Raw genomic sequence first — 72,089 nt, forward strand, 5'->3', positions numbered from 1 at the left:
TTTGGGCTTGGGGTGCTGGACTATTGACTGCAGCTTGCTGGGCTTGAGGTTTCAGTTTCGCCACTTCATCGGGATGAGATTCTTTTGACTGTGCATATAGATCTTGGTTTGATTGTAAATGATCCCACAACCAAGAAACAAAGGAGTCTTTATCATTACCCAAAAAAGTATTCATCCAATTTCTTACTTCCTCTTTTCGTTCCCCTCTTTTAAGCGAGCGCATCACAAATTCCACGACAGGATCAACATTGTATTCTCCTATCAACTCATTTAGCTTTTCTTCAACTCGATTCCGCAACCTTCCAGCTCCATCTTCAGAAATAATGATTTCAAACGGCGAATCGTCAGCACTATCCATCACGTTCAAGTTCTGGTTTTGGTTTTGATTTTGTGTCTGGGGTGCAGTGCAGTTAACGGTAGTTTGGATGATTGGGCTGAAGACAATGTTTGAGTACTGAGTTTGGGCTGTAGACATTTCGAACACTTGCAATCGAACGATCCCGCTTCGTATACCGTACCTCAAAATCCTGGCAAAACTTATACCGCAAAGCGAACAAACTCCTCTCTTTTTTAAAAAATTTCTAAACAATTTTTAACTTTTAAAATATAATAATATAATATTTAATAATTTTAATATCTTATATAAAACCCTTTTAATTAATATTAAAATAAACTGTTTATAATATTATAATCATATATTATATATTTTAATAAAAACCTTTAATTAGTATTAATGATAAAGTAATGATTATGTTATGATTATTATTATTAATAATATTATATTATTAAAAACCTTAAACGACAAAAGAACCGTCGTTACTGTCGATTCTATCTTCTCCGTTAACAACCCTAAACCCTAATATGAAAACACAGCCGCCACCACCAGACAACGATGAAGACGATGATTATAACCGGACGATGGTGAACGACGGAATTGTACGGTGAGCCGGAGGTAAGTTAGTGACAGTGATGAACAGTTGCAGGTTAACGAGATCGACAAAGATGAAGAACAGTGACGATGACAGTGGGTGACGGAGGTGGTGGTTAATGGTCGTCGGAGAAGAAACGATGATGACCGAAGATGTCGGAACGATAGGATACAGTGACGAAGGGAGATGGTGTGTGTACGTCGGAGACGATGAAGGTGCTATGTCGGAGAAGAAGGTGAACGGTGGTGGTCGGAGAAGAATAGTTGCAGGTGGTGGTTATGTGATCCAGATGAATGTCAGAGAGATGAAGGAAGGTCAAGACGGTGACCGGAGATTAGTTGCAGGTTGTGACGGTGAACGGTTATCGAAAGATGGTGATTATGAGGATGGATGGATGTTGATTACGGAATATGTTGATATGATTACTGATGAAAACGAATGATCACGGATGATGAACGATGAAGTATGATTCCGGTTGAAAGAATGATGATTACGGATGAATGCAGATGATGAAGATGATTACGGATTAAAATGTGAAGATCACGGATGAATATGTTAACCACTGATTGAATGTGTTGTCTGATTGCGGATGAACAAGGATGACGATCACGGATGAAAGTAGTTTGATTACGGATGAAAATGATGTGTTTCGGATGGAAGAAGTTAATTCGAGATGTTAAGGATGTTGTCCGAAATGATGAAGAATTATGTCAGGAATGATGACGTTCGATGAGGTGATGATAATTAAAATGATGAAATGAGTGATGGTTGACTGAAGTCCGATGAAATGATGATGTCAGACTTGAAGCTTTATGACAGATGATGATATGAATATTTTTGAACACTTTTCTAAACAGATCAAAAAGCAAAATATGATGATTTTTTTTTTGAACAAAATGAAGAACACGATGAAGATCACGAAGAACACTATGAAGATCTTCAACCAAAATTCAGAATTTCTTGAGTGTTTGATATCAAATTGGCTCTGATACCAATTGTAAGTCCCGAAAAATCGGATCAAACAACGATATCTAACGATCAACAAGGATGGGCGGAATCCAAGCTTGATGATCTTCAAGAAATAATCAAGAACACTATCAAGATTTGAATATTCAAATGATTCAATGCTTAAACTTGCATACAAGGAGCTTGTCTAATACAAGTTTCTAAAACAAGGAACCAACCCTTAACCCCAAATTTCCATCAACTATTTATAGGGAGGGTTTCCCCCTAAACCCTAGGCCCATAATTCCCTTAAGCCCACTCTAATACCCCCACTTTCTAGAATCTTGGTCCATTAGCCTATAAACCTACTAATCCATAAACCTATAGGGCCTAACACCTGGCCACGGCTCCGTGTCCAGCAGACACGTCCCTATGGCCATCCTTTTCTCTTCCTTCATTAATTGCATTTGTCAGCATAGGGCTCAACACGGCCCGTGTCCAACGGGCACGGCCCCGTGTTGTGACAACTCGAGTTTCCGAGATTCCACTTTCCCATTTATTGCACGTTCACTGTTTGTTTAGTTGCTTACTTACACAATTTGTTGCTTTGTAACTATATACGTTTTGACTTGATAAAGTGTATTGTGGTTGTGCATGGCTATGTGTTATTTACGAAAGATTTGGCAAATACATGAACTTGGTGATGAAACTGTAAATTATATTGTGATGGGTGTGCTTTATGTAAAAGATGATACTTAGGGGTGAGTAGAGTAGTTAGTGAAATTATTAGTAACTCTTAACCCTAACCTCCCTCACAAATCATTTCACAAATCACCATACGTACCTACAAGATTTCTCTACAATCATCTTCTTCATCTTCTTGGCACACTACCTGTACGGTACCAAGTGCACTATTTACACCAATCACAGGAGTCTCGAGCATATCTTCAAGCAGAAGGAATTGAACATGCGTCAACGACGATGGGTCGAACTGCTGAACTATTACGAATGTGCCATCAAGTACCATCCAGGCAAAGCCAATGTTGTGGCTGACGCTCTCAGTCGAAAAGATACTCTACCTAGACGCGTGCGAGCACTACAGCTTACTATTCAGTCTGGTCTTCCTGCACAGATACGAGATGCTCAGGTAGAAGCATTGAAACCAGAAAACGTAAGGGCTGAAGCCTTACGCGGCTCAAGGCAACGATTAGAACAAAGGGAAGACGGCGCCTACTATGTAACAGGACGCATTTGGGTCCCACTATATGGCGGTTTACGAGAACTTGTAATGGACGAAGCACATAAGTCTCGCTACTTGGTACATCCAGGTTCGGATAAAATGTACCACGATCTCAGAACTACGTATTGGTGGCCTAGCATGAAGGCCCACATAGCAACTTACGTCGGTAAGTGTTTGACCAATGCGAGGGTCAAGACAGAGTACCAGAAACCCTCAGGCCTACTTGAGCAACCCAAGATACCACAGTGGAAACGGGAAGAAATTTCCATGGATTTTGTTACTGGCCTGCCTAGATCCCAGCGTGGGAATGATACTATTTGGGTGATCGTAGATCAACTCACAAAGTCTGCTCATTTCTTGGCTATCAAAGAAACAGATAAGTTCTCTACCTTAGCAGACGTCTACTTGAAAGAAGTTGTTTCGAGGCACGGAGTGCCAACCTCTATTATTTCAGATCGTGATGCACGATTTACTTCAGAACTATGGCAAGCAATGCACAAAGCTTTTGTATTTACCTGGTCTACCGCCTCATCGAAAGAGAAAAGAATAGAGGATATCCCAGTCATCGCCAGGTCGAGTTTCAAATCGAGCTAGCTCCTGGAGCAGCACCAATAGCCCGCACACCGTATCGTTTAGCTCCAACTGAACTGGAAGAGCTGTAAAAGCAATTGCAAGAGCTCTTGGATAAGGGCTTCATTCGTCCTAGCTCTTCGCCTTGGGGAGCTCCGGTACTATTTGTGAAGAAGAAAGATGGAACCTTCAGGATGTGCATTGATTACCGTGAACTGAACAAGGTCACAGTGAAGAACCGCTACCCTCTTCCCCGTATTGATGACTTATTCGACCAGTTGCAAGGGTCGAGCTACTACTCCAAGATAGACCTGAGGTCTGGTTACCATCAGCTGAGAGTCCGGGATAAGGACGTCTCCAAAACAGCATTCAGAACTCGCTACGACCATTACGAGTTTCTAGTCATGCCATTCGGGGTAACGAACGCGCCTGCAGTTTTCATGGACCTTATGAACAGGGTGTGCAAGCCTTATTTAGACAAGTTCGTGATTGTTTTCATCGACGACATTCTGATCTACTCCAAGAGTCAGGAGGAACACGAGCAGCACCCGCGTCTTATCTTGGAACTTCTTCGAAAGGAACAACTGTACGCCAAGTTTTCAAAATGCGACTTCTGGCTTCGTGAAGTCCACTTTCTAGGCCATGTGGTAAACAAGGATGGGATTCATGTTGATCCATCCAAGGTAGATTCGATCAGGAACTGGCCTGCACCGCGTACACCAATGGAAATACGACAATTCTTGGGTTTGGCGGGTTATTACAGACGATTCATGAAAGACTTCTCAAAGATCGCACAACCGCTTACTCTACTGACACAGAAGGGTGTCACCTATCGTTGGGGTAATCCCCAGGAAACCGCTTTTCAGCACTTAAAGGATAGACTTTGCAGTGCACCTATTCTTTCATTGCCAGAGGGCACGGACGATTTTGTGGTTTATTGCGACGCATCGATACAGGGGCTTGGTTGTGTATTGATGCAGCGGGATAAAGTTATTGCTTATACGTCACGTCAACTCAAGATTCACGAGCGGAACTACACGACGCACGATTTAGAACTGGGAGCTGCTGTTGTTTTCACGCTTAAGATATGGCGACACTACCTGTACGGTACCAAGTGCACTATTTACACCGATCACAGGAGTCTCGAGCATATCTTCAAGCAGAAGGAATTGAACATGCGTCAACGACGATGGGTCGAACTGCTGAACGATTATGAATGTGCCATCAAGTACCATCCAGGCAAAGCCAATGTTGTGGCTGACGCTCTCAGTCGAAAAGATACTCTACCTAGACGTGTGCGAGCACTACAGCTTACTATTCAGTCTGGTCTTCCTGCACAGATACGAGATGCTCAGGTAGAAGCATTGAAACTAGAAAACGTAAGGGTTGAAGCCTTACGCGGCTCAAGGCAACGATTAGAACAAAGGGAAGACGGCGCCTACTATGTAACAGGACGCATTTGGGTCCCACTATATGGCGGTTTACGAGAACTTGTAATGGACGAAGCACATAAGTCTCGCTACTCGGTACATCTAGGTTCGGATAAAATGTACCACGATCTCAGAACTGCATATTGGTGGCCTAGCATGAAGGCCCACATAGCAACTTACGTCGACAAGTGTTTGACCTGTGCGAGGGTCAAGACAGAGTACCAGAAACCCTCAGGCCTACTTGAGCAACCCAAGATACCACAGTGGAAATGGGAAGAAATTTCCATGAATTTTGTTACTGGCCTGCCTAGATCCCAGCGTGGGAATGATACTATTTGGGTGATCGTAGATCAACTCACAAAGTCTGCTCATTTCTTGGCTATCAAAGAAACGGATAAGTTCTCTACCTTAGCAGACGTCTACTTGAAAGAAGTTGTTTCGAGGCACGGAGTGCCAACCTCTATTATTTCAGATCGTGATGCACGATTTACTTCAGAACTATGGCAAGCAATGCACAAAGCTTTTGGCTCACGGTTAGACATGAGCACAGCTTACCTCCCTCAGACAGATGGGCAGTCTGAGCGCACTATCCAGACCCTAGAAGACATGCTTCGGGCATGTGTTATTGATTTCGGCAACAGCTGGGAAAAACATCTTCCGTTAGTGGAGTTTTCGTACAATAACAGTTACCACACCAGCATTCAGGCCGCTCCATTCGAGGCATTGTACGGACGTAAATGCCGGTCACCTCTCTGTTGGGCAGAGGTGGGGGATAGTCCGATTACAGGTCCAGAAATGGTAGTTGATGCTACTGAACGGATTGCACAGATACGACAACGCATGGCGGCAGCTCGCGACCGTCAGAAAAGTTACGCTGATAAGCGCAGGAAACCGCTCGAGTTCCAAGTTGGGGATCGAGTGCTACTCAAAGTCTCACCCTGGAAGGGTGTAGTTCGTTTTGGTAAACGGGGCAAGCTCAATCCGCGTTACGTTGGACCGTTCGAGATCATTGAAAGAATAAGCAAAGTGGCCTACAAACTGAATCTACCAGCTGAACTCGGTGCAGTTCACAACGTATTTCACGTGTCGAATCTGAAGAAGTGTCTGTCAGATGAGACCCTCATAGTTCCTTTGAAGGAACTCACTATCGATGAACAGTTGCACTTCGTCGAGGAACCAGTAGAAATCACGGACAGAGATGTTAAGGTCCTCAAGAACACTAGAATGCCTCTTGTTCGAGTTCGTTGGAACTCCCGTCGTGGCCCAGAGTTCACCTGGGAACGAGAAGACCAAATGAAACTCAAGTATCCCCAGTTATTCGAAAACCGTGCAACCACTACTGAGGCTAAAGCTACTACAGAATTTCGGGACGAAATTCCAAATCAACGGGGGGATGATGTGACACCCCAGGAAAACCAGTAAACGATGCAACTTACCTAGCTTCCTCAGTAACCGCATGCTAAATTTCGGGACGAAATTTCTTTCAAGTTGGGGATAATGTGACAACTCGAGTTTCCGAGATTCCACTTTCGCATTTATTGCACGTTCACTGTTTGTTTAGTTGCTTACTTACACAATTTGTTGCTTTGTAACTATATACGTTTTGACTTGATAAAGTGTATTGTGGTTGTGCATGGCTATGTGTTATTTACGAAAGATTTGGCAAATACATGAACTTGGGGTTGAAACTGTAAATTATATTGTGATTGGTGTGCTTTATGTAGAAGATGATACTTAGGGGTGAGTAGAGTAGTTAGTGAAATGATTAGTAACTCTTAACCCTAACCTCCCTCACAAATCATTTCACAAATCATCATACGTACCTACAAGATTTCTCTGCAATCCTCTCTACAATCATCTTCTTCATCTTCTTGGCACAAGCTCTTCATCACTTTTGATTTCCCTCTCCATCTAGAATCAATCTAAGGTAAACGTTTAATGATTTCTTGTTGTTAATCCTTGATTATGTGATTCATGCAAAACCCTAGTTCTTCATATAATAGTTCTGCGTTTATTGATTGATTCTGATTATTGTGAAATGGTTACAATTAGTTGTGTAATCATTTGCCTGATGTTAAGATGCCTGTTATGATAGAAATGTTTGATTGTGGATTTGATTACTGCACGGCCAGTGTATGAAATTAGGGTTTCTTGATCGTAAAAACGTAACTGTTACATTTCATATGAATGTTCGCATGAATAATATGTATGAAGTTCGAACTTTTGAAATGATGTGCATAGTCCGAACTTTATATATGAGTAAAGGATCCGACATTTAAAAGTATAAAGGGGTCCGACTTTTTGGAATGGATAAAGGTCCGAAAATTTTGTTTAAATTGTAAAGGTCCGAATATTGTTTAACATATAAAGGTCCGAGTTTTGTGACTAGGGTAGGGGTCCGAACTTTTGATAAGGGAAAGCATTGGGTCCGAATTTTATAGCCTAGACCGACCTTTATGAATGAAACTTGGTCCGATTTTGTAAAGGGGTCACCTTGTCCGAGTTTTTAAGCATGATTTCTTGTCCGACTTTTACATAAGACATTATGTCCGACTTTTATCAAGGACATAGGGTCCGAATTTTATAAAGTGTGAAGGGTCCGAACTTCTTGTGACACATGAAGGTCCGACTTTATGATGATAAGGTCCGAGTTTCTTTTATGCTTGTGATATAGTCTGAGTTTTAGTGTATGCGCATAGGTCCGAGATTTAATGTATGCGTACATGGTCCGAACTTTGCAAAGTGATGTGTAGTCTGAGTTTTGTGATGCTTGAAAAGTCTGAGTTTACTTATAATGCTAAGTACGAACACTTGCATGCTACTGTATATTACTGTATATAACTGTATGTTATTGTATGCTGCTGGATGATACCGTATGTGTGAACAATCTATCTCATGCCATTCTGTACACAATTATCACACGAATCACATTTGTTTGGATATCAAGGTATTTCTAAACCCTAATTGAACGTAAACACTTACATCGAGTTTATGTGCAATGTACGCTAGGTCGTGTGTAACGGACCTAATCATTTATTTAACAATAGAAGCAATAACAAACCGAGCAAACCAAGGTGAGTTCACACTCTTACCAAGGCATGTGATTCCCGGGATTGGGAATGGGGTTGAAGGATTAGATTTGTACTTACACTGTTACTAGACTATCTACCATCGTCCTCGGATGCGCAGGATACATACGTAAAACCTACGTATACTTGTACTCATCACTGTCCTCAGGTTGCGAAGGGCACTTACGTAAAACCTACGTAAACTTATACTTACCACTGTCCTCGGTTTGTGAAGGACACTTACGTAAAACCTACGTAAACCCCTGCGTACCCCTGTCCTCGGTTGTGAAGGACACTTACGTAAAACCTACGTAAACTTTGTACGTACTACTGTTCTCGGTAAGAAGAACACTTATGGTTACAAATAGTCTAGTGTATATGCAACTATGGGAAGCCCCCACCAATAGATCATACCATCGGCCCAGTAGAGCCACACGTTACAAACGAACTTACTATCATGAACTTACTTTCTGTGAACTCGCTCAACTAGTTGTTGACTCTCTGTTACATGCCTTGCAGGTCGTTAGGTATACATGGAGCTTGCACTGGGAGGCGCGGTCGTTATGGACAAGGATCGTGAATGCTTTGATTAAACATTATGACATTACATACTTTATTTATGTTGGGCTTTTACTCATATGCTTCCGCTAAACGTTGAATTTATACTTATGTTTTGAATACCTTTCATATGGATTGGGTTGGTTTAATTACATTTACTTTTACTATTTACATTGTTCTATATGATTGGTGGCTTGATCCTGGTCAGTCACGCTCCCAAGCGGTAGTACTCCGCGTGTGGATTTTGGGGCTGTGACAGATTGGTATCAGAGCCATTGGTTATAGAGAACTCGGTTTTAATAAGGGAAAAACGTTTTTATTAAAACCAGACTATAACCAGTACAGTGCTCAACGATCCACAACGACGCATCGCTCCACGTGCAAGACTCAACATCCTAGGTAATAAGGTTTATGTTTATTGCCTACATGCTAGAATTACATAGAACTTTGCTCATGGTATGCTTAGATTACATTGTCTACTATTCGTTATTGCTTGAGAACACTTGTGTGCTTACTCTCTTCTGTCATCGCACTATTCGCGAACTTCTCTCACATATGTTATATTTGCTATGAAGATCATGGCTGGACGTATTAACTTGACACAAGCCCAGTTGACGGCTCTTATCAACGAACAAGTTGCTGCGGCACTTGCAGTCGCACAAGCAGGAGGTATACCCTGCAGTCGTAACTCACACTAGGATCTTTAGATCCTACATTCCTAAACCAACTCTTGTGTTTAACCTTGTCCTGTTCTTATATACACAACAGGTCAGCACGCTCAGCAACCTGTTTGCACTTTCAAGAACTTCATGGACTGTCGTCCCAGCACGTTTAGTGGCACTGAAGGAGCGGTTGGACTCCTCCATTGGTTCGAAAAGCTCGATTCGGTATTTGAGATGTGTGAATGCCCTGAGGCTCGCAGGGTGAAATGCGCCACTGGTACTTTAGAAGGGATTGCGCTAACTTGGTGGAATGCGCAAGTCCAACTTTTGGGATTGGCAGCTGCTAACGCCACCCCTTGGAATGATTTCAAAGAGCTGATTAAGCGAGAATACTGCTCACGCGACGACATCCACAAGTTAGAAGTGGAGTTCTTTCATTTGAAGATGACTGGGTCGGAAATTGAGGCATATACTAAAAGGTCAAACGAGCTGGCCGTTCTGTGTCCAACTATGGTGGACCCTCCTATCAGACGCATTGAGCTGTATCTCAAGGGGTTGGCACCAGAAATTCAAAGCCACGTGACATCGTCCAACCTTGCTAATATCCAGGATATTCAGCGCCTTGCTCATCGCCTCACGGATCAGGCAGTGGAACAAGACAGGCTGCCTAAGCGCATCAGCGCTACTGCTACCGTTACCGCTTCTGCTACTCCTGCTACCCAAAGTGACAACAAGAGAAAATGGGAGGGGGATTCCAGCAAAGGTTCAGCTTCAGTTCAGTCTCAGGTGCAGCAGCGAAAGACTGACAACTATCAGAGCCCTAATCAGCAATCTTCGGGCAGTCACAGGCAGGGTGGTTATCGAGGGAACCTCCCAAGGTGTAACAACTGTAACAGACACCACAGTGGCCAGTGCAATAAGGGTCGCTGTCAGAGGTGCCTCAAGATGGGTCACGAGGCAAAGGATTGTAGGAGCCCGCGGCCTGCGAATCAGAATCAGCAGCAACAACAAGCACAGCAGAATCAGCAACAGGGCAACAAAGGATGTTTTCATTGTGGCGCTGAAGGTCACTTCAAAAGACACTGCCCTCAGTTAAACTAAAACCAGAACAACAACAACAATAACCAAGGCAACGGAAACAACAATGATGGGAACAACGGCGCTAGGGGTCGTGCATTTGTACTGGGGCAGGGTGATGCCAGGAATGATCCCAACGTAGTTATGGGTAAGTTTCTTCTCGACGACTTTTATGTTACTGTATTGTTTGATTCGGGTGCGGATACAAGTTATGTGTCTCTTAAAGTCAGTCAAATGTTAAAACGTGCACCAACTCTCTTAAACACCAAGCATGTCGTAGAGTTAGCTAATGGTAAAAATCTAGAGGCCACACATATAGTTCAGGGTTGTAATCTTATCCTCGCTGGCCAGACTTTCTCTATCGACCTCATTCCTATAGTTCTGGGTAGTTTCGACATCGTCGTTGGTATGGACTGGTTATCCAAGCAGCAGGCAGAGATCCTATGTAAAGAAAAGATCATTCGTATTCCCCATTCTGGTGAAGAACCTCTCGAAGTTCAAGGCGACAAGACTGGTGCTGTGGTTGGCATCATCTCCTTCCTGAAGGCCCAAAAGTGTTTACGAAAGGGGCACACTGCCATTTTGGCACTAGTTACTGATGCATCAACGAAAGAGAAAAGAATAGAGGATATCCCAGTTGTACGCGAATTTCCTCAAGTGTTTCCTGAAGATTTACCTGGTCTACCGCCTCATCGAAAGAGAAAAGAATAGAGGATATCCCAGTCATCGCCAGGTCGAGTTTCAAATCGAGCTAGCTCCTGTAGCAGCACCAATAGCCCGCACACCGTATCGTTTAGCTCCAACTGAACTGGAAGAGCTGTAAAAGCAATTGCAAGAGCTCTTGGATAAGGGCTTCATTCGTCCTAGCTCTTCGCCTTGGGGAGCTCCGGTACTATTTGTGAAGAAGAAAGATGGAACCTTCAGGATGTGCATTGATTACCGTGAACTGAACAAGGTCACAGTGAAGAACCGCTACCCTCTTCCCCGTATTGATGACTTATTCGACCAGTTGCAAGGGTCGAGCTACTACTCCAAGATAGACCTGAGGTCTGGTTACCATCAGCTGAGAGTCCGGGATAAGGACGTCTCCAAAACAGCATTCAGAACTCGCTACGACCATTACGAGTTTCTAGTCATGCCATTCGGGCTAACGAACGCGCCTGCAGTTTTCATGGACCTTATGAACAGGGTGTGCAAGCCTTATTTAGACAAGTTCGTGATTGTTTTCATCGACGACATTCTGATCTACTCCAAGAGTCAGGAGGAACACGAGCAGCACCTGCGTCTTATCTTGGAACTTCTTCGAAAGGAACAACTGTACGCCAAGTTTTCAAAATGCGACTTCTGGCTTCGTGAAGTCCACTTTCTAGGCCATGTGGTAAACAAGGATGGGATTCATGTTGATCCATCCAAGGTAGATTCGATCAGGAACTGGCCTGCACCGCGTACACCAACGGAAATACGACAATTCTTGGGTTTGGCGGGTTATTACAGACGATTCATTAAAGACTTCTCAAAGATCGCACAACCGCTTACTCTACTGACACAGAAGGGTGTCACCTATCGTTGGGGTAATCCCCAGGAAACCGCTTTTCAGCACTTAAAGGATAGACTTTGCAGTGCACCTATTCTTTCATTGCCAGAGGGCACGGACGATTTTGTGGTTTATTGCGACGCATCGATACAGGGGCTTGGTTGTGTATTGATGCAGCGGGATAAAGTTATTGCTTATACGTCACGTCAACTCAAGATTCACGAGCGGAACTACACGACGCACGATTTAGAACTGGGAGCTGCTGTTGTTTTCACGCTTAAGATATGGCGACACTACCTGTACGGTACCAAGTGCACTATTTACACCGATCACAGGAGTCTCGAGCATATCTTCAAGCAGAAGGAATTGAACATGCGTCAACGACGATGGGTCGAACTGCTGAACGATTATGAATGTGCCATCAAGTACCATCCAGGCAAAGCCAATGTTGTGGCTGACGCTCTCAGTCGAAAAGATACTCTACCTAGACGTGTGCGAGCACTACAGCTTACTATTCAGTCTGGTCTTCCTGCACAGATACGAGATGCTCAGGTAGAAGCATTGAAACTAGAAAACGTAAGGGTTGAAGCCTTACGCGGCTCAAGGCAACGATTAGAACAAAGGGAAGACGGCGCCTACTATGTAACAGGACGCATTTGGGTCCCACTATATGGCGGTTTATGAGAACTTGTAATGGACGAAGCACATAAGTCTCGCTACTCGGTACATCTAGGTTCGGATAAAATGTACCACGATCTCAGAACTGCATATTGGTGGCCTAGCATGAAGGCCCACATAGCAACTTACGTCGGCAAGTGTTTGACCTGTGCGAGGGTCAAGACAGAGTACCAGAAACCCTCAGGCCTACTTGAGCAACCCAAGATACCACAGTGGAAATGGGAAGAAATTTCCATGAATTTTGTTACTGGCCTGCCTAGATCCCAGCGTGGGAATGATACTATTTGGGTGATCGTAGATCAACTCACAAAGTCTGCTCATTTCTTGGCTATCAAAGAAACGGATAAGTTCTCTACCTTAGCAGACGTCTACTTGAAAGAAGTTGTTTCGAGGCACGGAGTGCCAACCTCTATTATTTCAGATCGTGATGCACGATTTACTTCAGAACTATGGCAAGCAATGCACAAAGCTTTTGGCTCACGGTTAGACATGAGCACAGCTTACCTCCCTCAGACAGATGGGCAGTCTGAGCGCACTATCCAGACCCTAGAAGACATGCTTCGGGCATGTGTTATTGATTTCGGCAACAGCTGGGAAAAACATCTTCCGTTAGTGGAGTTTTCGTACAATAACAGTTACCACACCAGCATTCAGGCCGCTCCATTCGAGGCATTGTACGGACGTAAATGCCGGTCACCTCTCTGTTGGGCAGAGGTGGGGGATAGTCCGATTACAGGTCCAGAAATGGTAGTTGATGCTACTGAACGGATTGCACAGATACGACAACGCATGGCGGCAGCTCGCGACCGTCAGAAAAGTTACGCTGATAAGCGCAGGAAACCGCTCGAGTTCCAAGTTGGGGATCGAGTGCTACTCAAAGTCTCACCCTGGAAGGGTGTAGTTCGTTTTGGTAAACGGGGCAAGCTCAATCCGCGTTACGTTGGACCGTTCGAGATCATTGAAAGAATAAGCAAAGTGGCCTACAAACTGAATCTACCAGCTGAACTCGGTGCAGTTCACAACGTATTTCACGTGTCGAATCTGAAGAAGTGTCTGTCAGATGAGACCCTCGTAGTTCCTTTGAAGGAACTCACTATCGATGAACAGTTGCACTTCGTCGAGGAACCAGTAGAAATCACGGACAGAGATGTTAAGGTCCTCAAGAACACTAGAATGCCTCTTGTTCGAGTTCGTTGGAACTCCCGTCGTGGCCCAGAGTTCACCTGGGAACGAGAAGACCAAATGAAACTCAAGTATCCCCAGTTATTCGAAAACCGTGCAACCACTACTGAGGCTAAAGCTACTACAGAATTTCGGGACGAAATTCCAAATCAACGGGGGGATGATGTGACACCCCAGGAAAACTAGTAAACGATGCAACTTACCTAGCTTCCTCAGTAACCGCATGCTAAATTTCGGGACGAAATTTCTTTCAAGTTGGGGATAATGTGACAACTCGAGTTTCCGAGATTCCACTTTCGCATTTATTGCACGTTCACTGTTTGTTTAGTTGCTTACTTACACAATTTGTTGCTTTGTAACTATATACGTTTTGACTTGATAAAGTGTATTGTGGTTGTGCATGGCTATGTGTTATTTACGAAAGATTTGGCAAATACATGAACTTGGGGTTGAAACTGTAAATTATATTGTGATTGGTGTGCTTTATGTAGAAGATGATACTTAGGGGTGAGTAGAGTAGTTAGTGAAATGATTAGTAACTCTTAACCCTAACCTCCCTCACAAATCATTTCACAAATCATCATACGTACCTACAAGATTTCTCTGCAATCCTCTCTACAATCATCTTCTTCATCTTCTTGGCACAAGCTCTTCATCACTTTTGATTTCCCTCTCCATCTAGAATCAATCTAAGGTAAACGTTTAATGATTTCTTGTTGTTAATCCTTGATTATGTGATTCATGCAAAACCCTAGTTCTTCATATAATAGTTCTGCGTTTATTGATTGATTCTGATTATTGTGAAATGGTTACAATTAGTTGTGTAATCATTTGCCTGATGTTAAGATGCCTGTTATGATAGAAATGTTTGATTGTGGATTTGATTACTGCACGGCCAGTGTATGAAATTAGGGTTTCTTGATCGTAAAAACGTAACTGTTACATTTCATATGAATGTTCGCATGAATAATATGTATGAAGTTCGAACTTTTGAAATGATGTGCATAGTCCGAACTTTATATATGAGTAAAGGATCCGACATTTAAAAGTATAAAGGGGTCCGACTTTTTGGAATGGATAAAGGTCCGAAAATTTTGTTTAAATTGTAAAGGTCCGAATATTGTTTAACATATAAAGGTCCGAGTTTTGTGACTAGGGTAGGGGTCCGAACTTTTGATAAGGGAAAGCATTGGGTCCGAATTTTATAGCCTAGACCGACCTTTATGAATGAAACTTGGTCCGATTTTGTAAAGGGGTCACCTTGTCCGAGTTTTTAAGCATGATTTCTTGTCCGACTTTTACATAAGACATTATGTCTGACTTTTATCAAGGACATAGGGTCCGAATTTTATAAAGTGTGAAGGGTCCGAACTTCTTGTGACACATGAAGGTCCGACTTTATGATGATAAGGTCCGAGTTTCTTTTATGCTTGTGATATAGTCTGAGTTTTAGTGTATGCGCATAGGTCCGAGATTTAATGTATGCGTACATGGTCCGAACTTTGCAAAGTGATGTGTAGTCTGAGTTTTGTGATGCTTGAAAAGTCTGAGTTTACTTATAATGCTAAGTACGAACACTTGCATGCTACTGTATATTACTGTATATAACTGTATGTTATTGTATGCTGCTGGATGATACCGTATGTGTGAACAATCTATCTCATGCCATTCTGTACACAATTATCACACGAATCACATTTGTTTGGATATCAAGGTATTTCTAAACCCTAATTGAACGTAAACACTTACATCGAGTTTATGTGCAATGTACGCTAGGTCGTGTGTAACGGACCTAATCATTTATTTAACAATAGAAGCAATAACAAACCGAGCAAACCAAGGTGAGTTCACACTCTTACCAAGGCATGTGATTCCCGGGATTGGGAATGGGGTTGAAGGATTAGATTTGTACTTACACTGTTACTAGACTATCTACCATCGTCCTCGGATGCGCAGGATACATACGTAAAACCTACGTATACTTGTACTCATCACTGTCCTCAGGTTGCGAAGGGCACTTACGTAAAACCTACGTAAACTTATACTTACCACTGTCCTCGGTTTGTGAAGGACACTTACGTAAAACCTACGTAAACCCCTGCGTACCCCTGTCCTCGGTTGTGAAGGACACTTACGTAAAACCTACGTAAACTTTGTACGTACTACTGTTCTCGGTAAGAAGAACACTTATGGTTACAAATAGTCTAGTGTATATGCAACTATGGGAAGCCCCCACCAATAGATCATACCATCGGCCCAGTAGAGCCACACGTTACAAACGAACTTACTATCATGAACTTACTTTCTGTGAACTCGCTCAACTAGTTGTTGACTCTCTGTTACATGCCTTGCAGGTCGTTAGGTATACATGGAGCTTGCACTGGGAGGCGCGGTCGTTATGGACAAGGATCGTGAATGCTTTGATTAAACATTATGACATTACATACTTTATTTATGTTGGGCTTTTACTCATATGCTTCCGCTAAACGTTGAATTTATACTTATGTTTTGAATACCTTTCATATGGATTGGGTTGGTTTAATTACATTTACTTTTACTATTTACATTGTTCTATATGATTGGTGGCTTGATCCTGGTCAGTCACGCTCCCAAGCGGTAGTACTCCGCGTGTGGATTTTGGGGGTGTGACATGTGTGCAGAAGCGTATCTGTACTACCAAGATTTTGCAAGATTTTGCAAGATTCTGCGAATCTTAGCATTGACCATGCCCCGTGCTGAGCTGGGCACGCCCCCGTGGTGGGCGTAGAAGCTTCCACAGCTTTGTCCTTTCTGCAGACACCTGACCTCGCCCCCGTGTCCAGTGGGCACGGGATGTGGTCAGCCTTCTGTTTCTTGTTTTTGCTCTTGGGGATGCTGTCGAGGGGTCGGGCATGTCACGTATATTCCTTTTCTTTGTATTTATGTTGGTTTTTGCTATATATTTGTTCCTTTTGCTCGTTTAAGCTCATTTGGTCCTGTAAATTCAAAAGGAAGACAAAAGCACGCTTTTTCCAACATTAGTACTAAAAAATGGTTAGTTTTATGCCTCATTTGATGTAATTTATATGTTGCATTTCACACACATCACCCTTATTCGACCCGTTTCATTTATCAACATATTACATGTTTATTAGCAATGATTGTTTCTAGTCCTTTTTACCCATTCCCGGGCTTGCCAAATATTAGCGTTTTCGCTCCCATCACATGGTTTGCGCACACATTATCATCATGCTTATTGTCTACAATTTTAAGCATGCACAATTTATCAAAACCAACGAAATCATGATTCTAAGTTTTTAACCCAAATCCAAGGGTTCACTAAATCAATTTGGCGTGTCCGTTTCTCGGCTTACGCACTCATTATACCAATTCATTGAGTGACTTTCAAGTCACTTCAAAACACTATCGTTTAAACATCAATTTTGTCCCATTTGGTTGTCGAGTGAAAACCATCACTTCAACGACATACCAAACATGTTCTAACCATTTATTTTGACCCGTTGGGTTGTCGAGTGAGCTTCGTCACTTCAATGACATACCAAACTCATACATTACGCTATAACAACATTAACATAATTACGGCTAGCATATCTAATAATGTAACGAAACAACAAGTTACGTACCTTCAAAGCTTTTCCTTCAAGCGCGCGTCCGCTCCGACTTGTCCGCTTGAAGATTCAATCACCTTGCCTATAGAGTTCAACCAACGACATGTTTAGAACTCATATCATTTCATATTTCGCCTAATTCGCCATATTACTTAATTATGCGTTTTACCCAAAATTTCAACATATTAGTGTTCATTTAGGCGTTTTAACAAACACCTCGTGGGCATGATTTTCATACTTTCATCTATTTAGCTTCTAATTTATTTTTAACCAAGTTTATTCATAACAATCAAGCCCTTATGCCTAGTATTCATACACAATATCAAGGCTTTCATCATAACATCAATTTTATACCATTTCAACATAGAATTTCATGTGTTCATCACCTAGTTATAATACCCACTTGAGACATGTATGGGTGATTATCAATTTCCCGATTTTCATCACTAATTCATTAAACTTTTGACTAGGGTTTGCTCTTAGACATGGTTTCATCATAATTTCACTCATACATTAATCATTCAAGCAATAATTTCATTTATGCGAAATCATCAAGAATTCGAAACATCACCAAAAGATGAAATTTGACATACCTTGTGATCCCCTCACTTGGGTGATCACTAGTTTCAGCTTGGTTTTCGATTTAGACTTGATTTGCCACTTTGATTTGGTTGATTTGTGTATGTTAGGGTTCAATTGAGAGAACCCTTTTTGGCTCCTGTGGAAACTTCGACCAGAACACACACTAGATAAAATTAAAACCATTTTCAGTTTTGTCAACTTTAGTCCCTCAACTTACTCAAGTTTTTATAAAGGGTTTCATAACTAAGTTTCCTTATTATTTCAAGAACTCATGACTAACTAGGTTAATTATTCCTAGTTATTTTATCTTGGCTATTACCGACTTTTAATTTATATATAAAATCTATATTTTTGGGGCGTTACACGAGGGTCTCTTCTGGAAGCAGCCTCTCTATCCCTAGGGATAGAGGCAATATCTGTCTACATTCCACCCTCCACAGACCCTATAAGTAGCTTTGCTATTATGGGATTTACTGGGTATGGTTGTTGTTATTGTTGTATTTAATGTTTTTGTAAGACTATATTGGTAAACTTACATAGATAATTAATTTGTAGTCTTTCTCTTTAATAACTAACTACATTAGACTTGTAACTTATTTTTAAAATAAATATTTTTTTCAAAAAAAAAAACAATTTAGAGTGTAGGATAAATTATGATATGTGTAGGATAAATCACGAGGTGTGTAAGATAAATTACAAGTTGTGGATGATAAATGAAGGATAAATTTCGATGTATGATATTTTTTTATAAGTGTAGGCAAAAAAATTTAGTGTGGATGATGATGATATTTTTGACTAATTAATTAGTCGAAAATTATAATAATAATTGAGATTAAAGAAAAACTATTTAATACTTTATAATTGTACCCTTTGTTTTTTTTTTAATTCTCAAATAAATTTTCTTTTCAAATGATCCTCATATATATATATATATATAAAATTATACATAAAAAGACCGATCCAACTAATCCCTAGTTAAATTCATATAGGGTACAACATCAAAATAAGTAAAGCAAGACTCAAAGATCAACTCCTTCCACTTGTACCATTTACCTTTTGCAATTTACCAAGATTACCCAAGAACTATAACTCACATTTTATGCTTTTGATATCATATATTCATTAAAATATATTTGGACATGTAAGCACAACAAAAATTATATAGTGGTATTAGTTTGGACTCACTGCTGTATATACTTCAAATACAAAAATTTATATAGTTGTTTTAGTTTGGATACACACACACATATAAGCTCTGCATGCTGCATCATTGTATCCAGGAGCATAACCATACCCGATGAACCCTATAGTTGGAAAAGCATTATTTATTATATAACATATCTATATGTGTATCAAATACAACATTGTCATCCTGAAAAATGTCTTGCAAGAACATTATGAAAAACAATAATAAAAGAAAAAAATTACACATCAAACCAAATGAGATGACAAAATGACAATGTAACGGCAGGCTTGTTATCGTTTTAGATCACGCAGCTGCCATTCCTAAAGTGGCATTCTTTTGCTTGATAAGATTTGAGAGCGCACTATCAATCGTGGCAAATACATCCTCCTTGGAGAGACTTCCATCCACCTGAAACAAACATGAGATAAGACTTCTATTAAAGGTGTGTTCAATCTAGGTGTGGCAAATCCTAGCACGAATTAAAACGTCGCAAAGTATGAGTAGGCCTGTTTAACCATTTAATTAAATGTGTCATGTTTGGGTTGACTTGCCAACCCGTTTATAATCCGTCTAACCCATTTCGTTTATGACACATTTAACAGGTTTACGACTTGTTTACCGCTCATTAAGATAAATGGAATCCAGGTTAAGGCTTATGTCTTTGACACGAATAGACATATGGGTCGTGTTCAGGTTCAATGATTCAATCTGTCAACCTCAAACCCGCCAACTTGGCACAATTGCCAATCCTAGTTTAAAAACTGTTTATTGTGCACAGAATTCTAATATTCAGTTTGAGCGCTCCAGGTAGAAGTGATATTAACAATGACTACAAAACTTTGACGTCAAAATAATCGTATTTCAAGAAGAGATCAAGAAGTTGTCACATGATAATACATCATTGTAAATTACTTATCTGTGTCTAATTAAAAAAAAAAAAAAAAAAAAAAAAGGCATCAACTCACCCTTTCCCTCAAACACACACGTACACACACTTTAATGATCTTAACAAAGACCCTATAAGAGTTGATATACTTTTTGTTGGTGTCGAAGTCACAGGCGTCTCGGGACCGAGATGTCGGAGTCGAAGGATGCCAACATGATCACAACACAATTCACACTAATACATGATCGAAACAATAACTTGAAAGAAACTGAACTAACCGAAACTTGAACCAAATCAGAACTTGATAAACATCAACTTCCAGTACAGAAACTTGATTGTTAAAACCCTATTTATAAGTGTTGAAGGCGTGCGACTTGAAGAATACGTCGACCATAGAACGGTTGTGTCGATTCCTTCATAACCGCAAAACAGTTATATCCCCTTACACTCACGTCGTTTCAACAAACAAGCCCAAAATACAAACAACCCTACTGGACTCTAGACACTTGTTCGACCCATTAACTACATGGCCTCAGGCCCAAATTCAACATAACAGTAAGCAATTAAATTGTTTGACCAACTAAACAGACTAATAAAACATAAATAAAGCTGCTGCGTTTTTTTCTTTTTCTTCGAACTCGGTTGTGCTGATTATCGGACTTCATTTTCCCTCCTAATCAGTGCAGCCATAGTTCGCCATTTCATGCTACTCGTCTTTCTTGTCGGTGACCTCAACTATGATCACTAAATCATCGTAGCTCGAATCGTCGATCCAGCCATTGCTCTTTTCATCGACCACCTTGCTTTCTTCATCAACCTTTGCTCCGCTAGTACCGGCTTCATGCGTGTTGTCTTCATTCTCTTCACGCTTGGTCTTCATGAGTTCAAAATACCATTCCACCAATTCGATGTAACGTACATATGCAACCTTCACTTCATAATCGTCATCACAATCGAAACCGCATTGTACAGCCACTTTGTTCCATGCATTATCTTGTATAACCTTCTTGAATCCACCATACTCCTTAACAACTTCGTAGAGTGCAACCAAATCAACGGGTTTACCGTTCAAGAGTGTAGGTGGCATTTCGCTTGTCTTGCAAACTCCAAAGTAACATGGTATGAACAATGTTACGATTTCTTTTATACTAGCCTTGAAGAATCCTTTATGTTCCGCCACTTCTTCGTGTAGAATGATCAAATCGAGCACGTCCAGGCAACTTTCGATTATGGTATCTTTCTCTATTACATCTTCTTCGTCTTGTGCTTTCGACACCGCCTTCCGTCGCGTCTCTTCTCTTGATTCTAGCGGGTTCTTTTCCATGCCTTCTAAGTAAGTTATCAAACCCAACTTCGCCCGCTTAGAATATTCAACATCAACATTTTTCGTTCCCGAAGTGCCTTTTTCGAATTTTTCTTTGTTTTCCGTCTCTCTATTTCGAATTCCTTTTCATAATATTCTTCAACATATTCTTGTAGTTTTTCAAGGCTAGTATGAAAGAAATCGTAACATTGTTCATACCATGTTACTTTGGAATTTGCAAGACAAGCGAAATGCCACCTACACTCTTGAACGGTAAACCCGTTGATTTGGTTGCACTCTACGAAGTTGTTAAGGAGTATGGTGGATTCAAGAAGATTATACAAGATAATGCATGGAACAAAGTGGTTGTACAATGAGGTTTCGATTGTGATGACGATTATGAAGTGAAGGTTGAAGGTTGCATATGTTCGTTACATCGAATTGGTGGAATGGTATTTTGAACTTATGAAGACCAAGCGCGAAGAGACTGAAGACAACACGCATGAAGCGGGTACTAGTGGAGCAAAGGTTGATGAAGAAAGCAAGGTGGTCGATGAAAAGAGCAACGGCTGGATCGACGATTTGAGCGACGATGATTTGGTGATCATAGTTAAGCGACAAGAAAGACGAGTAGCATGAAATGGCGAACTACGGCTGCACTGATTAGGAGGGAAAATGAAGTCCGATAATCAGCACCACCGAGTTCGAAGAAAAAGAAAAAAACGCAACAGCTTTATTTATGTTTTATTAGTCTGTTTAGTGGGTCAAACAATTTAATTGCTTACTTTTATGTTGAATTTGGTCCTGAGGCCATGTAGTTAATGGGTCGAACAAGTGTATAGAGTCCAATAGGGTTGTTTGTATTTTGGGCTTGTTTGTTGAAACGACATGAGTGTAAGGGGATATAACTGTTTTGCGGTTATGAAGGAATTGACACAACTATTCTGTGATCGACGTATCCTTCAAGTCGCACCCCTTCAACACTTATAAATAGGGTTTCAACAATCAAGTTTCTGTACTGGAACAACAACAACAACCATACCCAGTAAATCCCACAAATGGCAAAGCTACTCATAGGGTCTGGGGAGGGTGGGATGTAGACAGACCTTGCCTCTATCCCTAGGGATAGAGAGGCTGCTTCCAGAAGAGACCCTCGGCTCCAAAACGAACAGCAAACAAACACATCAAGAGTGACACAGTATAATGTAAATCATGTATAATAGCATATCACATCATTTGGGCATATACACAAGAAGTCAATCGTCGGTAAAGTCACTTAAAAGAATAAGAAAACCTACTTCCCTAAAATACACCTAAGACCTTACTGCAGTATCCTCTAGAAGTCCTTAATCCTAATCCTACGCCTCCACGAAGTCCTATCTTGGACCATGTCCTCAGAAAGATGCAACTCTAGTAAATCATGCCTAATCTGCTCTTCCCATGTCAGTTTGGGTCTGCCTCTTCGTCTCTTCCCCTCCACAGTAAGAGTTTCCACTACTCTAACTGGTGATGTCGTTTGTCTCCGCTTCACATGCCCAAACCATCTCAATCTCCCCTCCTTAATCTTATCCGATATACTAACCACTCCTAATCTCTCCCTAAAAACCTCATTTCTTATCCGATCCAACCTCGTGTGTCCACACATCCACCTCAGCATCCTCATCTCTGCTACCTCCTACTTGCGCGCTTGTGTCTTCTTGATAGCCCAACAGTCTGTTCCATACAACATAGCTGGTCTAACTGCTACCCTGTAAAATTTTCCCTTTAGTTTAGTAGGGAACCTCCTATCGCACAATACTCCACTGGCTGCCCTCCATCTACACCAGCCAGCCTGTATGCGATGGGTTACATCACTATCTATGTCACCATCCCTTTGTACAAACGACCCCAAATATTTAAATTTAGTAACATGCGGGACCAATTGATCCTCAATGGTGATTTGGGTGTCATCGTCATCAGCTACACCACTGAAATCACTGTGTAGATACTCAGTCTTAGATCGACTAATCCTTAGGCCCTTGCCCTCTAGAGCTAATCGCCACGCCTCTAACCTCGCGTTGAGGCACTGTTTAGTTTCTGCAATCAACACAATATCGTCTGCAAAAAGCATGCACCACGGAACTGGCTCCTGGATCAACTTAGACAACTCATCCAAGACCACCGCAAAAAGGAAAGGGCTCAACGCAGACCCTTGGTGGAGTCCTACCTTATTGAACCGAGAGTTTTCTAGAATAATCAGTTATTCTAGTATTATAGTTTGATTATGATTTAGTTTCTATATTTATCTCTTTCCATAGTTATCGGATATTAGTCTATATATTGATTGTAATCTCATTGTTGAGTATTCAATAAAAATACCATACCTTTTCTTGTTATTATGGTATCAAGAGCCAGATTTACCTCCTAAAAATTTTCCTAACCCTAATCGGTACTCCTCTGCCGATTCTAAAATCTCAGCCGACGCAACTTCCGGCCTACTCCCCTGCTCTCAATGGCGGCTATACTCTGTTTTTCCAACCCGGAGAAGACGACCCATAACTCCCACAAGTTTCCCTTCACCCTCAAACCCACGAATTATGGTTATTGGAGGCAGATGCTTGAATCGTTTCTCACATCTCATAACCTATTTGGTTATATCGACGGAACCGTCCCCTGCCCAGAACAGAAGGTACAAACTGGTGAAGCTACGACTGACAATCCAAGCTATGCTCCTTGGATCTCGAATGATGCCCACATTCGAACCTTGTTGATCTCAACCGTCTCTGAAGAATCGTATCAACACATCCAAGGGAAAACATCCCGGGATGTCTGGCAATCTCTGGAACGGGCCTATGCGCCCAGTACAGCCTCCCATGAGTTTTACCTCAAAAATCAACTTCTTCGCATCACCATGAAGGGTGATGAAAAACCAATTGACTATTTATGCAGGGCCCAAGCATATGCTACTGCACTCGCTAACATTGGAAAACCGGTATTGGACAGCGACCTCGTTATGCACACTCTTGCAGGGCTTCGTGAAGAATACACCGGCTTAAAGGGCAGCGTGCTGGGAAGAAAACCTCCCATCCAGTTTAACGAGATCTACTCTTTGCTGTCCGATCATGATTATGCTGTCACCAAAACATTCAGCCCCAACCCATCGGCTTTTCTGGCCGCGGCTCAACCACCCTCTCAGCCTTCGGCTGTCCTGAGCTCACCAAACCTAGACCAATTGCAACAACAAATCCAAAATCTTCAATTGGCTGCTTCTCAGCTGGGTTATCAGTTGCAGCCCAATCCATCACAACCTCAGGCCTACTTTGGATCTCGATCCAACAACAACCAAAACCGAACTGGCCGAAACAACAGGGGCAGAGGTAACTCTCGGGGTTCATTCAATCCGCGTTCCAGAGACAACGGTGGCACAAGACAGTTCTCATGGGCTTCAACTCAAAACACCGTCTATGGTCATTGCAATCGGTGTGGAATTGCCCATCTACCATCCCAGTGTCCGAATCAAAACTCGGGTCAGTCAAGGTCTGCTCCTCAGGCCAACTTCACTGCTTTTACGGATGGTGCTTCTTCTTCCGGCAGTACTTGGAAAACGGACACTGGCGCCACTCATCACGCAACACCAGACTTATCGAACCTGGACAATTCTGAGGCATATTTTGGTAATGACTCCTTACTTGTTGGCAATGGTTCCTCTATTCCTATTTTTCGTATCGGGTCTTCAAAAATCCACTCGTCTAATAAAATTTTTAATCTTTCTGACATTCTTCATGTTCCAAAACTTAAACAAAATCTTTTATCTGTTCAAAAGTTTTGCTTTGACAATGATGTCTTTTTTGAATTTCATTCATCTTATTTTCTTGTGAAGGACGAGTCTACCCGCACTATCCTCCTTTCGGGCCCCAGTGAGCACGGCTTATACTCTATCCGCCTTCCTCAACTAAAGACTCTACCCAAGGTTGCTTTCACCGCTGTCAAAGCTTCATCGGATGTTTGGCACCAACGCTTAGGACATCCACATGCTCAAGTTTTTAATTCCATTGTTTCTTATTGTTCTTTACCAGTTTCTAATAAATTGTTCAAACATTTGTGTCCTTTTTGTCAAATGGGAAAGTCATCCAAATTGCATTTGTCTGATTCCAATTTTCGTAGTAACAATATTTTAGATCTTATATATTGTGATGTTTGGGGCCCTACCCCGTCACCATCCATTGATGGTCATCGTTACTTCTTACTATGCGTTGATCACCATACTCGTTACATGTGGCTTTACCCTTTATCCCAAAAATCCGATGTCTATGCCATCTTAACCAACTTCATCACCATGGTTGAACGCCAGTTCAACACAAAATTAAAGTCCATCCAATCGGACTGGGGTGGTGAGTTTCGTCCACTTGCAACTCTCTGCCGCAACCTTGGGATCCTTCACCGTCGTTCTTGTCCTCACACAAGTGAACAGAACGGCTTTGTGGAACGCAGACATCGCCATGTTGTCGAAACAGGCCTTTCACTCATGGCCCAATCTCACCTTTCAAACAAATCTCCATTTGAGCACATTTACGGCCGCAAACCAGATTATTCCTTCCTACGGGTATTTGGTTCTCAATGTTTTCCTTACCTTCGCCCCTACAATCACCACAAAATTGAGTTTCGCTCCACGCCTTGCGTGTTTCTCGGCTATAGCCCTTCTCATCATGGCTATAGGTGTTTCGATCCACATACCGAGCGTATCTATATTGCTCGCCATGTTCGTTTCAACGAACAAGTATTTCCATACGCTCCATCTCCCAAGCCACCCTCACCACCACCCTCTTCTCCTTACATCTCTATTTTTCCTAACCCACCTCCTGGTTTCCCACCACACCCTCCACCGAACAGCCCTACACCCGAACCTACACCCTCGGCCCAGCCCAATTCCACCAGCCCTGAACCTACTCCCTCGGGCCAGCCACCTACCACCAGCCCTGAACCTACTCCCTCGGCCCAGCCACCTACCACCAGCCCCGAACCATCCACCACCGACACCCCTCTTCCCTCGGCTGCCCCCGGCAGCCACCCTGCCTCTGCAGCCGCACGCTCACGGCCTGCAAACCTTCGGCCGCACCCAAAACGACCGGATCGATACAATCCGGCTGCATACACCGCCACCGCTTCCTCTCTCCCATTCGAACCTCCTACTTTTACTATTGCCAACAAGTATTCGGAATGGCGCGATGCTATGTCCGAAGAATTGAACGCGCTCTATAAGAATGGTACGTGGACCCTTGTACCACCTGTCCCAAACACTAATGTGGTTGATTGTAAGTGGGTTTACAGGTTAAAAACTGATGAAACTGGGAAAGTTAGCAGGTACAAGGCACGCTTGGTTGCAAAGGGCTTTCATCAACAACACGGTGTTGATTATCATGAAACTTTCAGCCCCGTTATAAAGCCAGTTACTATTCGGACAATTTTGTCTCTGGCTGTGACAAATCGGTGGCCCCTACGGCAGTTGGATATTCAAACGGCCTTCCTACACGGAAACCTGGAAGAAACAGTCTACATGCGACAACCTCCAGGCTTCACTGACCCGAACAAACCGGATCATGTTTGCTTGCTCAACAAAGCTATTTATGGCCTTAAACAGGCACCCCGGGCCTGGTTCAATAAACTGTCCACTGCTCTTTTACAGCTGGGATTTCATGGGTCCAAAACGGATCCTTCGCTGTTCATTCTTAACTCGTCGGGCCTACTTGTCTATCTTCTAGTTTATGTTGATGATATTATCATCACGGGGAATCACTCAGGTGCCGTCTCCAACATCATTGAGCGTCTTGACTCACTTTTTGCTCTAAAGGACTTGGGTCAATTACATTATTTTCTTGGAGTGGAGGTTATTCATAAGAACTCAGATCTTGTTCTTTCACAACGAAAGTACATTAACGATGTTATGCACCGTGCCGGCTTGACAGACTGCAAGCCTATCTCCACTCCGATGAGCACTTCCCATGTGCTTCTTCCCGATGATAGCCCTCCACTTGATGACCCCTCTCGTTACAGGCAAATTGTTGGAGCTCTTCAATATGCCACACTTTCCCGGCCTGACATTGCCTTTGCTGTAAACCGGGTTTGTCAGTTTATGCATGCTCCTACGGAAAATCATTGGTCTGCTGTCAAACGTATATTACGCTACTTGAATGGCACAATCAACATGGGTCTTTGGATCCGTCACAACACGGGGTATCGATTACAGGCTTTCTCTGATTCTCATTGGCAGGCTAACCTACGGGCATTTTCAGACTCTGATTGGGCAGGATGTCCTATTGACCGTCGATCAACGGGGGGATTTGCCATTTATCTGGGTTCTAACCTTGTTTCCTGGTCGGCTAAAAAGCAGAAAACAGTTTCTCGCTCTTCAACTGAGTCAGAATACAAAGCAATCGCTGATACTGTTGCAGAACTGATTTGGCTAAAATCACTCCTTCGTGAACTTGGTTTGGACAGTGGAGCTCCTACTCTTTGGTGCGACAATCTTGGTGCCACCTACCTCACCGCTAATCCAGTATTTCATGCCCGCACCAAACACGTGGAAGTCGATTACAACTTTGTTCGTGAACAGGTCTCACAGGGCAATCTCACCGTGAAGTTTATATCAACGAAGGAACAAATTGCTGATATTTTTACAAAACCGCTGCCCGCGCAAAAATTCGATTTCTTACGAACCAAGTTACAGATTGCTGACCGCCCTGAACTTGCGGGGGAATATTGAACCGAGAGTTTTCTAGAATAATCAGTTATTCTAGTATTATAGTTTGATTATGATTTAGTTTCTATATTTATCTCTTTCCATAGTTATCGGATATTAGTCTATATATTGATTGTAATCTCATTGTTGAGTATTCAATAAAAATACCATACCTTTTCTTGTTATTATACCTCCACAAGAAAGAAGTTTGTATCCCCTACGGGCGTGCGGACACTAGTTTCCGTTCTATCGTATGTATCCTTAATTGTGTCTATATACTTCCCAGGTAGCCCCCGACCCTCCAAACTATCCCAAATCAGTTGTCGTGGGACACTGTCATATGCCTTTTCAAGGTCGATGAACACCATATGTAAATCTTGTTTCTTCGCTCTATATTTTTCCATCAGTTTCCTTAGAATATGTATCGCTTCTGTAGTTGACCTCCCTTTCATGAATCCAAATTGGTTTACTGAAACATGCGTTTCTCTTCTAATTCTAGTTTCAATTACCCTCTCCCAGAGCTTCATAGTGTGGCTTAGCAGTTTGATTCCTCTGTAGTTCCCACAACATTGAGCGTCTCCTTTATTCTTGTATAAAGGCACCACGACACTTCTCCTCCACTGATCTGGCATTTTTCCAGTCTTGAAAATACTATTGAACAAAAGTGTTAACCATCGGACTCCTTCTTCCCCCAAACACTTCCACACCTCAATCGGTATGTTGTCCAAACCTACTGCCTTGCCTCTTCCCATCTTCCTAAGTGCCATCCTCACCTCTTCATGTGTGATCCTCCTGCAGTAGCAATTATTCTGTTGTCGCCTTTGGGTCCTGGGATTGCTGCTATCTTGTTGGTATGCCCTACCGTCGTTGAAAAGATTATGGAAGTAGGTTTGCCATCTCAACTTAATGTCATGTGCCCTGACTAAAACACTTCCATCCTCTCCTTTGATAAACTTTACTACTCCTAGGTCTCGTCTTCTTCGCTCCCTAGCTTTTGAAATCTTGAACATATCATGCTCCCCCTCTTTCGTTTCCAAACGTTCATACATTTTTTATAGGTTGTGTTTTTCGCCTCGGTCACCGCCTTTTTCGCTTCCCTTTTTGCCTTCTTGTATATCTCCCTCACCCTCAGCCGCTCCTCCTCAACTGTGCACCTCAAAAGATCTCTAAAACTCTGTTGCTTAGCCTTTATTTTGGCATGCACGTCTTCATTCCACCACCAGGACTCCTTATGCCCACTAGTCTTTCCTGTTGTCACCCCTAGCGTCTCATTTGCCACCGTAGTGATCGTAGTCGCCATATCTTCCCACATCCGGTTTGCGTCGTCACCTAGTTGCATCGATGCCATCGAGTTAACTTTATCTCTAAACATAGTAATTTTTTCTCCCTTCAGGTCTCCCCAACGGATCCTAGGTCGGGTTTTCCTCTCCCCCGCAGTTAGCCTTACTTTTATGGCTATATCTGCTACCAGCAAATGGTGTTGAGCCGCAATAGTCTCCCTTGGTATAACCTTGCAGTCCATCCACATCCGTCGATCTTCCTGTCTCATCAGAAGATAGTCGATTTGCATGTTACGTCCTCCGCTACTAAAAGTGATCAAATGAGATTCCCTCTTCCTAAAGAACGAGTTTATAATACCTAGGTCGTGAGCTGCCGCGAAGTCTAGAAGGTCTCTACCAAGGTTATTCCTATCGCCAAAACCAAAACCCCCATGTACCAACTCAAAGCCATCACTGTCCTTACCAATGTGCCCGTTAAAATCTCCTCCTATAAAAATTTTCTCCTCCCTAGGTATGGCCCTTACTACTACATCTAGACAATCCCAGAACTCTCTTTTCTCTTGTTCTCCTAGTCCCACTTGCGGTGCATAGGCGCATACCACTGACACTACTTGCTCACCTAATACTAACCTTAACACCATAATTCTATCGTTGTGTCGTATCACCTCAATTACATTCTTATGCAGTTCTATAGACACCAAAAATCCTACCCCATTCTTGGCCCCATCCGACCCGGAATACAACAACTTATACCCATTCCGCTCTTCTGCTTTGTGTCCTTTCCACCTAGTCTCCTGAAGGCACGCTATCTGTACCCTACGTCTTTTAAGTGCGTCTATCACTTCCAACAATTTACTACTAAGAGTTCCTACGTTCCAAGATGCCACCCGTAAACTACACCCTCTCACTTTACCCTTTCCTGCACCTCTCGTCCTTGGACATGATCTCAAGTAAAAGTCATGGTTTCTATTGTTAATGTTTACAACTAACAACTAACCACAAGGTAACAAACAACAGGCAACACAAAGGGCAAAACTATGCAATTCGCAACAAGTACACAATGACAATAAATAGCGTAGATGACTATGACCAAGTAATACACTTAGTATGCGACAGAGTTAAGACGAAAAGACAATAAGCCACACAAGAGGCACACAAAATGTCTGCTATTATTATTAGACTTTATAATCAGTTTTTTTTTTTTTTTTTTTTTTTTGAAACGAAAGCACCTGGCCCGAGAGAGATTTCCGAGACGTAAACCGCTAGAAGTACTGAAGTTGCGCTGGTGGGTTTGGTCTCCCTTATAATTCAGTCTGCTGAAGTGTTGCTACTTGCCGGAGAAAGGTTCTTGGTCCTGCTTCTTCAGCTGCAGATTGGTTGGAGATTGACCGTTGCTTGTTGTCGGTCAATGCCCAGAGGTTGGTCGTAGATTGACACCCCAATAATAAACACCAAAATAGTAAAATCTCACAACTGTTTGAACGAAATCTTGAGTAAAAAACGAAAACCCAGATGATGAAACGATCAAATAACGTACTTAAAAGAAAACAAGAAGCAACTCAAGTGAAGAAAATATCAACTTTAAGAGACCAAATAAGTGCCTGACCGGTAGTTGATGAAATGTCTGAAAGAACTTCAAGACAATAAATTTATAGAACAGGTAATACCTTATACCAAACACTAAAATCCCACAACAATTTGATCCAAATCACAAGTCTCAAGTAAAGTACAAAACCCAAATAATAAGATAACCCAGAAGACTAATCACAAGAAAAAGAACCAGAAAAAAAAGTGCACACCAGATGTTTGTTGGATTGACTGAAAGAAAAAAGAAGAAAGAAGAAAGAGAAAGAAAAACGAAAAAAAGAAAAGCAGCAAGGTTGGTCGGAGATTCACCGGTGCTTGTTGCCCGTCAAGTTCTGTACTGGAAGTTGATGTTTATCAAGTTCTGATTTGGTTCAAGTTTCGATTACAAGTTTCTTTCAAGTTATTGTTTCGATCATGTATTGGTGTGAATTGTGTTGTGATCATGTCGACAACTGTTGGCATCCTTCGACTCCGACATCTCGGTCCCGAGACGCCTGTGACTTCAATACCAACACTTTTCCATCTTCCTTCACTATCTTGAGTTGGCGGACCAAGAACAAAGTTTTTGTCTCTTAGTTAACATATCATCAAACAAAAGTTAACCCAGAGAGCTAAGTAACAGGTCAAAACGGGTTTAGATTGAACTGCAGTAAATTTTACTGCCAATCAAAATGGGTCAGATTGACCTGCCAACACTTTTCTGTCTGCACCTTTTTTTATAACTACTTTATGCATGAATTATGCTTACAAAGGATATATTATTATTATTATAATAATTACATAAATGTTTTTTTATGCATCATTTTAGGGAGGTTGTATGTATTCAAACTACACTTTGGGAATGTTTTAAGTCGCCTAATCCATTTTAGATAATTTTTATTATTGTCATTTGGGATGATCACCGAAAATCGATAGATTAATAAGCAAATGGGTTGAAGTTGTCACCTAGACTGTTAGAGGATAGATGAAACAACCAATCTTGAATTTCAGGTTATTTCAAGAATGCGAAATTGCTTACCTTGACTGTAATATCTTCAAACAATGAAAGGACGGATTCTACATTTTGGTTATGTGTTTGCAGCCTAAGCTTTACCTAAAATAAGACCATGAGAAATTCAAATAATTATTAAACTAATATAAAAAATGACTAGCATAAAATGGGATAAAGCAAACAAGAGCTAATTTCGATATTTCATATGACATTAACATGAAGAACACGTGTTAAAAAATTAATTCCTATAAATTAACATATGAGAAACTTGTGTTATACACTTTTGAATTATCACTAAGCAAATTTTCAACCCGTTAAATTGAGTAATTACATACACATATTAGTCATAAACAACTATACAATTTTGCTTATAGATACCTCCACAAAACTAATTAAATACGTAAAAAGAGAAACATAATTTATGGGCCCACAAACATCATTTGGTTCATAATGACTGAAATAAGAAAACTGAATATTAAAAACATACCTTTTCTTCTGTGTCATCAAACCGTTGGGTTAGCCTTGCAGCAATTTCTTCGGTTTCAGGGGGTGAATATGTCATGTGGTATATTCTACCAGTAACTGGATCCAACCTACGACCGACCACTCTATCAACAAGAATTTCCTGAGGAACCTATTAATAAGAGAACGTCTTGAGTTGAGAAGATGACGATAAAAAGTATCTAGAGATAACGTTGTTTCATTAAAGTTGTATCATGCTCCTATGCGGTTGTTACTTTGTTCAAAAGGATAAATTCAAAACATTGGCTGAAAAGGTCATAAGTATTCCGAAGTGAATTTTTAATCAATATCATATTATTGAAAAGTTTAGACTCTTAATAGAATAGTATAACTTTAGTAACGCTATTCGTCTATTTGAGTTTGACACGCCAATATCCAGAAAAAAAATTAACTTCAATTTTTTTTTCAAAAAGAAGTGTTTCGTGTCTACACAACCCGACCCGAAACAAAGATTGTCCGATCTACCTATTTTGCCACCTCTAACAATTTACAACAAAAATGGAAATAACAAAACGCATCTCACTTCAAGAAGAATAAATATGTCGGGCTTAAAACCATAGGCTTGAAGGGCCGTAGCTTGTGAAGAGCTTCTTGGGTATCCATCCAAAAGCCAACCCTTTTCAGCAGAATCTGGTTGTGATAAACGATTCTTAACCATCTATATCCAGGAAAAACAAAGTCAGCTGTTAAAAAGCTGTAAAAAAAAGTCAACAAGAAAGTAAAAGAGACGTACCGTGACAACTATTTCATCTGGAACGAGTTGTCCTTTCTCCATGTATTCCTTTGCTTGCTTCCCACTCTGAGATCCCGCTGCAATTTCTGCTCTCAGTAAATCACCAGCTGCAATATGCACTAAATCATACTGCACGTACCAACATAGCTTCATTCAATATTGCTACTTCCGAATTAAATCAGTAATTTATAACATGAGTAAGATCCGGCAGGCAGTCAGGCGGACAAGACACATACCCAAGAAGAAATAAATACCGTACCTAGTTCAACGAAAAGTCGTTGACACTGGACTAGAGGAAGTCAGTGGAAAGTGGTTGTAATGTTAGGGTCCAAAATGATGTTAAATTTTTGAATATAGGAATTAGTTTCAAACGATAGCCTACTTAAATGAGATGACTAGTTTTATATAGAAGAAGGGGAAAGGAGATTTTTTTTTTTTTTTTTTTTTTTGAAACGTAAACTTCATTAACGAAACTGCCGACCCCAAACGGGTCGACAAAGCGAGACTACACGAAAAATTACATATTTACAAAAGAGCACCACTTCCCCCAATCTATCCTGTTGCTATTCGATCTATTCGAGAACCAAAGAAAACCCAAAGCCTTAACCTCACTCAAAATGCTATCGATCTTAATCGGAATAATGTCTGTCTATCCGAAGTAGGAGTGGTCATTCTCTCCACATGCTTAAGTTGTTGTTGTATAAGTAAGTAAGTAAGTAAGGGGCATTAACAACCATCATGAATGGGTTTGAAGAAACAAAGTAATCATAAATAAATTCACTTACTTTGGTAGTAATGAGCTCGCATTGTGTTCCTTTACCAGAAGCAGGCGCACCAGAAATCATAACCTTCAAACCTTTTCCCATCGATGATGATGCCCTAACCTTAACCTGCTGCTGCAAATAACCACCACCCCAATTTCACACACAACACAATTTCATCAAGGAGATTACACAACTTACCACAGAACACCGCTGATGATGTGTTCGCCATCTAACACTAGTAATCGGAGACCATGACGACAGATGTTGCGAATTGAGAAAATCAAGGTGGGAAGCCGGCTGTTTCGGCTTCGATAACACCATAGACGAATTCAAATAAGAAGCCATTCAATCGTTAATGGCTGCTTGCTTGCTTCTTCTGATTAATATATCTAACACAGGAACAAGAGCTTGGTGGTCATTCACAAGGATTTGGGTGGTTGGTTGTTGCCAAATTGTCAATTACGGGATGCAACTTTTCTTTATCTTTTTAATGTTAAGTACTAACAATAGTCTTTATTTTATTTTACATGATGCTACTTTTCTTTTTCTTTTTTTTTTGGGTCGTATTATTAACACACCTTAGAAAATTAAATCGACGCCTTTAATACGCATTTTAGGTGAAATTCAAACTTCAAGGTCAATCAAAGGCTGACAACGTCCCCATCTGCGCAATAATACGTACCGTATAGGCCTATACGATGCGTATTGGTACTAGGTTGTCCTTCAAAGTTGACATCTAGGGTCACATGCAACCCTAATACGCATCGTATATGCCTATACGATGTGTATTGTAGTACGAGGTTGCTTTCTGTCACTCAAAAGGGAAAGAAAGTGATTGACGTCAGCCCTATACGGGTCGTATAGGTATATACGACCCGTATTGAATTGTAAATTTGCATTCTGCTTCCCCTATTTAAACGATGAAGAAGACGATGATATATATCGTCTTCGTTATATATTCGCATTCGCTAACAACATCTCTTGGTTCAACCACATTTTCGGCGAGTCGTCCGACACAAACACGAGCACGTTTATTCCGGAAATCAGTGTGGTATAGCATTTTTTTTTAACTTGTTCTTTTTTTTTTTGTTTATGAAAATACTTAGCACACCATTTATATTAGGAGGGGTCTGTTGCCCTGGTTCTTACGATGGGAGAGGAAATGATGATCACGCTGAGGAGGTCGTGTCCGGATTTTGTACCCATCATAATGAATCGTTGTTGTCAGACCTCAACGAGGTAAGTATATATACTTTTTTCTATTCGGCGTTAAACTTACCATTACCTTTTACCCGTTGGTTTTTTTTTAGTTTGTTGTGCCCCGCCAACCGTTGTTACCAGATCTTAACAAGGTAAAAATAAATTTACTTATTATTATGAAGGCTTTTAGATGTGCCATTATGATTTAACCGTTGTTTTTTTTTTCAGTTAGTCGTGCCTAGCTATGATCCAGATTATGGCCTCGTACGGACAGGAAGAATATGACAATAACTTTTTCGTTAGTGGTGCCTCGTGAGTACAAGAAGACGTTGGTGAGCCTTCTTACGCGCAAGAGTCATTGGGTGACGAGCAACCCGCTTACCCTTAAGTTTCGTACAAAATTGATCAGGTACGAATGATATATATTTTTTTTAAATGTTATATTTTTTCTGTTAAAAAGTTATTATAAAATTGTTAATAAACAATACATTAAAAATGTTATAAAATTAATTAAAATTGTCATAATTTTTAAAAATTATAAAAAATACATTAAAAATTGCTATATTTTTTTTAAAAATATTTTTTATATTATTAGATTGATATGGATGACGTTGTTATATATTTTAAAAAAATATATACATGTTATGTTTTGTTGGTTAAAAATTATATTTTTGTTAAATGTTATATTATTATAAAACTTCAAATAAAAAATACATTAAAATTGTTATATTTTTTTAAATAGGATAAAAATTAAATAAAAAATTTTATATTTTTATATAAAATTAATTAAAATTGTTATATTTTTTTAAATATAATAAAAAATACATTAAAATTTGTAATATTTTTTTAAAATTATTTGTTATTTTTTTAGATTGATATGGATGACGTTGTTATATATTATTGTAAATGAATTATAAATGTTATATTTTTTTGTTAAAAATTATTATAAATGTTAGATATATTTTTCACTTAGGATTTTATATCCCGCGACGATTTGGAAGGTTGGGTATGTCACACCCTCAAAATACCACATGCGGAAACCACCGCGAAGCGTGTGACGTACCGGGATCTAGCCACTAATCACATTGAACTAACAGTGGAATAATAAACACATGATATGATTCAATACGAAAAGTGCATTTCAAAACATTTAATTCAAACCAATATCCGTTCAGCGGGAAGCATAAATCATCGTTTAACCAATTCAACATCATTTTATTTAGGAAACATAAGCAAACATTAAATGTCTTCTCAAGTGACATGACCCATGACGACACCGGCTTCCCAGACTGCAAGTTCCATTTCGCGATGTATCTAACGACCTGCAAGCATGCAGAAAAAGTGTATCAGCAGAAAGCTGGCGAGTTCACAGTTTTGTTTAACAAAAATCATGTAAGTGTTTAGTTTAACAACATGTTACGAATAATAAACTTTGTACCGACTGACTGTTCGTTTTTGGTGCCCTCATCAATGTCTATCATCTTTGATCAAATGTTTAAGGTCATTAGTTCACGCTCGTCCTCCCAGGTACGGTGTGAGGTTTGCCAAACCTAATAGCGCTATCAACTAATACCCCGTTGCTCCCAGGCAACTAGCTCGGTATGTAAGTAGGGACTTTCGTGATAGAGTTCGAGTTTATTAACCAACATCGTAATTAAACCAAAGCATTTAAAAGTATTCCTCCCAGCAATATTAATTTGTTTGTCCCCCCGGGATGCATGCTTGTGAAAGAGTAGTGAACTCACCTTAGTTTGCTCGGTATATGTTATGTACTTCTACGCATTATGTAAGTGTTAGGTCCGTTACACACGACCTAATGTACGATAGATGTAAGTATGTATTCGGGTAGGGTTTTGCAATACCCTAAATGTCCAAACAATCCCATTGTTTAAGTGATTAGGTTAATCATGTTTAACACACAATAGATTCCCTAGTTGACGACAATAGTTCAAATTCGATAATAATTGCTAAGTTCAGATTCCTGATCATCTATTTAACATCAGACACATAAACAGCAAACCCTGATTATCATTGTCACAAAGTAGCTTCGGATTCCACATAAAGTAAAACCCGCACCCCCCTTTAACCCTTGAACAAACTCAGAACCCACTTGTTTTGCATACAAACATAAAATCAGACATCAGTACATATCTTATATGTAAATACGGATCATTAAGAACTTATAAGTGCGGATATCCTAATAAAATTAAGTGTGGACACAAGGATGTTCCATAAATGCAGACAAATAATCATCATCTATGTGCGGACATCTTGAAAACCAAGTTAAAGATGTCGAACCCAAATTGAACCCTAGCTCAAACAAAACAGCCAAATTGAAGGGATAAATCAAACCCAAATCGAAAACCAAGTTCAAATTAGTAATCATCCAAGTGAAAGGATCAAGAGGTATGTAAAATTTTGTTGTTTGGTTTCATCTTGAATTCTTGATGAACATATGAAATCGAAATCTGAACTTGAATGTTTGATGTTTGAATGAAATTATGATAAATTCATGATTAGGAACGAACCCTAATCAACAATTTGATGCATTGATGTTCATAGGTATGAGATTCATAATCACCCACTTATGTGTTAAATGGGTTTTGTAGAAAGATGATAAACACTAGAATTATGATTATCAATCTAGTGTTATTTGAGCTCCATGAAATAATTCTAGGTGTTGATGTGTAAAATAGACATTTGAATTTGTGGAAAATGCTCAAGATTGGCTAAATAACTAGTCATGAAACTTGATTATTGATTTTGTAAAATTATGCCCTTTAGGTGTTTGTTGAAATGCCTAAAAGAAAACTAGATGTTGAAATTTTGAGTAAAAACGCATATTTGAATGTTATAGTGAATTATGCGTTATATGAAATAATAAGAGTTCTAAACAAGTCGTTGATTGAACTCTATAGGCAAAAGGAATTGAATCTTCAAGCGGACGAGCCGGAGTTGATACGCGTTTGAAGGAAAAGCACTAAAGGTACGTAACTTATAGTTTCTTACATTATGCATAAACATTGGTCTTAGAAATTTTAATGGAATTGTAGTGTAATATATGAGTTTGTATGTCATAGAAGTGGTGAAGTTCGCTCGACAACTAAACGGGTCAAAATGAATGATTAGAATATGTTTGGTAAGTCAATGAAGTGACGAAGTTCACTCGACAAACCGAATGGGTCAAAATAAACGGTTAAAGTATGTTTGATAAGTCAATGAAGTGACGAAGTTCACTTGACAACCAAACGGGTCAAAACATGATAATTAACTATCAAAACGAACTTTTATGTTGGTTTTAGAGCTGGCGATTTTATTTGTTTTGTTTATTTTGTACTCCGGACTTGTTTAAACATGATAATTAACTATCAAAACGAACTTTTATGTTGGTTTTGAATTTAGGTGCTCATAGCATCTTTCCGAGGACATGGTTCAAGATAGGTGATGTGTGTAAAATGGAACATATAGATTACATCAAATGAGACATAAAACTAACCCTTTTTAAGTACTAATGTTGGAAAAAGAGTGTTTTTGTCTTCCTTTTGTATTTTCAGGATTAAATGAGCTCAAATTAACAAAAGAAGCAAAAAGACAACTAAATCTAACATAAATACAAGAAAAGGAACATAAGTGGATTGCCCGACCCCTCAACAGCATCCTCCCAAGCAAAACAAAGAAGGCAAAAGACTGAACACGCCCCGTGCTCAGCCAGCACGGGGCCGTGCCCAAGAAGCAGCAGAAAAGACAAACCTATAGAAGCTTCTATTGCCCACCACGGGGCCGTGCCCAGCGAACACAGGGGCGCGGCGAAAGTACTACATGCGCATTAATTGTAATTGCGAATTACAATTAATGAGGAGAGAGATTGTCAGACGGGCACGGGGCCGTGTGCAGCGGACACGGGGCCGTGCCCAGGATTCTGTTCAGCCTATAAATAGGAGTGCTTGGTTTCATTGCAACTCATCCCTTGGCACACCACCTCTCTCACACTTCATCCACCACCCACCACCACCATAACACCATCATCCACCACCATCATCCATTGTCCATCATAGAGTGTGTGAGTCGTCTCGGGATCCAAGATTGATCGTAAGAGTTCTTGACAATCAAGGCCATGTTTGCCTAAGTCTCTTACATCACTTGGTGAAGACAAGTGTTTAGTATAATACTTTTTATTTTTAATCTTTTGTACTTTTTATTTGGTTTTGTATTAATGACTTTAATAACTAGTTGCTTATGTTGAAGGTGATTCTTCCTTATCGTTTGTCCGTGGTGTCTTGGCATTATTTTACTGTCTATATAAAATAAAAGATTTTCACCATTCATATCTCCACGGTCTATATGGAGGTATGTTGGCTACCTGGTCGGGGGTTAAGGGAACGGTTTGGTAAGGGTCTTGCCCTTGTTCAGCGTTTAGAGGTCCTGCAAGGGACCTGGGTCAAATTTAGTAGGATCTCCTTCAATACCCATAGGTATTGGATGGCGGGGATCCAAACTCTTTGACCCCCTCATAAGTTAACTACTATTAATACTATAACCCGGCTATTTAGGACTGTATCCCTGCTGACTCAGACTACTTAGTCGAGGGTAACGTCACCTCCAAAAGAGGGGCCTACCATAATTTGCATTAATAACTTAATTCATTATCTTTCAATAATCCGACCCTTTAGAATTGTATCCTTGCTGACTCAAACTACTGGGTTGAGGGTAACGTCGCCTTCAAAAGAGGGGCCTACTACAATAACTAAGATAATCTCTTAAACAAGTGCAAAAGTGCGAAAATAATCAAAGGTTATACTAATACACGAGTCGGATCCAAGTGATTCATCTTGTCTATCTGTTTTTATTTTTATTTTATTTTTCAGCATTTAGTTAGTTTTATTTTCTTAGTTTAAAAATCTTTTCTAACATTTTGATTTGATTAGACGTTGAGGATAAACCGGTACTAAAAGCTCTTGTGTCCTTGGACGACCTCGGTATCTTACCAACACTATACTACGTCCACGATGGGTGCACTTGCCCATATGTGTGTTTAGTGTTAGTAAATATCGTGTATTATAAATTTAAAACTTGGTTAAAAGTGTAAAAAGGGCTTAAAATATACATCTAAAATATATACACACTAACACGCATCAATAGGACTGCGTGGAGACGTAGGATTAGGATTAAGGACTTTTAGGGGATATTGTAGAAAGGTCTTAGGTGTATTTTAGGGACGTAGGTTTTCTTATTTTTAAGTGACCATACCGGTGATTGCATTCCTGTGTTCATGCCCAAATGTTGTTGTATGATATTATACATGATTTACATTATATTGTGTCACTCTGATAACTTTATTGGTATTGCTGACTTCTTATTTCTATGTTCTTTGACTTGGTGTGTTGGTATGTTGTTCGTTTTGGAGCCGAGGGTCTCTTTGGAAGCAGCCTCTCTATCCCTAGGGATGGAGGCAAAGTCAGTCTACATCTCATCCTCCCCAGACCCTATAAGTAGCTTTGCTATTTGTGGGATTTACTGGGTATGGTTGTAGTTGTTGTTGTTGCTCATAGTGTGTTTTCGGGTGATGATCAAGCAAATATAAAGAACCGAACACAAGACTTTTGAAGCTTCCGCAATGATATCATTTTGTTTAGTTAATTATGAAACATGTAAACACTTGATGTTACATTTGAATGTTTAAAACTAGTACGGATGATAACTTGAATACTTTAATCAACGTTAACTTAACAAAGTTTATGCAAGGTTGTATTTTCATATAAAATGCGTATTTTATTAAAATCATGATTATTCGAGACGGGTCTTACATTATGATGGCATGAAACTTTGTCATAAGTTAGATAGCTTTGCATGTTGTACATGTAGCTTAAAAAGTAGTAAAATGGGTTAAATTTGCATGATTTATTTTACTTACATGGAATCTGCACTAACATGAGTATGAGCACAATTTTATTCAATAAATTACATGCATTATGTTAAAATATCAAGTCGCTACGATTTGGGATGATTTTAGTAAAGCTCGGTACAAGACTATGCGTTAAAAACGGTAAAGACCGGCTTTTTAAGAGATTTTACAAAACTGTTTTAGATCAGTATATAAACTGATATTTTGATATAAATATGAGTAATTTAACTTATATTAAGTATCTTTGGTGTTTGGTTAGTCATACGTGACTTCCGACGCCCGAAAACATTACCGAATCGTGAAAATACGCATATTTCAATGTATACGAAAATGGGTTATTCATGGGTGAACCTTATGTGATACAATGTGTTATATGATTATGAGTATGTGTAAGATGATATGTTAAGTGTTGACATGATAGTGGGAAATTAAAACTATGCATGTACACTTGTATGTTTAAAACGGTAATATTGCTAAAGTCATGTTAAGTATGTAACTTATTTGTTGAGCATGAAAATAATACATAGGTTAACTTACTAAGTTGTTTCATGTATAAATGCTTTAAAAATGATGAAATATGTAAGTTGACGAGATACGTGTATTACGATATTAATAATGTGTTCACGTTTATGTATATATATATTACAAAGCGCAAATCGTAGATATATTGCTTATAAACGGGGGTGATAACGGATATAACATTATGAGGGTTACCAATAAAATCGTTCAAGTCGCAAAACTTTTAAAATATATATATGAACGCATATATATATATATATAAATACGCCAGCATAATAAAAATAAAGACTTTTCGACAAAGTCTTAAAGTTATGTGAAAGATTCTAAGTATTGGAGAAACTTAGTTACTTTGTGAAATATTGATTGTTAAATCGTTCCTATAGAAATTAGGACGTGTAGATCAAATAGTGGGATTGCGCTAATATTATCACGCACCCAAAGATGAGTGTCACTAAACCCCCTCTTTTTACTGTTTTGTATACGTTTTGGGAGAAGAACACGCCTTAAAAAGGATAAAATCTATTTTTGTATAAAACATGCCTTTGATTAAATTAAATATATATTTTCGTGGAAAATATATGGTTTTTGGACTTTTGGTTGATATAAATATGTTTCGAGGAGAAACGGTTTTGATTGATATAAATATGTTTCGGGGAGAAACGGAGATTATTATGGTGTTTGGGATAAAACGACCGTGTAGATTTAAAAATGCTTAAATCTTAAGTTGTGGCGAATTCGCTTGATCTCAAGAGAATAAGTATCGGTTTAGGCTTATGTTTCGGTGCGGACTTCAGGGAATTCATACAATCACAATTTGTTGGTTGGGTTCTCCGAGGAAGTATTGCAACCTCTAGGTCATATTCAACTGCTTGTAACTTTCGGAATATGAACATGATTTTTTGGTAGTAATGGCCTGATCACGATGTAACTTAGGGCGACCATGTCACTCTGGCTTGGATTTCACAGTACATTCAGCAACGAAGTTCCCAAACCCACTACTTAACTATCTAGTGCATATTACCAAGTGGCTCAAGTACGACACCCCATTGGAGAACAAAGAAAAAGCAAAAGGCAATCAAAGATGAATGGATATACAATTTCCAAACTAGATCTCACGACTATGAGAGTGACTTACTAGCAAGCAACCTAGTCATTTCCGCATGGCAATCCTTGGATACGGTGATTCGGTAAAGGTGCCTAGGGCCTTGGCTAAGCACAAGCTTAACACTACTTACCTAGTCAATATAGCCGATAACCCCGGCTATATTGTTAAATAGGCAACTGATCACTAATTAATCCAATACACCGGGTATAAGAGAACTTAAAGATACATGCATGACAGGTATTGTAAATTACAAAGGTCCACCCTGGAAGTATTTCTTTTTAAAGATGTATGAAATTCAAAGTTTCTTGGGTTGGGAGTTGGGCTGCAAACGAACCGAACGAACACGAACAAGACCGTGTTCGTGTTCGTTTGTTAAGAAATATATGTGTTCGTGAACCGTTCACGAACACTTATCAAACGAGATTTTATGTTCTTGTTCGTTTGTTAAGGAAATGAACTTGTTCGTGTTCGTTTGTGTTTGTTTGTTAATTTTAGGCAACGAACGTTGACGAACACAGACGAGCACAAATTAATGTTCATAAACACAAATGGAAACAAATGAACACAAACAATCGTTCATGGACAAAATATATAATACACTAACACTTATTAGATATTTAATTTGTCGGAATTTTGAAGTATTTAAATAAATATAAAAACTAAAAACACTAATGAACTATTGAACACAAACGAATACGTTCACGAACATAAACGAACAAACACGACCTCTGTTCATGTTTGTTCATTTAACTAAACGAACGAACACAAACAAACTTCCCGCCGAACGTTTGGTTCGTTTGCAGCCCTAGTGGGGAGTCAAAACTGGGTTAAAACAACTCATGATGTTTTATTGCCTAACCGAAATTTTCAGTGTTAGGATGTAGTTTGGTTGTAAATATCAAACTTTTGGAGAAGAAACATATGAATATACTTTATGTCAAATCAAATAACTATGAAAACAGCTATAGTTCTAGTTGTCAGGTCAGATGTGGGTATTTTATAAAACTAGTACAACATATTTACCCTGATCTCAGTTTGGGTTGGGGGTGAGGCCACTTCGTGTTCGAACTCTGTCTATAATCATCTGCCTCCCAGATAAATCTTCTTCATAGCTCACCACCTGCCACCAATTTCAACACACGTTTAGACACCACAATTTCAGCTCGTTTATATGAGTGTTACTACTGCAGAAACATGATATGTGTATAATCATGCTTTAGGTTATCATATCTAACCCGTTTAATAAACAGGTCATAATCGGGTTGATCTGTTTCACCCGTTTAATTAAATGGGCCATGTTTGGGTTGACCTGTTTAACCCGTTTAAATAAATAGGCCAACCTGTTTAGATAAATCGAATAATAAATAAGTAGATAGAATGTTTAACCCGTCTAAAATGTAATAAATTAGTTTTGAGATTACTAAATAATTTCATTTAAAGTGTCATTATTATCTTATAAAATTGGTTTCGTTAAAAATAATAATCATTATAAAGGTAAAAGCATAAACAGCAAGAAATAGAAAACACAAACCTGAGATTCTGTTTGTGTTTCACTAAAATTTCCATAAATGCCGGCATTTTCTTCTTTTCCAGGGTTGCTGATGTCATCCTTTTCATTAGACCTGGAAAATTAATAGCCAAGGTAAGGTATCATGAAAATAATCCAAAAGCAGTCAATAGAGAAAGCAACATGTCATCTCACCTTCCAGTCCAGTGCTTAGACAATCCAAATGCCGAATGAGGATCCTCACTATGAAGATCATGCCCAAGCCTTGAACAATCGGACGTAAACACCTGCTAAATGGCATTAAAAAATAATCAATCTGTTTACTTATAAATGGGCCAATTTTGAACAATCGGATGTAAACACCTGCTAAATGGCAATAAAAAATAATCAACCTGTTTACTTATAAATGGGTCAATTTTGGGTCAAAATCTAAAGTAAAAAGAACAAAATAAAAAAATATAGTTTTTGTACTCATATTCTTAACACACCAATCATTTATAGACTCGTGGAAAAAGGACCCACTTTGACCCGTTACCTGACCCACCCATTTTGCCACACCATTAAAGTTCAGAGCAAAGAATATTCAAAGCATCAAGTGATACCTCAGATACGTTTTTATCGGTTGCTGTTCTATCTGGTGACATCTGATCATGAATCTAAAAACAAACCATAGTATTAACAAGCCATTCACAACAACCACAATCATAACAACACAAATAACAATATTTTCTTACCTTGCTTGTCTGCTCTAACAAATCCTCGATAGCAGATGCAACATCAGGGACCGACTTGGAAACCTCCGCGCCATTTTCAGTAACCGCATTTTCAGTAGCGATATTCGTGCAGACGGAAGTTATGGGAACTGAAACAGAAGATAGTAGACCTTTCGTGACACCATCTTCGTATAGTCTTGGTTTTTTACTGCACAAAGCTGCATATTTGTCCTCCTTCCTTGTGCTGATACCATCAGCAATCCGGGCATTCTTACTTACGGGTTCCCGTGGTTGACTTGCTAGTTGAGATTCACCAGGTGCGGAAATCATTCGAACTGCTTGAGTTGGGTACTGGCTCATGGTGCACATCCCGGATTCTCGGTCACTCGCGGTTGCTTCTTTTGGCAGAAATTGACTCGAAGAAACGACTTTGTTCTGCCATGAATAACAAATGGGTTTGGCATGCAAACATGATATAGTATAAAATTAAAAACAGTTAAGGGACAAACCCGAACCTGTTTAACACACTCCCAGATCCACTCGATTGTAACGGTTTGCATCCCCCATTGACAAGCAGCCTCATATTTTGGGCCTTCGGAGAATTTGCATATTAGATAGTTGACTTTTTTGGTCAACTTTTTAATTAATTTTCCTCCAAGAACATGGCATAAGTTTCTTAATAGCTCTCTATCCTTCTCCTCGTACTGGGATACACAGAACTGAAGCCCGATAAATCCAGGTAATGGAACTTTGCACTGAAGTGGAGAAAAGAGAAGGTGACTGCGAACATCTAGCAAGTGTCCATCCTTCACAACAAAATGTTGAACTAAAATTAGCGCGTACCAACTGATGGTACGTTACAACTTTACTAAATAAGAAATTTCTCAAATACCTGTAAACATGACCGAATCCAGTGAGGGGATACATTAGTAGCACCAGTTAATTGTGTTGGTCTGCATAGAACACCATGGGCTTCAACTGTGTAATCAACAATTTTCTTGGTCTGAGAATCCACCACCTCACCGCCCCCTTCATGAATCCAATCCACAATTTCACCTCTCTGAACAGATACCAAATATATAAAAAAAAAAATATAGATGAACAAGGAAGAAAAGAAAACGATCGTACAAGTAAAAGTGATTCAAGGGTTTTCAATAACATATAGTATACAAATTATAAGCAGCATATAAGTTATATCGAGAACACAAAGATGAACAAATATATTCCAGTTTTAAAGGGGCATCTTTGTCATTTCTTCCTCATCATTCTCATCTTATTCTTATTCTTTTCCAAAACTTGAAATCTGTAGTTCACTATAGAAATAATATATCTCAACTGCTCAAGCCTCTGTCGCAGACAACAATTTTGGGCATTTGGAAAAACCATTGTTTGTAGGGTTAATATTAATATCTATCCATTTTTCAACCATCATTCGTTTTTGACATCTCTTTTTGTTTAAAAAAAGTATATGTACCATGCTAATGATCTTTTTGACAAGGCAAACAGAAATGCCGGTCCAACTGGACTCGAGTGACTGAATATGCTAATGATCTTTTTGGTTGAAAGTTGAAACTATAACCTGTTAAAGGTCCAGAAAAGCTTGTCGCACTTCACTAATTTATCATCATGAATATTAGACTAGTTATGTGATTATCATAAATTAGAAGGTACCTATGTGTGGTACTATACTCCATATAGATTATTGAGCCCCAATGTAACCACATTATAAACACAATACATCTTGGTTTTAAAAAGTGTGAAGCATTCCAAGGCGTATACGTCTCGAAATCCGGAGGCGCGAGACAAAAGCTTCACAAATGCGCGGTGTTCGGTATTAACAAAAGCTAATAAATTATTTATAGATTATATTTAACTTGTTAGTTTTTAAACACTAAAAATAACATATTAAAACTAAGATAGATAAACAAAAAAAAATCTCTATGTACAACCTAAAGAAGCCCAACACGCATGAGCATAAATAGGCTATGCAGAGACTCACCAAATAACTCACTCAGCTCGCGTTACAAGCTCATGAAGCAGCATCCTAAAGAGGAATCACACTATAACCTAAACCCTAAAGCCCATTGGCCAACATACTAACCCTAACATTAACTAATATGTATTATATAATATAATCTACCAGTAATTTTGAATTACAATTTTGTATCAAAACCAAATTAAAAAAGATATCCGCATATAAAAATTGTAAACTAGAGTTAAATTTTGAGTGAACCAAGTGTTGTGACAATAAAAACCCTTAACGTTTAATCATGTTTCTCTCACTCTCTCTACGTGTGTGTACAGGCGTATGTTAAACAAGTGTATAAGAATTGTTGCTGAATGTTAAGTGTCGCACAAGATACCAACAAGTCACAATAGTTTGGCCCTTTCAACATGGAAAACTAATTTATAAAGAGAAGAAAGACAAGCATACTTGAACATCTGGGAATGAACTGGAAAAGCGAAATGATCGGCCTATAAATACACTTGATTTTTTTTCCTGGCTTTTGTTGCTGATAACATGCTGCGTTCTCTGTCGGCCCTCACTCAAACTGCCAATATAAAAAACAATTCACAGGAGAACTTTTGTACTCATTATAGTTTTGGTCCCCTTTTCTTCTACAAAGACATCAGAAAACAAAATTTCATATACCTTTTGGACAGATCATTTGAAAAGGCCGGTTGAATGGTTGAGGGGTTCCCTTGTTTCAGACCAGGTATGCCGTTTACAGACCCCTTATTATAGGATATGGAATCTACAAACAGGAATTGCAGTTAGTGAACAAAGATATAAACATATTGAGATTATATATGATGAAGTACCGCACCTTTTGGGAGGAGCAAATCATAAGCAGCATGTCTCCGAAGTACCGAAATTTCTTTCTTTTCACGTTCACAATCCTCAAGCCATACTGTTTTTACCACATTGATGACACCCATGGCAGAAAGGCTTCTTACTTCTTTCTTCTCACTGCAATAAACATAAATGTTACAACAGTTAAAAACTTAAAATAAAAATATAAGATATCTAATTGAAATGAGAAGATCTTTACCTTTCTGAAGGAGATCCAACAACAATGTGTGTTAATTGTTCATTGAGAGACATATAACGAGACCCGCCTCCTCTGCGGACCATGTTGACCAATCTCCGCATTTCAGAAGCATCAAAACCAACAAGATGAATTTTACAGTTTAACAAATACAAATCGTTGTCTTCAGACTGAGAGTCCTCAGCAACACATGCATCAATGTTAAATGAAGTTTTATGCTGTACGCAAGGTGGTGTACTGGTATTGTCATCGCTGACAGGGACAGGAATATCTGAAATAGTAGAAGCCATATTCTGGGAGAGAGTTGCTTCCAGGTCAGCATCTACCATCCCGTCACATGAAATCTCTTGATAGGAACTGCCCTCTGCATTTTTGACAACCTTTGAGGAAGTTCTTTGACTATTCGTGGATGTGACGGAGGTTTTCTGGACAGGATATGACTCCTCATTCAGACATGCTATTTATCACATAAGATAATATATGATCAGAAACAATATTTAAACGTTATTAATTTATGGCATCAAAGTCAAACGCTACCTCTTCTAGCAACAGACTGATTAAACCATGTCCTGCTAACAATATGAATGTGACCCCATCTTTTGGCAACCTTGTATTTGTCACCTTCAGGAGCGTGTTAGCAGTTAAAGAAGCATACGTTTTTCAAGACAATTTAGAAGCATTTACTTGGAATAATCCACTTAAAGAATATACATGATGCAAGAAATGATGAAAGCAATCAAATCAAATGTATGTAATATCATGTGCTTGTCATTTTAATAATTTAAACTACTTTTATGGAAATTAAAATTAAGGATATATCACAAACTAAATGAGTGCTCTTTCTTGTGAGTTCAGCAGAGTACTTGCCCCCATTCTGTTGGACAAGCTTTTCTATCTCCTTTCGCTCATCTATGATAAAGAAACACATTAGCAAAGACATAAAAACATATTTTCCAATATTCATAAAATAAGCTAGTAAACCTAAAGGAACTTGGGTGACACTAATTGTCAACCCAGAAAATGGAAGAGTTCGGTAAGGCTCATGAGAAACAACACGATGCTCCTTCCAGCACCGGTGCAACCAACTGTCAGAGACGATAGGTTTCTTCAAATTGTTCAAAGCCCACTGCATAACATGCAGGAAAAGCAAAGTAGATTACTCAATAATAATTTAAAAATTTGGCAAACAATTGCGTACTAGCATAAAAACTTATAATACTTAATGTCAAGAGTCAAGAAAAAAGAGAAACCTTATACTTTGCCGCTAGTACATTCTTCACAATTACAAAGCTAACATCTGATGATGCTTTAGTTTGCAGCACACCTCCCATAGCAGTCACTAACTTGCCAATCTCATCCTACAAGAAATTGTAAATATAATGTAACGTACTTAGCCGGGTAAAAAAAAACAAAATATTTACAGATATGATCACACTTGAAAACTATATATAGAAATGACGAGTCCATGAACAATATATAAAGAGATGAAATATCAATTATGCCATCAAATATTGCAGCCACATAGCTTTAATATATTAAAATAACATATAAATAAGCAAATATTATATGAAAACAGAAAGGAGACATTTTTCACCCTTGTATATTTACTTTCTACATGAATGTGGCATTACCCATTGATAATATATATCCGCCAAACTATCTCAACACTTAGCATAAAAAGGATATCAACTATCATGTGTGACGTCTCCCATATATTAAGAAAGAGATAACAGATGTACTAACTAAACAAACTGAAAGCTAGTGGTTAGGACACAAAGCAAAAATCATAGAAGTCAATGACCTAGTCCCAGTGCTGACAACTGTATTAAACTGATACACAAAAACAGCGGTGAAATCCAACTTAAAGTGAAAAATGAAAAGGAAAAACAGAAAAAAAATAAAAAGAAAAGTCATCATGAACAATGATATCAGTTTATTTTTGTTGGCTGTAAATAATCAGGTACATAGCATCACACAACAGAGAGCCATGCAATGCTCGAAACAATTATAGCTATTTGTCAGCTATACATATCAATATACATAGAATCACATAATACTTGTAATTATATTAATCAGTAACCAGAAAAAAAAGAACCTTTTCCTTCATTTCAAAGCCAGATGCCAGTATTTTTACTCCATCCATCGCAAGGCAACAAGTGAATCCTTGTTTTGGCAGCACTCTGTTCTCTTTTGCACAGGAAAACACACATTGAGGACCTGACAAAGGTACAAATAGCCCAGTGTAACACATTGTCACATTTGTTGACCAAATGACCAATGAATTTAAATGTCAAAATCAAGAAAAATTAAGCATCTGACTGAACATGGAAACAGACTAAGATCACAGTAAAATTGCATTCAATTACTAAAGCCTTAAGCACTATAATAATGTCAGGAATCTATGCACTCTCTATCAGTTCAGATTAATATAATATCAGTTATGTAAACTAAAATAAAAGCAGTGCTTTACCAAATTCAAGAAAAGATCCAGAAACTTCCATCTTGTAAGAATTATTTGAAAATGAATATTTATATGTATCTAAACACATGCTCATGATAACATTTAGCATAATAATTTCTAATCATCAAAACTTGAAAAGGTTTGATCAACTGCGAATAACTCAAACTAAGGCCCCTTTATGTAACCACAGTAAGTATAAACCAATTACGAACTAAATTGGAGTATTTCGGAACAAAGAAACACGATAACTGAAACACTCCGTACTCTTCGAGTAAAATAAACAACATATACACCAACAAACAGAGATCAAGGAACCTGAGAGGATAAACTCACAGCCATACCAAGCAAATTACAACCTTTCTGGCGCAGATCATTGAACTTTTCCTACGTCGAAAACAATCGGTAAGCTTTACAAAAACAAATAGAATACATTCCATTCCAATACTATAAAAAGTAAAAACCCTAGGCAGGCAGGCATACATACATGATCTCGAGAGGAGATTATGTGGAAATCATTAGGTCCATTCCTAGAAGGATCACAACATAGAACAATATCAGCTCCGTTATCTTTGAGAACATCGTGAAGCGAGTCGAATATCTCAGGAGCCACCAAGTTTCTGGACATGAACACATTCGCTCCCTTGAACGTCGTCTTCCTCATATCTCCTCAATATTATTATTCGCTACAAAATAGTAATCAATTGATTGCAATTAAAGATTAAGTTGTAATTGTAATCAATTTGAAAATGCTGTTAGTTAGTTGTATGCATCAATTACACAATTGAAGCTCTAGGTTTTGAATGGGGAAGATCTAAAGAAGAAATGAAGGCTAAGGATTGAGAAATGAAGAACCTGCCGGAAAGTATGGTGAATTGGTGGAGTCAAACGGTGGAGATGCAGCAGATTTGAGTAGGGCGCGGGAAGAAGAGGGTTTCAGGGGTTTTGGATTTGAGAGGGGGAAGGGAATGTTTGGATTTTCCAAATTATTTTGAAGCATTTTTGCTATTTAAAGGTCAGGCCTAGTTTTCCAAATTATTTTGAAGCATTTTTGCTATTTAAAGGTCAGGCCTAGGGGTGCAAACGAGCTGAGCGGCTCGTGAGCTATTCAAGATCAGCTCGAGAAAAAGCTCGAAAAGACTCGAGCCTTATCGAGCCCAAGCCGAGCTTGAGCCTAAAATAAAGCTCGTTTGCTTATCGAGCCCGAGCTCGAGCCTCGTATGTGAAGCTTGTTAGGCTCGTCGAGCCTTATCGAGCCTTTGTGTAAACGAGCCGAGCCGAGTCGAGCCGAGCTTATTCAAACGTGTTTGCAAGCCGACCTCGAACCTAAAAATAAGCTTATTTAGTAAACGAGCCCGAGCCCGAGCTTCACTTATCGAGCTCGCGAGCCTAAAAAGTTTATTATTTGTATTATTTTTATTTAATATATTAATTAATAGATAATAAACGAGCCGAGCCCGAGCCAAGCTCGAGCTTAAGAAAATACAAACGAGCCGAGCTCGAGCCTTCAAAACAAAGCTCGAATCGAGCCGAGCTCGAGCCCGAGCTCACATAAGTTAATCGAGCTCGAGCTCGAGTTTGGTCAAGCTCGGGCTCGGGCTCAGCTCGGCTCGTTTGCACCCCTAGTCAGGCCTATTCTCACACCTGCCTTGGCTGTTTTCACACTGCCTTCTAGGCATAGCGCATCGTATAGGTACAAGGTCAACGAGCAGAGACTGACGCTATCGATCTTTGTCTATCGGTTGTACCTATACGTTGTGCTATGCTTAAAACGCAACGTATAGAGGTGTGGTGTTTTGTTTGGGTGGGTGTATTTGATTGTCTTTTTGGTTGAAAAGTTGTAGATTTTAGTTTATTTTATAAAAAAATATTCATGTTTAAATTTTAACCAATTTTATTATGCTACTGTTTTATAACTTTTAACCGATTTTATTGTTACATTGGTTCTATATTGTTTATTATTTTAACAATTTACAAAACTTCATTTTTTTGGGTAAATTACACTTTTCGTCCTTTATGTTTGTATCGAATTGCAATGCATAGGCTTTAAATTCAATAATTACAGTCACAGTCCTTTATTTGGAAAACCTATTACACCATACGTCTTTTAGCACTAATCAGGTTAAAATTTTCAGTAAACTATAGTATGTTAGTAATTTGACCTATTTATATTTAAAAACATAAAAATATTTAATATCAAAACCCCTTTCTCTCTCTTCTCACTCTCTCTCCATCGTCTCACTCTTTCTCTCTAAGCCTAAAATCAACAGAAAACCCTTTTATCTCTCTTCACTCTCTCTCTGTCGCATCTCTCTAACCTTAAATCAACAATTCAAACAACACAACCTACATCTTCCTATTAACCTCTTTAAAATGCCGATCTGTAAACAATTCCAATCCTTTATCAACCTCTTTGCATCTCAAATCAATCCAAATCCATTAAAACCAAAAAAGATAGATCTAATTTGATAACTGAAACCCTAACCCTGGTTCTCAAATGATCATCTTTTCTGCACTTGAATCGCATCAATTCCAGTCCTTTATCAACTTCCCCCTTTATGTTTTCGAGGATGAAAAAAGAATTATGACTTTACAAAAGCAATTTTACCTGTCTGCAATCGTCAATACAATTCATGCATCAGTTTCTAGGAGTATATCACCGGAAAATCGAGGCGGTTGAGAGGTCAGACATAGCGAGTGATGCAGCTTCACAAGCAATCTGAAGCTTATCTTCATTAGCCCTAGGGCCGATCCGAGTTCACTAATGGTACTCACGACCCGTATCAGTTGTTTGTTTTTCCTATAGAGAGAAGAAAAGGTGGTGGCCGACATTCTTGAACTGGTTGACGGTTAGGGTTTAGTGGTGGATGATGCGGTGGTGGGTTGATGAATGGTGATGGTGCGGTTGCAAGGGTGGTAGGTGGGTGGGTGGGTGGTTATGGTGGAAACGGGTGGTGGTGGTGGTGGTGCTGATGGAAAGAGGTTGTGGTGGTTATGGTGGAAACAAGTGGGTAGTGAAAGGAGGTAGCGTGGTGGTCTAATGGAAGTACAGTACAGGTTGTGGTGATATATATTAGTGTTTTATTTTTTATAATTTAAATAGGTTGGGGTAAAAAGACATAAATGCCCTCATGTGTAAGGCACATGCTAACTTTAACTTAAAATGTTAAATTGGTTGGTGCCAAAGGACGTAAGGTGTAATGTGTTTTCCAAATAAAGGATTGTGACTGTAATTATTGAAGTTAAAGGTTATCCATTGCAATCAGATGCAAACATAAAGGACGAAAAGTGTAATTTACCCTCATTTTTTATTAAATTACACTAACATGTTTAGTTAAAACAGCATACAGTATGTTGCGAAAGATACATTCGAAAAGATTATAAACATTCCAGACCAACATCGTATAAATAAAAAATCAACTACACAAATATATAATCAGTTTGTACATACAAAACAAAACTGTGAGTGTATATGTCTATCGCTTCTGTCAATCACGTATCGTAGCTAACAGATGAGACAAGACTAGGTTATAAAGTGTATTGATCATGAATGTTCAAGTCCAATCCGCACAGATATGCACTTTACAGGTTCGCACGGATGGACACAATAGATCCGCACGAACCAGATGCGCCAGATTAGGGTTTGATTTAGTACATGTGCATCCGCATGAAAGGGTCCATCCGCGCATTTGAAGTTGGTTCGCATGAAGTTGATCCGCGCAGAATATGTTCATTCGTGAATAGTGAGCGTGCGGATCAAGGTCTCTACAAATAGGAGTTTTGTCATTTAATTTGTAACAACTTTTGGACTTGAGAGTTGTTACTCTGTCCAAGTGATTTCACTGTTTTGTATTATCATTCAATCAATAGAAATCATTTTAAATTTACTTGTTCTTGTTCAATCCACTCTCGTACTTGGATTCCACATAAGATACGAGATCTATGGAATCAACAGAAGATACAAGAAACAAGCTAAATTCAAACAAATCAAAGCTGAATTTCATCACTACTTATTATTTTCAAGTTTAAAACACAAATTCATGTCGAATCCACTGTTAAAATTGGCTGATTTTTAAACATGTTATGCGAAATCATGTTTTAAACAACCCTTGAAAGTTTCAGATCTAAATTCAAGCTAAAAACATTGAAAAATCATTGAAAACTATGAAAAACAAAACAGGTTTGCGCACTGATTGTACTCGCACGGATCCAAGAATGTCATGAACTTGAAACTTTGTAAAAATTTGTAATAACTTACTAGTGTATTTAGTAAGCTTAGTTACCTGTTAAAGTGTGGTTATTTATTTAAAAATACCATTCTTAAAGAATTTAGATCTTCACAACTTGTGAAGTGATTTTCTAAAAATATTTCTTCTTGAGTTTTTCTTGTTAAATATATATTTCTACTCTTGATTCACCACTAAAAATATGATTAGTTTCTTTAAAAATCAAGATCTTGTAAATCTTGTAAATAACTTTGTTCTCTTGAAAATATTATCTTTGAAATCCTTTATCACAAATCATCATACACTAAAACAAGTTTAACAAGTTTATTTCCAAGTTCATGTTTAACCTAAAGGATGATCATTATGATTTTCTCAAGAATCATCCTCATACTTGCTAGATCATGTGTTTAATCATAATCTAGCAAGCTTCTTGTGATGATCAACATCATAAACACAAGAAATCAACAATCAAGTATATTACATACACTTAAACATCTTTGATTTTCATGATTTAGAGCTTTATGTTCATGTTCATGTTTATGCTTATGTTTCTTCATGATCTTTATGCTTAACAACTTATATCATCTTTTAATCAACATAATATGAAGTAAAATGAGATTAGGAAGATCTTACTACTAGCACAAGGCTAGGGATGATGTTCAAGAAGTTGAAGATGACAAATGAGGTGGATAAAAGCACTAGAGAGAGGTCCTTCAAGTTCCGTTGATTGCAACCTTCTTAGATAGACCCGAGACACCTTAGAATCACCTTGGATTATTTGGAATTGGATTGAAAATGAAGGTTGCATGGGGGGGTTGTTGTGGTCGTGAGCTAGAGGGGAAAGAAGGAGAAGTTTTGTGATGTTGAAGTGTTGTGAGATGGAATGTAGTTTAATAATCTTATATTCATGTTTCCTTCCAATTTTTAAGATAGCATATGGCATATTTGCTTAGGATATTCTCAACATAATCTCATAAAATAATCAAAGAAAATCATATGTGGGACCCATGTCCCCTAACCGGTCATCAAGGGGGGGGTAAAGTGTAACTTTTAATGGTAAGTTACGTGATTTAGTTAGGATTCAATGGTGCTAGTTAGGTATTTTATGTATTTAATGTTTATGAGATGTAATATGATGTTCGTGACCATAACTAGCTTTGTAACATAAAAATAGTGCTTCTAGTAAAAAATTGATGTTTAGGGTAGTGTCCGGTTGTTCGTTTCGTTACTGTTCGTTAAAGTGCTAAATTGCGCAGTTTAGTGTGCTTTATGTTGTGTTTTGTGACAATTTTGATTCCCGATACCTAGGAAGGTATTCAGGACCATTAAATCATAATTCTGCATTATATTTAGTTGTTAAAAGCTGAATTTTTGCTGAATTTATTTATTTTCTGCAGAATTTTGCAGTTTTAGTGTGTTTCTGGCACTTTCCGGTACCTATGTCATCACTAGGAAGGCAAGGCAGTTTTGTGATCCCTACTTTCCTACACACTATACTAGTGTAACACTTGGTCCTGGGGCTTATTTTGTGTCTTAACCTCATGATTGTCTAAGTACTGAACTCCCGTCAGTACCTCTAGTTTATCTGACAACTGTGCTAACTCTGCTCTGTGCATTAATAGAATTATATTGGGTTGCATGTAGTAATGATAAAATTCTTGCAACATGAAATGCCATTGTATGTATATAACAGAAATCAGAAGTTTATTTGTCTTGTAAACTAGATCATGCACAGTTATTAAAGCACAGATTACTATTTAATTATTGTTCGGAATGCATGGAAAAGTGCCAGTTGTCACATAAGGACAAAGAAAGACTGGTAACACAAGAAATAACGTGGAATGCATCATTGCTATCAAATCTCGACCCCCGAAGTGGTCTATGTGAATATGAAGTCCAAAAGATCATACATTTGAAAAGAATAGCGAATGAATTACCAGATGCATTCACATACACGAATAGAGTGACAATGTAAGACCCTAATACGTATTTGACTAAAAGTCGCAGCGGAAGTTCAAGCCATAAACTTTCTTTCATTATAAACACCTTAACTTATTTAAAAATTAACTTTAACATAACTCTTTCACATAAATCCATCAATCGACTTATTTACTAAGTAAAAACATAGCTTATGTTTACTACATTATATACATCAACGTTCCCGTACAATCTCACTAGTGACTCGATCCTCGATCTCTGTTCCTTGATGATCCTCATGACTCGTACTACCTGCGCTCACCACATTAAATTCATAACATTAGTACGCATTATAAACATACAAGATTTATTCACGTTTACTTCTTGTTCCGTTAATTCTTTACATCCCAGCTTTCCATCTGATCGTACATTCCGTGGTGAGACTTTCTCATTGTACCTGCGTTACACTTCGTTCACAAGGCACACTATTATTATCGTCAATACTCAATTTCATTGAATACATGCGTATATACTTTCATACATACTTACATATGTGCATCCGTTAACACATAACTACTTACAAACCTACGTACCTACATTCATACGTACGTTCCTACATACGTGCATACCTACATACATACATACATACATTCATTCATACATACCACTTATATTCACACATACATACATACATACATACCTTCATACGTATCTACTTAAGGAAATTCTTAACTTAGAATCCCACATTTAGGTACCATATTACTACATATTCTTTAGGATCCCACCTTTGGGTACCATATTACTACATATTCTTTAGGATCCCACCTTTGGGTACCATATTACTACATATTCTTTAGGATCCCACCTTTGGGTACCATATTACTACATATTCTTTAGGATCCCACCTTTGGGTACCATATTACTACATATTCTTTAGGATCCCACCTTTGGGTACCATATTACTACATATTCTTTAGGATCCCACCTTTGGGTACCATATTACTACATATTCTTTAGGATCCCACCTTTGGGTACCATATTACTACATATTCTTTAGGATCCCACCTTTGTGTACCATATTACTACATATTCTTTAGGATCCCACCTTTGGGTACCATATTACTACATATTCTTTAGGATCCCACCTTTGGGTACCATATTACTACATATTCTTTAGGATCCCACCTTTGGGTACCATATTACTACATATTCTTTAGGATCCCACCTTTGGGTACCATATTACTACATATTCTTTAGGATCCCACCTTTGGGTACCATATTACTACATATTCTTTAGGATCCCACCTTTGGGTACCATATTACTACATATTCTTTAGGATCCCACCTTTGGGTACCATATTACTACATATTCTTTAGGATCCCACCTTTGGGTACCCCTACCCGTCGGCGACGCCCTCTAGTTTTTGCAGTTTTCTGCAGGTTCGTTTCGTCGTCCGTACGCACTAAAACGCACGTAACTTTTGAACCGTTTACCCGTTTGACCTCCCGTTTCTTCCTACATGCTTGTAAATTCACATTCTATCATATGAACTTAAAATCTTACCTCCGGATTACGGAAATCCTTAACTTACATACATTCGACTTAACTATTTTCTAACTATTTGACCCGTTAAGGGTATTCGCGCATTAATTGGTCTATGACTGACCAAACCATCATCCCCACTTCCATACTTGTCCAAAACATTACTCTAATCGAATAACTTGCTTCTAAACCACTTTTAAGTTCGTTTACCCCAAAATACCCATCATGGGCATTTTGGTCAACCTTAAACCCATCATTTACGACGAAAGACTTTAACACATATTTGACCTCAAACATCATATTTAATTCATTACAACACTTTATTACTTACTTGTACTACGAAGTGATTACGGAAATCACTTACCTTGTGCATCCGGGTTCGTATCCGATTCCTTGCCTCCTCTTGACCCGTTAGCCTTTCATGCTTGAGTCCGTCTTGACATGACTCCTATACTTTCATGTCACCAAATTACATTTTCATTAGCATACATCATTGTACATGCTAATGATCATATCAACCGCATATTTCACATTTGACTTCCTTTAGTCACAACTAACAAGCATGAGACATATAATCAATTTCATATCCTTTCAAATTAACGTAATTCATCATGTCATCTCAAATAATGCGTATTAACATAACACGTACCATACGACTTCCTATGAACCTACCTGTACGACAACAATTCAAGTCATGCTTCTTATGTGTAGACGCATAATTGACTTCCAGAAGTCAACGGTTTAACATATAACTTACGACATAACCTCATATTGTATGACATCTACAACTACATGATCACTTACTTGTATACATATACACATATACATACATAATCCATTCCACCCACGCTAGCATTCTCATATTTTCACAACTAACGCTTTAGCCCATACTAAGCTAACCCAACATCATTTCAACATAATATCCACACGAACAATATCCAAACACACTTCTCATGTTAGTTTACTATCAAATACATCATTTTCACATCCCACATATATTCATCTTTTACTTACATACAATTTCCTCTATTAAGCTCACCTAGGCATTTCATCAAACACTTGGTGTGCGTACCACTAGCTATGCACAATGTACAACTAATTTATGCATGATCCTCCAAGTTCATACATAATTCATCAATTTCTTCCTTCTAATCAACATGAATCATACATGCATAAACATCAAACATACTAGTATCACATTTCTTTCAATTCCCCTCATAAGAATCCATCTTACAAATCAAAATACATCAATTTTAAGCAAGAATTTAGACATAGATGATTTATCCATGTCATCATCTTCACCATAACAAACGGGTTTCACATCTAAACTTCAAATTAACACAAACCTTACATAACCCATGTTCTATATGATGTTTCTAACCCTTATACATGATCAATTTCATATTATCTCACGGATTAGAGCATAACCCACTTCACCCATGATCACAAATCTTAGATTTAAGACATACCTTATGATCCCCTAGTGTTGGTGATCATTAATCCATGCTCGGTTATGAGTTTAAGCATCATTTAGCCTTCCAATTTGATGAAAATGATGAAGTTAGGGTTCTTGACTCCATGGGAGTCTCCTGCTCGATCAAGAACACACGCAAAGTGTGTGTTTGTGTGTGTGTTTTGTTATTTAGTAACCCAACTTTCATTATATACCATTTAACCCCTCCATGTTTGCCATTAAAACATAATTGGCACAACTTTCATCTTTTAAATAGTTTTTATCATACAATTTACTAGGTTAAATAACCTAGTCATTTATTTCATGATATGTCATATAGGAACATACGACAATTATAAGCATTCGGGTTTTGGGGTGTTACAAGTCTACCCCCCTTAAATGAGGTTTCGTCCCCGAAACCTTTCTCATTTCCTCTTACACACACACATCTATTTTTTTTTTTTTGACTTAATAGTCACATTATAATTATAAGTAATCGTCCTATCTCATTTCATAATTATTCATACACTTGACTTCTTCTTGACAAGTCTATACTTTCCATGGCATACTTTCACATAACATTCTCATTTCCTCGACCCGTTAGTAGCAGGTCAAAATACATATTCATTTAAACTTATAATAATGCTTACCTTCATATGATCTGTTTAAAATAGATTTAATACTTTTGCCTCATCCTTTAAGATTCCATTCCATGCACACGTTGTATAACATTTAACTATTGTTTTGTTATCACCACAAAACTACTACTTCATAGTTACACCTACATGCTTAACTCCATAGTTAGCTCATTCTACTTTTCTATAGTCATTTGTAACATACATATCCTTACGTTACCTTCAACTTGCCTCATTCGTTCCACATTACTAACCTCTCATTTCGTGTCTTACTTATTTTGCATAAGCATACGTGTCGTGCAATTCATTTCATGAGAGTTTAACCAATACTCGAGCTTTTCACTCAAAACCTTTGAGATTCGCTTCTTGATGACATAGCTTTCTTCTTATGTCAACTAAAAAAACATCAAACTTCCCATATTATACCATACCCATTCCATCATTCACTTCATAGGTCGTACCCAATTAACCAATTCTTGGAATAAATCAAACTTCCCATAATACCCATTCCATATTGTGCCAATTAACCAATTCATACTTATCTAACATAAGTTAAACTTTTTACTGACCTTATCTCATATCATCAATCGACGATCCGCAACCCAGATCGATCCGCATTCTTCACGAGTACTAGCCATACTAGGCTAGATTTCATTCATCCGCGTAATGCGATTTCGCCCGTGCACATCCTTCCACCAATTCGTTTGGTTTCATCACATCAAGAGTTCCTAACATTATAATCTACAATTTTTTGCGGTTAGCACATTTCATTCAAGCATTCATTATACTAGGTGATTACTCACCTATATTTCCTTTTTCAACGTCCTACGTACAAACTTTAACACATTCCGCATTTCATTCCTTACATGCAATTCTTTTATTCTGGTTCCTCATTTCATCAACCTTTGCAGTTTGACCCTTTCCAGGTCAGGCTGTCATTTCTTACTTACCATAGATGTATTGAGGTACTCTTCGTACTTCTTTCCATTCATGCTTACTTGCATAGACATTCATTACATCATTTCGGTATTCTTAACAAAACTTACCTGTTCGTATTTAAATCATTGTCCGGGTCGTAGCCCGTCATTCATTATGACTCCTAAGAGTCCATTACTAACATATTTAACACATAACTTGTTCGAACTTCTTTCTTTCGCTTTAAAATTTAGGTTTGCATGCCCATTACGATCATTCTTTTGTTTATTACTTTACATTTACCCGTATGACTCGTTTGACACAACCATGGTCAAACTGTCGACACATTGTGATGTGGATTAATTTCATCCCTTTTTATATTTTAAATCCGTCCCGCGAACTCAAACGTCACATTCATGCCTTTCATTGCTTTCATGTTTTGAATCCGTCTAGCGGTTCCAAACATACTATTCATACATTTTCTTCCTTTCGTGCTTTGAATCCTTTTCGCGGATTCAAACATTTCATTTACATTACCCATTCACATCTTTCATTCATTACATGTGCTGAATCCGTCTCACAGATTCAAACATATCATTTTCTGCATTTCATTCCTACATAGTATTCTCAATTTCCCGAGAGCCTTACTACCCACTTCACCCGCACGCCCACCTGCTACCCAATTCTACAGATATACCTGCGATAATTACCACGGTCTCACGAACGTCATATGCTTCTTGCGTACTGGCCAGGTGCGCAATTCACATACTAATTCCGTGCCTTCAGGTAATCATCGCCTTATGTCCGCATTAGTGGGTCTCAGTTCATGCTACATTTTTACAATTTTACCAAGACAATATCGTTGTCTTCCGTTTAGTACTTACCCTCCCAAGGAGACTTCTTCCTTTTTCTTTTAACAACGGTACCCATACATGTCAACATTGTGTACCTGGGGTCCGTCTGTCCATTCGCATCCTTGCCTGCCTTAGCATCCACCTTAGACTGCATTCACGGATCATCCTCTCCAAACTTTTAAGCTTACCTTGCACATAGCAAACCGTTAGCTTCTTCATATGAATACATACATACACGTTTTCATTCCATTTCTACCTTTGGATCTTGATCGAGTCATGGATTGTACAGGTTCCTTATCACAAGAGCACATAGGTTTGAGTTCAAGTACCTACCTTCTCGTACTTGATTCCCTCAAACCAGGGCTCTGATACCAACTTGTAAGACCCTAATACGTATTTGACTAAAAGTCGCAGCGGAAGTTCAAGCCATAAACTTTCTTTCATTATAAACACCTTAACTTATTTAAAAATTAACTTTAACATAACTCTTTCACATAAATCCATCAATCGACTTATTTACTAAGTAAAAACATAGCTTATGTTTACTACATTATATACATCAACGTTCCCGTACAATCTCACTAGTGACTCGATCCTCGATCTCTGTTCCTTGATGATCCTCATGACTCGTACTACCTGCGCTCACCACATTAAATTCATAACATTAGTACGCATTATAAACATACAAGATTTATTCACGTTTACTTCTTGTTCCGTTAATTCTTTACATCCCAGCTTTCCATCTGATCGTACATTCCGTGGTGAGACTTTCTCATTGTACCTGCGTTACACTTCGTTCACAAGGCACACTATTATTATCGTCAATACTCAATTTCATTGAATACATGCGTATATACTTTCATACATACTTACATATGTGCATCCGTTAACACATAACTACTTACAAACCTACGTACCTACATTCATACGTACGTTCCTACATACGTGCATACCTACATACATACATACATACATTCATTCATACATACCACTTATATTCACACATACATACATACATACATACATACCTTCATACGTATCTACTTAAGGAAATTCTTAACTTAGAATCCCACATTTAGGTACCATATTACTACATATTCTTTAGGATCCCACCTTTGGGTACCATATTACTACATATTCTTTAGGATCCCACCTTTGGGTACCATATTACTACATATTCTTTAGGATCCCACCTTTGGGTACCATATTACTACATATTCTTTAGGATCCCACCTTTGGGTACCATATTACTACATATTCTTTAGGATCCCACCTTTGGGTACCATATTACTACATATTCTTTAGGATCCCACCTTTGGGTACCATATTACTACATATTCTTTAGGATCCCACCTTTGGGTACCATATTACTACATATTCTTTAGGATCCCACCTTTGTGTACCATATTACTACATATTCTTTAGGATCCCACCTTTGGGTACCATATTACTACATATTCTTTAGGATCCCACCTTTGGGTACCATATTACTACATATTCTTTAGGATCCCACCTTTGGGTACCATATTACTACATATTCTTTAGGATCCCACCTTTGGGTACCATATTACTACATATTCTTTAGGATCCCACCTTTGGGTACCATATTACTACATATTCTTTAGGATCCCACCTTTGGGTACCATATTACTACATATTCTTTAGGATCCCACCTTTGGGTACCATATTACTACATATTCTTTAGGATCCCACCTTTGGGTACCCCTACCCGTCGGCGACGCCCTCTAGTTTTTGCAGTTTTCTGCAGGTTCGTTTCGTCGTCCGTACGCACTAAAACGCACGTAACTTTTGAACCGTTTACCCGTTTGACCTCCCGTTTCTTCCTACATGCTTGTAAATTCACATTCTATCATATGAACTTAAAATCTTACCTCCGGATTACGGAAATCCTTAACTTACATACATTCGACTTAACTATTTTCTAACTATTTGACCCGTTAAGGGTATTCGCGCATTAATTGGTCTATGACTGACCAAACCATCATCCCCACTTCCATACTTGTCCAAAACATTACTCTAATCGAATAACTTGCTTCTAAACCACTTTTAAGTTCGTTTACCCCAAAATACCCATCATGGGCATTTTGGTCAACCTTAAACCCATCATTTACGACGAAAGACTTTAACACATATTTGACCTCAAACATCATATTTAATTCATTACAACACTTTATTACTTACTTGTACTACGAAGTGATTACGGAAATCACTTACCTTGTGCATCCGGGTTCGTATCCGATTCCTTGCCTCCTCTTGACCCGTTAGCCTTTCATGCTTGAGTCCGTCTTGACATGACTCCTATACTTTCATGTCACCAAATTACATTTTCATTAGCATACATCATTGTACATGCTAATGATCATATCAACCGCATATTTCACATTTGACTTCCTTTAGTCACAACTAACAAGCATGAGACATATAATCAATTTCATATCCTTTCAAATTAACGTAATTCATCATGTCATCTCAAATAATGCGTATTAACATAACACGTACCATACGACTTCCTATGAACCTACCTGTACGACAACAATTCAAGTCATGCTTCTTATGTGTAGACGCATAATTGACTTCCAGAAGTCAACGGTTTAACATATAACTTACGACATAACCTCATATTGTATGACATCTACAACTACATGATCACTTACTTGTATACATATACACATATACATACATAATCCATTCCACCCACGCTAGCATTCTCATATTTTCACAACTAACGCTTTAGCCCATACTAAGCTAACCCAACATCATTTCAACATAATATCCACACGAACAATATCCAAACACACTTCTCATGTTAGTTTACTATCAAATACATCATTTTCACATCCCACATATATTCATCTTTTACTTACATACAATTTCCTCTATTAAGCTCACCTAGGCATTTCATCAAACACTTGGTGTGCGTACCACTAGCTATGCACAATGTACAACTAATTTATGCATGATCCTCCAAGTTCATACATAATTCATCAATTTCTTCCTTCTAATCAACATGAATCATACATGCATAAACATCAAACATACTAGTATCACATTTCTTTCAATTCCCCTCATAAGAATCCATCTTACAAATCAAAATACATCAATTTTAAGCAAGAATTTAGACATAGATGATTTATCCATGTCATCATCTTCACCATAACAAACGGGTTTCACATCTAAACTTCAAATTAACACAAACCTTACATAACCCATGTTCTATATGATGTTTCTAACCCTTATACATGATCAATTTCATATTATCTCACGGATTAGAGCATAACCCACTTCACCCATGATCACAAATCTTAGATTTAAGACATACCTTATGATCCCCTAGTGTTGGTGATCATTAATCCATGCTCGGTTATGAGTTTAAGCATCATTTAGCCTTCCAATTTGATGAAAATGATGAAGTTAGGGTTCTTGACTCCATGGGAGTCTCCTGCTCGATCAAGAACACACGCAAAGTGTGTGTTTGTGTGTGTGTTTTGTTATTTAGTAACCCAACTTTCATTATATACCATTTAACCCCTCCATGTTTGCCATTAAAACATAATTGGCACAACTTTCATCTTTTAAATAGTTTTTATCATACAATTTACTAGGTTAAATAACCTAGTCATTTATTTCATGATATGTCATATAGGAACATACGACAATTATAAGCATTCGGGTTTTGGGGTGTTACAGACAAAGTCACATGTACAAGCATCAAATGCACCTGCTCGAATTGAAGTAATCCCAGAAGCGATTACTATACAACGAAAGCATGGGAGACCAATCGATTCCAAAGACAAAAACCCACGGAAACGAAAAGAGTAAAGTAACGCAGTTGGTGAAAACTCACAAAAGATTATAAGTGAAACCCCGGTAGAGGTAAATGTCCCTGAAGAGACAACTACGAATCCAGAGGAAAATGAAGTTTCAGAAGAAACACCGGTACCGAACGAAAATGAGATCTCTATTAATTATGTACATGATAGTACAATATGGAACCAGAATAAAACACTTGTTGATGATATATTCGCATATGATATAGCAACGGATGTAATCAATGAAAATGATTATGTACCAAACACTTTAGAAGAGTGCATGCACAGAAATGATTGGCCAAGATGGCAAGAAGCCATAAACGCCGAATTAAATTCGCTCGAAAAGCGACATGTTTTCGGACCTGTAGTCCGAACACCCATAGACGTCAAACCAGTAGGTTATAAACGGGTGTTTGCAATAAAAAGAAATGAAAAGAATGAGATTGTATGATATAAGGCTCGACTTGTAGCACAAGGGTTTTCCCAAATCCCAGGAGTTGATTATGAGGAAACGTATTCCCCTGTAGTGGATGCGATAACCCTTAGGTTCCTGACCGGCCTCACAATCTCTGAAGGACTTCATATGAGACTAATGGATGTCGTCACCGCATACTTATACGGGACACTTGAAAATGACATCTACATGAAAATCCCTAAAGGATTAAAATTGCCTGAAGCATTAAAATCAACACCTCTAGATATGTGTTCTATAAAGCTCCAAAGATCTTTATATGGTCTCAAACAATCTGGTCGTATGTGGTACAATCGACTTAGTGAATATCTCGAAAAGGAAGGATACAAGTATGATGTAATCAGTCCATGTGTCTTTATAAACGATCACTCTCAAATTACACTATAATAGCAGTCTATGTTGACGATATCAACATCATCGGATCTCATGAAGAGATAAAGAAAACTGCTCAGTTGTTAAAGAAGGAATTTGAGATGAAAGATCTTGGTATGACAAAAGTATGCATCGGACTACAATTTGAGTATCTGTGCAATGGCACATTTGTCCATCAATCAAACTACATCCAGAAGATGTTAGTACGTTTCAATATGGATAAAGCACATCCGTTTAGCGTACCTATGGTTGTCCGACCGCTAGATCCACATAAGGATCCTTATCACCCTCAAGAAGAAGGTGAAGAAGTACTTCGTCCAGAAGTATCGTACTTAAGCGCGATCGGTGCCCTTATGTATCTCGCAAATAACTAGGGCTGTTCATGAGCCGAACCTAACCGATCTGACCTTTGCTCGTGCTCTGTTCATTTACAAACTGATCCAAACCGAACCGAGCATTTTTTCAACCGAGCCAAAGTCGAGCGAGCGTCTTTCGATCTGAGCATTTTTCGAACGAACGTCGAGCGAGTATCGAGCGCCGTAGAACAAACAAGGAAAGTGATGATGGGAGTGCTAGTTATTAGAATAAAGTGCAGTTTTCGTCCCTGATGTTTCGTCCAATAGAACACAAGTAAAAATTTAACAAATTACAAGGAATACAAAAACATTCAACTAGTTCTATCGAGATTAGCTAAGCGGGAAGATAAATTGTCGACCGATTGAAACATACCCTTGTTTTATCGGAAATTTGAAATTGAAGGAAACGATTGAAGAAAAACCCTGGTGAGTTGCCGTCTTGGCGAGTGATGATGGAGAAATCGAATAATGATGGCCAATGGGGGGTTTTGATTCGGGTCTTGTACTTCTAAATCGAATGGCGGGTTGAGACTTGAGTATTGATCGACGCTTCACATTTTCGTATTTGTAATTTTGACTCATTTACTCAAATGCACATTTAAGTACTAGACAATTAACTATTGGTATTGGATTTCAATTCTAATTACTTAAATGAGCTCTATTTGGATATTAGACCAAACATTGTTGATGTTGGTCTCTAGTCATTTCATTAAAAATGATACATACACAAATATATATATATATATAAAATAAATCGAGCCAACCGAGCCGAACCAAACTGAGCAGACCTTTGCTCGTGCTCGGTTCGTTTACAAACCGAACCGATCCGAACCAAGCATTTTTTCAATCGAGCTGAATCGAATGAGCAAATTCCGAGCATTTTTCGAGCGAGCATCGAACGAGTGTCGAGCGCCGAACAATTTGAACAGCCCTACAAATAACACAAGACCTGACATTGCATTTGCAGTACATGTGCTAGCGAGATACAGTTCGAATCCAACACGTAGACACTGGAATGGCGTAAAACATATATTACGGTATATTTGCGGGAAACAAGACTTAGGTCTTTTCTATCAGAAAGATCAAAAGTCCCAGCTTGTTGGGTATGCTGATGCCGGATATCTATCAGATCCTCATAAAGCAAAATCTCATACAGGTTATGTATTCACATACGGCGGCACAACAATTTCTTGAAAGTCAACTAAGCAAACACTTACAGCAACATCATCAAATCATGCCGAATTGAAAGCACTATATGATGCTGGTCGAGAATGCGTGTGGTTGAGATCAGTGATTAATCACATACAAGAAGCATGCGGATTAGAACAGATCAAGAAGGAGCCGACAATTATTTATGAAGACAATGTTGCTTGCATAGCTCAGATCAGAGAAGGTTACATCAAGGGTGATCGAATAAAGCACATCTCACCAAAGTTCTTCTCAATATATGACTTGCAAAAAGAAGGGGAAATTGATGTTCGCCAGATTAAGTCAAGGGAAAATCTAGCTGACCTGTTCACGAAATCTTTACCTAGAAGCAGTTTCGAGCAGCTATCACACAAGATTGGTCTTCGTAGATTGAAAGATGTTTGTTGAATTCAGGGGGAGAATTATACACGCTGTACTCTTTTTCCCTTAACTAAGTTTTGTCCCACTGGGTTTTCTTAGTAAGGTTTTTAATGAGGCATCATAGCTGATCCAGTAGTGTCAGTTTATTTATCAATAGTAAATTTATATAGCTTGAAAAGAAAAAAGAAAGTTAAGAGCAAAAGATTTATATCTATACTTTCTATAAAAGGAGAAATCCCAATGACATAAGAAAAGCTTATTTGTCAGTAGGAGAGGCTGTCCAACAACGCTTTTCTTATGCCATTATTACATCATAAAGCCTAATATATAAATCACTTTAAAATACATTTAATGTTCTATCAAACCACTGCCTTGTGTATTTTCAAATGTTAAAGGTCTGGCCCACATTCCAAAGGGCAAACCACTGCCCATCTACAAGAAAGTAGCAGCTGGTTCCTTTCGCAAACGTATACTTAGCAGCAGCAGTTGTTGTTATCTTCCGTAATGCTTTTAGATCAGCAGATGTTTAACGCTAATTACCGGGAAATTCAAAATATGCATGGGAATAGGTAATTAGCAATTAATGCATGTCACTCAGAAACTCCTGGCAATCATCCTTCTTATATAAGGCTTTTCTTCTCATTTCCCTCTTCATATTTCATCACGCTTTCATCTTCTCTGATTTTGAAATTTTATATTTAATCACAATCCGAATTCCGAATTAGAAGCATGTCAATATCAGTTGACAGTAATAATCTTAATTTTGTTAACGATTTGAATCTTGGGAAAGATATGTGGAACATGAAAGCGAGAATTATTCAAAAACGGAATCAGGGTTACAAGATGGATCTCATCTTCATTGATGAGAAGATAATTTGTATCTCTGCTTTTCCGTTTTATTAGAGAATGTAGTGTTGTATGCTAAGAAGATACTTTCTTTAAATGTTCTTCAGGGTGCTAAGATTCAAGCAGGTATTAAGAGTCATCTCATACTTGTTTTTGATGGACAGCTTCAAGAAGATGTTGTTGTGATTCTGTCGAAATTTGGTGTTGGTGAGAATAAAGATTTATATAAAGTAGTAGTGCAGCCTTATAAAATCAACTTTTATAGATGCACAACTGTTACTCCTGTGAGAGATTGGCAAGGTGTTTAGTATGGTTTCAATTTCAGAGCTTATGAAGATATTCTTCAAGGAGAGGCGTTAAACGCTTTGAGTGTTGGTAGTCTATATTTTTGTTATCATGTCTTGCTTGTATAATATTAGAGAGTTTTACTTATATTCTTGTATAATGTGATAATCTAGATGTTGTTGGATCTGTGATTTGTTGTGGAGATCTTGAAATCTTTGATCGACCTCCAAAGAAGACTAAGAAGATGAATTTCGATATTGAAGACTTGGAGTAAGTTGTTGTTTATATGTGAAGTCATGTATTGATCATTGTTTGTATTTAATGATGTTAATAAATAAGATGAAGAATGTTGGTATTTAATGTGGGATCTTTGTAATGGTAATAAATGAGATCTATAGTGTTTGTATGTAATGCTAAATCATGGTAATAAATGAGGTCTACAGTTTATTCTTAGAGAATATGGTAGTTAATTTATGGCTCATTTGCTACTTTAATAAATGTCATAATTTTCCTTTGATTTTCTGTTTTTATTCATTGAATGTTGTTTTGATATTAGAGAATTGTAAAGAAATGGTCAAAAATTAGTCTTTAGTATATCGTCATATGAATATTCTTTTCATGTAGAGGTAAGGTTTTGTGGTGTACTGTGTGGAATGATTATGCTCTGCAGATTAAGGACTTCATTTCTAAAATCCCACCTCATAAGCATGTGATGGCTGTTATACAACATGGAAAATGTAAGGAATGGAAAGGTATTTTTGTTACTTTCTGCAAATCATAACTATACTGTTTATTCCTGGCAATATAAAGACAGGTATACATTAAATATCTATATATTTTTCCATGTAGGTGAATATACTGTTCAAAATGATAAGTTTGCAACACGAATTTTTCTGAATGAAGAAATTGATGAAGTTAATGAGCTAAGGAAGAGGTAATTTGTCAATGTAATTTCTATTGTATATAGATGTTCAAGTCAAATACTTGGTTTCATGTTATTTGTATACTAGTTCTAATCATTTGTGGTATTCAAAAGGCTTATACTGAAGTTTGGACAAGGGAGTGGTTCTACTTCTCAAACAATACTATCGTCTCATAGTGTTTTTCCATTGCATAAAGAATTTGTAACTGATGGTGTGAAGAAACATGTTGATGAGATTAGTGAGATAGAAAAGGTTTCACATCTTTTTATATAGTTTGGTTTGTCACCTGCATGTTTTTACAGGAAGTGTCTTGTGTTTTTACAGGAAATGTCTTGTGTTGTGGTTGCGACAATTAAGATTGTGCAAGAAGAGTATGGTTGGTTTCATGCTGCCTGTCATAAGTGTTTCAAGAAGGTGATGGGTAAAACTGAATACTTGCAGAATGTTGAAAATGTTTCAGATGATATTCTTTGATTGTCTGCGACTTCTTTGGTTTGTATCAAATGTCATACTGAATGTATATCGATCACCACAAAGTAAGCAATGATGATTATTTAGCGTTATATTTATATAAGTAACATTCTACGACTGATATTTGAATATAGTTTTGCAGTTTACTTAGTTAGTTGTGTATATTTCAGGTTCAAGGTGCAAGTGCGGGTGCAGGATGAGAGTGGTAGTGTTTCTTTTGTTATGTTTGATAGAGATGTTCAGAAGCTTCTTGGATTAGCGGTGAGTGACATAAGAGAGAGGCAAGTTAAGGCCAATGATACTGGATTCCCTCATGAGATATTTTGATTGGTTGATAAGAAGGTTGCTTTTAAGATTGATGTTTCAGAGTTCAATCTTAAAAATGACTATCGTGTTTATACTATGCAAAAAACATGTGATTATCCAGTAATAATTGTTGAGTTGGTTGGTGGAGATGGTAATGGTGATGAAAATACTGATGAGGTAGCATATAAAATTACTCTTTCAGTCTATTTATTTTTCTTTTGAGTTTTAAACACTGGATTCTGTACTTTTTATATGATATCATATATTATGATCCTTTAGGTTACTCAAGAGGTAGCTGACGTTAAAGATGTTAACCTTTCAGAATCTTCCCAGGTGTCTGCTGAACGAACTTCAAGGGTGAGTATTTATTTTTAAAGTATGTTTAGTATGTTTAAAAAGAGTTCATTATTTTATTAAATGAGATCAATAGTTGTTTTGTGATTTGTTGCAAGGATGTTGTCTCTGTTACGGCCGACTCTTCAGCCGTTGAAGTTGAAAAGGATTCTGGATCAAGTCCCAATGGAAAGCGGATGGCTCAAGATGCTGATGTTGTCAACGTTGGTGAGCTATCCACTAATGTGATAAGAACCCGGAAGAAGCTGACTAAGGTTAACAATTAGATGCTTATGAAA

General features: G+C 38.4%; 2 protein-coding genes across 5 annotated transcripts; both read right to left on the minus strand.

Moving 5' to 3' along the window:
• Positions 1-19,370: 19,370 nt before the first annotated feature.
• On the minus strand, positions 19,371-34,517 carry LOC110915727 (adenylate kinase, chloroplastic). Of its 2 annotated transcripts, none has more exons than XM_022160467.2 (7): positions 34,229-34,517; positions 34,052-34,162; positions 33,267-33,395; positions 33,057-33,191; positions 32,499-32,645; positions 32,039-32,113; positions 19,371-19,657 (listed from the first exon to the last, which is right to left on the minus strand). In XM_022160467.2, the coding sequence occupies exons 1-7, from the start codon at positions 34,373-34,375 to the stop codon at positions 19,553-19,555; spliced, it is 849 nt and encodes a 282-aa protein (XP_022016159.1). In that variant the 5' UTR covers positions 34,376-34,517; the 3' UTR covers positions 19,371-19,552. The 2 variants fall into 2 exon arrangements, with proteins under 2 accessions (XP_022016159.1, XP_022016168.1); XM_022160476.2 differs by having other exon boundaries at positions 34,052-34,159; positions 34,229-34,508.
• A 9,112-nt stretch (positions 34,518-43,629) lies between these two features.
• On the minus strand, positions 43,630-51,463 carry LOC110915694 (DNA topoisomerase 2-binding protein 1). Of its 3 annotated transcripts, none has more exons than XM_022160432.2 (19): positions 51,340-51,463; positions 50,972-51,170; positions 50,829-50,871; positions 50,122-50,243; positions 49,277-49,384; positions 49,008-49,152; positions 48,844-48,935; positions 48,564-48,657; positions 48,030-48,483; positions 47,805-47,947; positions 47,630-47,732; positions 47,411-47,528; positions 45,869-46,036; positions 45,492-45,782; positions 44,998-45,411; positions 44,866-44,919; positions 44,459-44,550; positions 44,288-44,378; positions 43,630-43,876 (listed from the first exon to the last, which is right to left on the minus strand). In XM_022160432.2, exons 2-19 carry the CDS (start codon positions 51,146-51,148, stop codon positions 43,787-43,789), a joined length of 2,799 nt encoding a protein of 932 aa, XP_022016124.1. In that variant the 5' UTR covers positions 51,149-51,170; positions 51,340-51,463; the 3' UTR covers positions 43,630-43,786. The 3 variants fall into 3 exon arrangements, with proteins under 3 accessions (XP_022016124.1, XP_022016116.1, XP_022016130.1); XM_022160424.2 differs by having other exon boundaries at positions 44,459-44,553; XM_022160438.2 differs by lacking the exon at positions 51,340-51,463 and having other exon boundaries at positions 44,459-44,553; positions 50,821-50,871; positions 50,972-51,022.
• Between the last annotated feature and the right edge of the window lie 20,626 nt (positions 51,464-72,089).

The sequence above is a fragment of the Helianthus annuus genome, chromosome 2 (assembly GCF_002127325.2).
Source record: "Helianthus annuus cultivar XRQ/B chromosome 2, HanXRQr2.0-SUNRISE, whole genome shotgun sequence".
Lineage (NCBI taxonomy): Eukaryota > Viridiplantae > Streptophyta > Magnoliopsida > Asterales > Asteraceae > Helianthus > Helianthus annuus.

What these genes read in the sequence shown, in the direction of transcription:
- LOC110915727 (XM_022160467.2), bottom strand. Translation starts at nt 34,375, where the DNA reads ATGGCTTCTTATTTGAATTCGTCTATGGTGTTATCGAAGCCGAAACAG. An exon ending in CAGATGAAATAGTTGTCACG is followed by an intron (nt 33,192 to 33,266) that starts GTACGTCTCTTT and finishes TCCTGGATATAG; the next exon opens with ATGGTTAAGAATCGTTTATC. An exon ending in ACATATTTATTCTTCTTGAA is followed by an intron (nt 32,646 to 33,056) that starts GTGAGATGCGTT and finishes TCTTATTAATAG; the next exon opens with GTTCCTCAGGAAATTCTTGT.
- LOC110915694 (XM_022160424.2), bottom strand. Translation starts at nt 51,148, where the DNA reads ATGAGGAAGACGACGTTCAAGGGAGCGAATGTGTTCATGTCCAGAAAC. An exon ending in GCTTTGAAATGAAGGAAAAG is followed by an intron (nt 49,385 to 50,121) that starts GTTCTTTTTTTT and finishes AATTTCTTGTAG; the next exon opens with GATGAGATTGGCAAGTTAGT. An exon ending in TCTGGGAGTGTGTTAAACAG is followed by an intron (nt 45,412 to 45,491) that starts GTTCGGGTTTGT and finishes TATTCATGGCAG; the next exon opens with AACAAAGTCGTTTCTTCGAG.